The sequence below is a fragment of the Xenopus tropicalis genome, chromosome 6 (assembly GCF_000004195.4).
Source record: "Xenopus tropicalis strain Nigerian chromosome 6, UCB_Xtro_10.0, whole genome shotgun sequence".
Lineage (NCBI taxonomy): Eukaryota > Metazoa > Chordata > Amphibia > Anura > Pipidae > Xenopus > Xenopus tropicalis.
Window position 1 is genome coordinate 79,776,830 of NC_030682.2, and position 72,089 is coordinate 79,848,918.

A 72,089-nucleotide genomic window follows, 5' to 3' on the forward strand; every position below is an offset into this window, starting at 1 on the left:
ATGATCAGTTGATCAGTTCAGGTCAGCCCTAATGCTGTAGAGTGAAATATGAAATAGAGTGTATGTAATGTATTGTATAGTATACATAGCAACATTTGCTGTAAATGGTTCATAACAGAAGAAAAAGTCTAGGATGGCTACCATTTTCCCATAAGAGAGTTAAAAGCCACAGTACAATTTCTTTTTCATAGGTAGTAACATGCTTGTTTATGAACACTAGGCAAATTTACACCTGGGCGGTAAGCCATAGCAACCAGGCCCAGACTGGCTATCTGTGGATTCTTGCAAATGTAGTGCCCTGAAGGATTTTTCTGAGAGAAGGAAGTCTGGCACAGAAGATCATTTATGCAGAATAGAAGGAAAGAATGTTGGTGTTTCTTTTCACTGAGGGCTCAGAGCAACAGTTCTGTAAGTGTTTATGGCTGTATCTACATAGAACTATCTAATAAAGCTTTCTTAGTTTTTACCTTTCCTTCTCCGTTAACAACACATACAGGATACATGTATTTATCTATGGGGAACAATGCCTCCAGCACATTATAAACACTACTTTTTAAGCCTAATTTGAAAACATTTTTTTCTGTGTTTAATGAATGTTCCATGGGCAATGTCACTTTTTACTCCTTAATACTCTATTAGTTTTAGCTTTTAGGAGCTGAAACAAAGTGTAGTTATGTGGACTGACAGGATAGTACCCAGTAAATTACACTAATTAGAAGTGTTGAATTTTCACCAAGAATCTCATGGGAGGATACAAAGTGTGTAGCTACAGCTCTTACGTTCAGTCACAATGCAACCAAATCAAAATGTGGGCATGCCAGGGTTGACCTTTTTTTTAGCAAGCAAAAAATCTAGAAAAATGCAAGAAACGTGCACAATGTTTTGGGGTAACACATCTACAGGTGCACTTGAAGATGGTTTGTTACCCCCAAAATGTTGTACACGTTACTTTTTCTGAAATAAATGTGTCTATAAGCCTTGCACCTTTCTGATTTGTGTTGCTACATGTTCCTATTATCTTTGCTTGCTGAAAATTTTTTCCACAGTGATTCTGGATGCTGTTGGGACCGGGAGCGCCAGGAAAAATACTTAAGGAAGCTTAGTAAACTCTATGTAATTCTAGTGTTTTCATTCTGTAGAATCACCTTCTGTCCATAATATTTTCATGTATTTTCTAGCATTTGATGATTATATTTGATCCCAATGAATTTAAAATTAATGTCATGATAAAATATTTAAAAACCTGACATAATACTGATATAACTTTGGATATCTTTTTTTACCACATACACAATTTCCTACAATCTGCTGCCATCTTGTGGTGTCACAGTTAAATTGTTTACAGTGTCAAAACAGAGGCATGTTCTGACAAATATCCATTCACTGAAATACTGTATACTGTATTCACTGAAATACTGTATGTCTCTTGTCTCTTTTATAAATCTATAAACTTATATGACATAAAAGTATATCCTTGTGAAAACCTTTTACTAGTCAGGTAAAGTCTTACACAGGTTGTACTCTACATGCATGCTCTTCAGAAGTGATTACCTTCTTACTGCTTTATTTTACACCCTCAGTCGTAAGGAAGAACAATAATGGAGAATGAAAACTGAATGAAATGAATGCCTGGTATGGACACACACACACATACCAAGAAAAGACAAAAGATTTAAAATATGGGTAATGCAAACTAAGCAAGCACAAACATAAATAGCTATAGGTCTTGTCAAATGGAACTGACACGGGCATTTAGACAGTCAGCAGTGATTGAAACAATATATCTATTTTTCTATATTTGCTGAACTGAATTACTAGCTCAGGAAAGCTTCAGAAGAAAACTTAGGGAAGGGAGTTAAATAAATTACAAATAAATTACAATACTCACATTACAAATCCCTTTAGTAATAAAGGACACATACTATGACAACAAATTATTGTTGTTTTAATTCTAATGGAATTTTTTTAGGACAGTATATGAACATTTTACTCCCACATTAAATTCTGTTTCAAATGTGAACGCTTAGTTCAGCATATTAACCTCAGACGTGACACTAAAATCACTGTAGAAATAGCCAATGAGCACTCCATTGACTCCAGACATGCCAGTAAGATTAATGCAGAAATGGATAGATTAAAGCATTACCTCATGCTTGCACAAGCAGAATACCAATATCAAAGAATTCTTCTTTCCTGCAGCTCCCATGCTGTGTGTGTGTCTCTCTCTGCCTACCTGAAACTCCTGTAAAAAATCCAAGACTCAAGTCTTGGATCTTTTCTGAGGAGCAGAAAGAAGAGAACAACACAAGAGTGGGGCAATGTTAGGAATTTAGCCGTGAATCTGGGGCAGCTGCCTGTGCGCTGAAAATCATGATTGTTCCACTGTGGTATGCTTCAAGGGCAATAATTAATTTATTAATATAAATTAATTAGAAAGCAAAGGGCTAAACACAGACCTCTGCAGTACTCCAGTAACAACAATTAGGAAATGTTCCATTTACCATCACTATTTGTAATCCATCTTCTCTATCCAAGTAAAAATACTGTGTTCCAGACCAATATTCCTTAATTTGATAAGTAACTATTTGTGTGGTACTGTATCAAATGCATTAGCACCTTTCCTTAATCTTAGATTCCTGAACTCACTCTTTAAGGCCTCCAATCTGCAACAGATGTTTCATCATTGGGGAAATACGCAAAAAGTTCAGAAAAGTTCAAAAAAGCTCATCACAAGGCAGGGAAAAGAAAGCCCTGGAGCTATAAGCGCAGGGGCTGCTTGACAGGGGGTCCAAATGACCAGCAGCCAGATTACACTGGTTTTTGTTTAGAGATTGGCAGAACCAGGTTCAACCATGATTAGGTGAGAAGGAAAGAGTTAAGGCAGGAGAAAGGAGGGATGTGATGCCAGGAAAAGTAGCACTCACTTCCTTGTCTTCTGAACAGGTAGAAACATGAGGCAGAGCTCTCTCTTTAATACATAGCTCCTAACTGTCCTGATTTTCGCAGGGCAGTCCCCGTTTTAACAGTTCAGCCTGCAGTCCTGGATTTTTACTGAAAAGTCCCTCACACTGAATGCTAGAAAAGATACAAACTTAATTGAAAGATAGCTTTTGGCAGGGAGCCCAGAAAGTTAAAAAGCTATACCTGCACTGAGATACAATTGTGAGTAATAAGATAAACAGGTCTCTTGGGGGAACTGAGACTTGCATCTTAAAGGGCAATTTCACCTTCATAAGCAAAACACATAAAAAACCCCAGAAATGTGTTCAGACTGTAAATAACCTGCCAAATTTAGTAAAATGGGAGTGGCATTTAGGAGGTGTGGTCACAAATATGGGCGTGGTCAAAAAAGTTTGCTGCGCTACGCGCTGTATGTCTTTTTGTCCCTCCTTCCATTTTTCAAATGTTGTGAGGTATGGTAATATTATTTTCTTAGCTGCAGTATATATACATTAACTCCTCAATATACTGCTGGCTTTGGGGGAGAAGTATTTGGCCAGGCTGCTTGTTAGTCTCTTGCTGTATATTAACTGTTTTAGAGAAGTTACATTCACTATAGTCACTCTGGGCCCAAAAAGTATTATATCAAAATTCAGACTGTGACACTGAGCTGCTGCAAACCTCAACTCATTACAATATACAGAGTGCCGTAATTACAGTATACAGAGAGATCTGTGGGACTCGGTTAGGAATAGGTGCAAAGCCTGAATACAGGAAATGTCCTGGCCTTTGCTTTATTGTCTGCCTATTGCACAGTATTTCCATAGAAATAGTTACTTAATTCAGCCGCCTGATTCTAAAAATGTTACCGGGTTTATTAAGTCTCTAAATTCATCTTGGTATAGATTATTTTGTCCATGCAGAGCTTCTAGGCTAGCTACATGTGTATTTGGACAACATTCCAGCTGCCCCTGTTATACCTTATAGAAACTACAGACCCATTTTCATTTGTTCGGTGTGCCTAGGGAAGAAGAATTTTTACTGTGTTTATACAGTATATAGGTATATAGAGGAATACAGTACAGATGCCCCTTATGTGTATATAAATATATATATATATATATATATATATATATATATATATATATATATATATATATATATATATATATCCACAGTCCACAGAATTTCAGCACACCAAACCCATAGCGTAAATTACCTGGGTGCTACCTCCATGTATCCAGTTATCTAGAAATCCAAAAAATCGGGTGCACACCAGGGTATTCTTTTAAAAATAAAACATTACTTTTATTTATTCATACTGATAAAACAGGTCAACGTTTCGGTCTCCTTCTAAGACCTTTATCAAGATCCAAGGATACCCTGGTGCGCACCCTTCGCTATATGGAAGAGACCTGTGGAGCAAGGGTGTAGTGGAACTACAACTCACTGTAGCTGTGTGCAGTGCAGATTAGCAAAGATGGACTCCAGAAGGTTCTCGCAGTTGAACTATAAACAGGTTTATTGTCAGAGACAAGTAGCAATGCAGGGTAATACTCACTAAATGATAGTAGTACTCTGAGGACAGCAAAGAGAGGATGCACACTGGTTTATCTCACCTCTGTTTAGAGTCTGGGCATGGTAAATGTACCTTGTCAGCTCGGTACCCCTTTGGAAGCAGTCAGGATAGATACCTCAGGTTGATAACCTCTAGCTTGAGAGTCCTACAGCGGACTGTGGTTGAGATACTGCCTGTCTCCTATGTCTTAAACATGGCCCTATGCTGAGGCAACATTGCCTGTACTTCCAGCTACTTTCCTTGGTGGAGCCGCATTGCTCTTGCTTCCTTCCCTCTCTATCTCACTCTCCTAGACAGAGCTCTACAAGAGTAACTATCTAACTGATAGTCGTTCATGGGGTTCCTGTCCCCGACTTAACCAGAGTAGGTATTAATCTCTTGGGCAATAAGGCTTTACTGGGGCCTACTTCTGATCCCAGGCTCGGTGACCTGTTCCTGAGACACTGAGGCAGTCAAAGAGGAAGCCACACCTCCCTGCCAAACACTATATCACTATAGCTGTACAAACTGTGTGGAGCTGTACTTAGTCTGACAACCTAGTCTGAAATCACGGTCAATATATATAGAAAAAACAAAAAGGTCCAGACTCACATAATGAAAAAAATAAATCTTTACTGTATCATACAGGTCAAATACAATATTTCAAGGCTCCCGCCTCTTTGTCAAGTAACAAGATAATGAACAATTAGCACTCAAGGTATAAATAGGGGCAAGCCTATAAGCCACTCCCTCAATTAAAGTACTAGATGCTAAAGGAAACTTTGCACATTTTGTGTATATGAAATATCCATACAACAGGGTACTCCCTCGCATCAGAACATCAAAAAAGAAACATTTGTCAAAAAAGAAACATAACAATCACATTGTAAGAAACCATGGGTATGCCTATACCCTGGTTTTCATTAATCATAGTATAAAGCCATATATAACAACATCATGTACATTTGTAACAATCTTTGAGGAATCATATGTGCTTATCTCTCTTTATTCCAGCAATGATAATTGTGACAGAGTTTTTTTTACATGAAAGCAGATCCTACTCTCTATTAAGCCCCCTTGGATGTAGCGTTTGCAAATTATGAATCCAAAAGTTCTCTCATTTTTGGAGTTGTAAGAGTCTGTTGCCCCCCCAGACTCTATTACACGCAATCTCAATGCAGCTGCCATGTCGTGAGCTGTGCAGAAATGTGCTGGAACCGGCAACTTAACCACAATCCTTCCCGATGGTGGATTTGTGTTGTATGTATGTATAACTTTATTTACAAAGCACCACAAGGGTACGCAGTGCTGTACAATCTTACAAAGTACAAAATTACACACAGGGAGGACAAGTGATATAATAAATAAAAACAATAAATATATATATATATATATATATATATATATATATATATATATATATATATATATATATATATATATATATAAATGCACAGGGAATAAGTGCTATGTGGTATGAGACACAGTAGGAAGGAGGTCACTGCCACATAGAGCTTACAATCTGTGGTTGGGTAACATACAGGCACAAGATGGAAGGTAAGAGTGCACCAGGTATGTGCAGGACTAGGCAAAATAATGTTTTAGCAGAAGGATTTTGTATGCTATCCTTTGCTTAACAGGCAACCATGCAAGAGAGCTTAAGTGAGGCTGAACAGGTTCCCTCTTAGGAGAGAGCAGGAGGATCCTGGCAGCAGAGTTTAAAATTGATTGCAGGTGAGAGAGGTGGGAGTCTGGGAGGCCGGTTAGTAGGAGATTGCAGTAATCTAAGCGGGAAAAGATAAGGGCATGTATTAGTGTTTTAGCTGTTACTTGTGAAAGAAAGGGGCGTATCTTGGCAATATTGCGGAGGAAAAAACGGCAGGTTTTGGCAGTGTTAATAATATGCTTAGAGAAGGAGAGTGACTGGTCAAAGATAACCCCAAGGCAGCGTGTAGAATTTACAGGGTTGATGGTCATGCCATCAATAGTAATGGTGAAAGGAGGGCCAGGTTTTGGCGGAAAGACCATGAGCTGCAGATTATGGGTGCAGAGGAAGTTAGCGACACGAGAAAAGACAAGACGTTCCAGGACTTTAGAGGCTAGGGGCAGGAGAGAGACGGGACAGTAGTTAGAAAGGCAGGACGGGTCCAGTGTAGCCTTTTTAAGAATGGGTTTGACACATGCTTGTTTGAATAGAGAGGGAAAAGTACCAGAAGCTAGAGAGGAATTGAAAATGTGGGTAAGAGCTGGAGTAAGGGCAGGGGCACACTGTTTTAGTAGGGATGAGGGCATAGAATCCAGTGAGCAGGTAGCAGGCGGAGAGGATCGGAGAAGCTGAGAAACTTCAGACTCTGTTACGAGATTGAAGAAGCTGAATACGGAGAGAGGAGATTTAGGAAGGTTGAGATTACCGGTATCTGAAGGTTGGGAAAATTGTTTAGATAGAATCGACTTTGCTTTTAAAGAAGTCAGCAAAGTCCTGGGGCATGTTCAGATATGTGTTTCATTAGGTGAAGGATGAAGTAGCGAGTTAAATATGTAGAATAAGCGCCGTGGGTTTGATTTATTATTATTTACAAGTGTGTTTTAGTATACTTGCTTGGCCTGGGATAGGGCAGTATTGAGGCATACCATAAGAAATTTATAGTGGAGGAAGTCCACTTTCACGTGTGATTTCCTCCAAATGCGCTCAACAGATCGTGCACAGGAGCGCAGGGTTAAGTCTGAGGGTTAAGCCAGGGACGGGGATTGTGGGCACGACTGTGTTGCGGCTGTAGGGGGCATGGGTGTTAATTGCGGATGATAAAATAGAGTTGTAGGCATAGGCGGAGGATGACTTTTTTGTTTGGGGAGGCTAAAGATGGCCCATACACAGACTGACCTACAGCTAATGTGACACTTAGTGGATTCACTGCTAGTGTAAAAAATTAACCTCCCAACTACCTCTGGCAGTTCCCACTGACTCCCAGGGATACTGTGCAAAAGTGCGGGTGGGGGGGATTTTTTTAACCCTAAAATGCTTAGGATGTAAAAGCATTTATACGTGCACTTTTGTTAGGGGTTCTCTATACATTTGTGTTCAGTTAGGTTAAAGGGGTAGTTCACCTTTAAATTAACTTTTAATATGATGTAGACACTGATATTCTGAGACAATTTGCAATTGGTCCTCTTTTATTTTTAATGGTTTTTCGGTTATTTAGCTTTTTGTTCAGCAGCTCTCCATTTGGTATTTCAGCAGCTATCTGGTTGCTAGGGTCTTATATACCAGGTAGTGGTTTAAACAAGAGATGGGAATATGAATAGTTAAGGGGCCTGCATGGAAAAATAAAACTGTAGCTTCACAGAGCAATACTTTTTGGTCAGTGACCCTCATTTGAAAGCTGGAAAGAGGCAGAAGCAAAAGGCAAATTATTCAACAACTATATAAAATTAACTAGGAAGACCAATTGCAAAGTTGCTAGGAATAGGCCATTCTATAATATACTACAAGTTAACTTAAAAGTGAACCTCCCCATTAGATGTGCTTAAAGGGACAGTAACACCAAAAAATGAAAGTGTATAAAAGTAATTACTATATAATGTAATGCTGCCCTGTACTGGTACAACTGGTGTGTTTTCCTTAGAAAGGCTACTATAGTTTATATAAATAAAGATTCTGTGTAGCCCCGGGGGCAGCCATTTACAGGAGAAAAGGCACAGGTTACTTAGCAGATAACAGATAAAACCCCATTAAATTCTACAAAGCTTATCTGTTATCTGCTATGTAACCTGTGCCTTTTCTCCTTTTTCCCAGCTTCAATGGCTGCCCCCGTGTTGACATAGCAGCTCATTTATATAAACTATAGTAGTGTTTCTGTTGCAAACTTACCAGTTTTACCAGCGCAGGGCAACTGTACATTATATTTTAATTACTTTAAAAGACTTTCATTTTTTGGTGTTACTGTTCCTTTAAGTTAGTTTTATAGAAAGTGAGGCAGCAGGTACTGACATCCCAGGCACGTTATATACAGAGAGACACAGTCTTTATATACAAAACCAGCACATTATATGCCATGAGGAGCAGTGGGTGCAGATGGCAGATATTCAGGCCCTGGCACTATAACACTGGCACTGATACACAGCATTGGCCCCACTGTAACTTACTATAAATGAAAAAAACAATGACAAAATTAAAAAAAAAATAGAATGTGCAAAAAACCATAACAAATATATAAAAGCACAATGAGCTTTGTCAGGGGGAAAAATTAACTTACCCTCCATCTGTTAGGGTAGGGGATATTATAAATGTCAGATGACAAAAAACAATTTAATTCCAGCTAGTGGGTCAGTCTTTAGAACATATACAGTATAGTACCTGTGGGATGAAAACTGCAGCAAAGTTCAAAGCTGGTTCATGGGTAAACTTACAGTCTGCAGATTCTTCTTTTTTAAGTCTTCATTTCTGCAGTTTGCAAAATTTCCCGATCCCTGTCTGCATCTGTGTCTTGATTGGTCAATTTTACTGTCTGTCAAGAAAGCTGTGCTCTGATTGGAGAATATACAAGAAGAAAGATCCAATCAGAGCACAGTTGATTAGAGCAGAACCCTGAGCTTGCAGGGACAGGAGAAGATTTGCAGCACAGCGCGAAACAGAGCCAGGTTTTTTTATTTTATTTTTTTATTTTATTTTTAGGGTGCCAGAGCAGGTTTGGGGAGGCTTAGCCTCCCCTAGCCTTATTGAAAATCCGCCTATGGTTGTAGGTATTTACCAGTAACTCAGGATCAGTGGAAGCACAGAAGGAGGAGAGGCTAGAACTAAGAGAGTTAGAGAGAGTAGTTATATCAACCATTCGCGTGTTGCGAATCAGGGTTTTAGGCTGAGCGTTAGTCGAAGGAGATGGAGACACGTGCGAGATACAAAAAGAGATAAGATGATGATCTGAAAGAGGAAAAGGCTCACTGTTAAATGCAGATAGATCTTGCTTTTTGGAAAAGACCAGATCTAGGAAATGACCCTCCTTATGGCTAGCTGTATTAGTCCACTGCCGTCGATCAAAGGAGGAGGTTAGATGGAGAAATCGAGAGGGCCAGGGCTGAGAGGGGTCATCTATATGGCAATTGAAATCACGTAAAATAATTGCAGGGGTGTCAGAGCATAGAAAAAAAGAGAGCCAGGATTCAAAGTCAGAGAGAAACGTAGCCAAGGATTTTGAAGAAGGAGGTCTGTAAACAACTGCCACCCACACAGAAAGAGGGTGGAACAGCTGAACTGCATGCACCTCAAAAGAAGGAAATCTCAAAGTAGGAGGCATAGGGAGGTATAGGGAAAAACCGCCATAAGAGAGAGCTACCTCAATAGCATTATCATTCTGAGAGAGCCAGGTCTCTGTTAGGGCAAACAGGTGAAAAGACTTGGAGCAAAACAGATCATGAATTAAAGCGGCTTTGTTAGTTACAGAGCGGGTATTGAGAAGGGCACAAGAGAAGGGGAGATAAGAAGAGGAGAGAGTGGGAATTTGAATAAGGTTAGACAGGTTAGCAGTTTGTGAGGGCTTTACCAGAAGAGAAGCATTGTGTGGGCGATAGGAAATGGGTATATGGCAGGGACCAGGATTAGAAGAGATATCGCCTGCGGCAAGTAGTAGCAGTAAGGAGAGGGAGAGGAGGTGCGAGAATGATTTAAAATTGTTATGCTTTTGCGATGTATTGGTTGGAGGTGCTCGATTTTTCAAAAATGTATAAAGATTATAAGAGCAGCAGTGTGTAGAATGGAGCAGAGAGGAAGATATTGTTATGGAGTAGGGACAGTCAGCTGGAGGGCTAAAGGACTGTGTTGACTGATCCTATCTCGCACAGGTTGAATCGTCTCCCCCACATATGCCAGTCCGCAAGGACATTTACGTAAATACACCACATACTAAGAATCACATGTATAGTGGCCTTTAATGGCGAACCTTCAACCAGAGTAAGGATGAGTGAAGGAATCTCTCCGTATCACGCTTGAACATTGATTGCATCTACCACAAGGGTACATGCCATTTTTCAGGGGCAACAATTACCTCTGTGGATCCCTCTTTGTGGTACCCAAATCAGCTCTTACCCGCAGATTGCGGGGTTGTCTATAGGATAACAAGAGCGGTACTTTAAATTCATGAACATCAGGGTATGCCCTTTGTAAAAGGGGCCAATGTTTGTATAATCTGATGTATCTTACGCATACTGCGAAGGAGGCAGCATGGCAAAATGGTTGGTTGACCTTACCCTCTATGCTGTGCTATCTGAGCTAGGCACCTGTGGCTGGAGGGAGGTCTCTACAGAGTGGATGGCCTGCTAAGGAAGCAGCATGGCAAAGGTGGTTGAGTGACTTTACCCTCTGAGCTGGGTATGTTCAGCTGAGGCCCTCCAGAGCAGACGGGCAGGTTGACCTGCACTCCATTATTAGTAAAAGAAAGGTAGGTTTGATATCCAGAATATCCTAGCATCCTAGTTTACCACATGGGCAGAGTAAATGGTAATTTGTTGCAAGATAATGCTAGGTCAAGTAAATAGTACTTATTAGTAATAATACAAAAAAAATCCTCGCCAATAAAATATTCTAGTTGCTTTGGGTTTTTGGTATTCATCCAGTTCTCTAGCAGTGAACTTTTTGGTTTGGCATGGCAAGTAACCTAGTGGTAAGTCTGCCTCGCTGTGGCGGTAGGATCTTGCCAGAGTACTGCAAAATCTAATGTAGCAGAGGGAGAAAGGAGATTATCTCTGGAGGATTAATTGATACAGACCCTACTACTGCTTGTGCTAGGTGACAGCCTGCTTGGATTTATTCTGCAGGTTCAGGACTGCTGAACTTCAATCATAGTTTGTGATGCAGCTCCTGCTGGTAGCAGAGTTTTGGGTCATCCTCTCTGTAGGTAGAGGCAGTCTAATACTCAGTGGTGGATATAATGACATAGTGCTGATCTTAAATAGCAACTATGGTAAAATTAAAGTCTTCAGCGAGAAACAGCAGAGCATAGTAGCATTCTTTATTGGAATTCTGGCTTTGAATATTGCCTTGGGGTGAGGCTGGCAAGGTCATATTTATTTGATAAAATGTGAATAAATGCTGTGGCCATTTTACTCTATCTCTTTCTCCTGGTGTTTCATTAAGGTATTTAACAAGGGGGTTCAGTGAGGGCCTCAAGGCAAAGTATCAATTGAGGAGTCCCCATGTCATGCCAGTCAGTTAAGGGCTTAGACCCCAGGTCTATTTACAGCCTGATAGCTAACTGGTATAAAATATGCTTGTAGGTCCCAGATGGCAATGACAGTTGGCTTACTGTTTTTACTTTAGCGTTACTTACTAATGTAAGTATAAGTTCCTGAATCATGGTGTTATCAAAATTTTTATGAACGGGGGGGTCACACTAGTGTTAACACACAGTGAGATATATGCTATATAAAAATTTTATCTTGAGAGGTGTTTCTAAAATAAAAAATTTAAAAAAGAAATACTGCCCAATTTAATACTGTGTTTTCAGTAACACTGCATGTATGTCATTCATGTAATATTACATGGAACCACTGAGAGGTAATTTTGACTGGATAGATGCATTATTCTGTATAAAAGAACTAATTTACTTATCCAAGGTGCAGTGCAAAGTTGTGTCTGATAAAATGCTGATTACCAAGGGACTTGCATCTATACAGTCATCTCTATACTTGCACCTATCAGTAAAATGCCAGCTTCATCTGCATCACATTTTGAAAAGGTAAAAAGTAATTTTCCACAAAATTCCCTAATATGTACTTGATGGAACTGACCATGATGGACTTAAAATTTTCTGCTGGTATTCTGGTGCTCACCATGCAATCAAGCCTCTCTTTTCCTATTTAAAAAATGTAAAACAATTTCACAAGAAAGTGTTTGACAGGCTAAGTGGTGCAGATATACTATATATAAGTATTACTGAAAAAAATATTTTCTTTGCATTTGCTGAAAAGACCTGACAAATACTAGTTAAGCAAATGACATGGAATAAATCAAAATAAAATAGCTAATCACTGTTGAGTGCGTTATCAAATACTGCCATCTTGTGGTTTTATAACAAAGTAGTATTTTTCACTATAGTTCATTAAATACAACAGTAGATCTCAATATTTACTTACCATTTAGTAAAAATAACAAGATAAACCACAAATAATAAAAGCAAAATGTGTGTTTTATAATGCAACTTAATATTTTTAAGAATACTTTTTAAAATGAGGCTGTTGCAGAATGCTTGTGACAACAGAGATTTTCAGGCTAGCGCACATACAGTAACAATGTGGTGTGCACAAAATGTAGTGTGAAAACACTATTATGACCTGCACACACCATTTTTTAAGTAGCTTACAAAAAGTACACAGAACAGACATTTTTTTGCACACACAGCAAAGAAGAAATTAGATGTAACATTGCCTGTGACTTTGTAGAATGATTTTACTTGACAAATGTGAAGTAGTGATGAGCGAATCTGTCTGGTTTCGCTTCGCTGAAAAATTTGCGAATCTTTCAAAAGATTAACGAAACAGTGAAAAATTCACAAAACGGCAAAAATGTCGCCCTCAACTATTCTTTTGACACGTGACTATTCTTTTGAAGCACGACTATTCTTTTGATGCCCACACCTATTTTTTTTGACGCACTACTATTCTTTTGTCGCCCGTGACTATTCTTTTGATGCCTGCGACTATTCTTTTGACGCACGACTATTCTTTTGACACGCGACTATTCTTTTGACACACGACTATTCTTTTGACGCCCGCAACTATTTGTTTTGACGTACGACTATTCTTTTGATGCCTGCGTGATTATTATTTTTCCGTGCAATTATTATTTTAACATCCGCAACTATTATTTTAATGTCTGTAACAATTTATTTTGACGCATGACTATTCTTTTGACGCCTGCGACTATTTTTTTTGACGCGGGACTATTATTTTGACGCACGACTATTATTTTAATTTTATTTTATTATAATTTTTACATTCAATCTATAAAGGCTGGAGTGAGCAGATGTCTAACATAATAGCCAGAACACTATTTCTGGAACAGTTCAGTGTAAAAATTAAAAATGAAATGGGGTAAAATTACAGTAATAGACTGCACAAAATAATACTTCCTGCTTTCAGCTCTCTATGCTATTAGGAGTCAGTAACCAATCAGTGACTTGAGGTGGGGGCCTTACGGGACATAACTGTTCAGTTAGTTTGCTTTTGAACCTGACCTGCACGCTCACAAACTAACTGAACAGTCCCATATGCCCCCCCCCCCCCCACTAAAGTCACTGACTAACTAAAAGTTAGAGATCTGAAAGCAGGAAGTAGTGTTTTTTGGCTATTATGTTAGACATCTGCTCACTCCAGAAAGTTACCTCTAAAAATGTGTAGGAAAAGTTTAGATTTGTGTAATTCATACAGTATATACTTGCATCTAGCCCTGGAAAATGAACGTAACATTAGTTTTTTGTTTCTGGGTAATGAATTTTGTGAAATTTTCTCATATTTATTTATCAAATCAAAAAAATTGGTATGTTCATGTCAGTATGTAGCCAAATCTATTTTCCAGTATCAGGTATCAGCTGAATGCATAAATTATGGATTTAGTGCTTATCCAATTTCCTTGCTTATTTTGCTTACGTAATTTAATTTCAATCAGTTTGTGAAACACATAGCAGTTCATATATTTCATTTTGTAGACAGAGGAAAAGTAGCATTTAAGCCTTTAAGTGCCAGCAGAATTTCAAATTTTGGTTCCCCTCAGTGCCAGACGTTTTTTTTTTTTTTATCATTTTGTGCTCTCTCATTTTAGGGGCATTTACTGGGGGGGGGGGGGGTTAAGTTTAGGTAGGCAAACTATATATTGTTAAAAAAATTATATTTTTCATGCTATAGGGATTTATACCAGAAACATATTTTATTTTATGGACAAAAATTTGATTTGGAAAGTCTTAAGTCTCCTGAACGTGCCAATACCTGATATGTATAGTTTTATGGAGATTTCTGACTTCTATAGATCAAAAACTCCCAGCAGTAAATTACCAAATTTTCAACACATTACAGCAGAATACGGCATACTTTAGATTCCAAAGCCAAAAATCCTGGAACATTAGGTTTACCCCAGGAAACCATATATATATATATATTTTTATATATCTCTTTATTTTTACATATTGATTAATAACAATGTCAGCGACATCTACTAAGGATGTTTCTTGCATAAGTTGTTTTAAAAATTTTGGGGGGTTTAGTGTTGGATTTGTTGTATGTTGTGAGCGGTCAAGATGTGGGTCGAGTACCAGGTTGAAGTCCCCCATGACAACAATGGTCCCTTGAGAATGCAATGATAACAAATCCAATACTTTGGTGAAAAATTGTTTAGCTCCTGTAGGCGGTGCATACCGGTTAAGAAACGTTACAGGGTTGCCCAGTATTGTACCATTTAGTAATATATATCGGCTTTCAGTATCCAAGATGAAATGGGTGAGTATAAATTGGATGTGGGGGCGAAAAGCTATGGCTACCCCCCTTGCTTTAGTATGGTAAGTAGTGGCATATATTTGTTGATAATATCTATGTATATAGGGGGGAGGCCCTTTATCGGACCAGTGCGTTTCCTGTAATGCCACTATGTCCGTCTGTATTGTGTGGAAATATTGGCCTGCCATTCTTCGTTTTACTGGGGAGTTCAGCCCCTTGACATTATGGGATATAAACTTTAGTTCCATGGAATTGGCTTAAAGATAGATGCTCTGTGGGAGAGTAAACTAAACAAGAATACCAGTTAAGTAGTTGGGGGGAGTTACCTTATGGGTATTTATGCAAGGGCCAGGTTATGCCTGGGTTATATAGCGTAGTATTGCCCATGTCTCCCGAAAAAACAACTAATTTACATATAACAACATAAGTGTGACCTCTAGAGTTGTTGGAGGCCTTAACCATAAAAAACAAAATAATAACTATAATAAACCAATAAAATGTATACAGTAAGCTATGCATTATACGTATAGGAAGACTCCTATTCTGAGGTTGTCTTAATCAGGAGGATCTGCAGCTTTTCAATGCGGGTGATCCTTGTGGGGGTAGGGTGAAACGTCTTACAAGGAAAACGGTCCCTCGGTCCCTCCCGCATCTGACCTCACAGTCGATCCGGTATCATAAACAGGTAGTTGTGGAGCAATATAGGGCGGTGGTGGTGACAGGCTGTAAATTAGAAGTTTGATGGTATCATCATCCTGGAGCTTGAGCGTGGTGTTTGGGGGATCCATTCTGTTGTGTAGTCTTGCTGGAGGTGTTGCGTTTCGTTGTCACCTTTTCCCATATGGGTTGTAGCGGAGTCGCTTTAGTTTTGGCTAGTTTGGGGGGTGAAGGGAAATCAGATAGTCCCAGTTTAGTTAGGAAGGCTTCACCATCTGAGGGATCTGTAAGGGTATATAGGACCCCATTTTTAACCACTGTAAGACGGAACAGGAATCCCCAACGGTATTTAAAGCCCGCTCTGGTTAGACAGCTCGTAATAGGACGGAGGTCTCTCTGTTTCTGTAGGGTAATAGGGGATAAATGTTGGTACATTTGAATGGATTCACAGTCAATCTCTACTGCCTCATGTGTTCTAGCAGATCGCAGTAGGTCCTCTTTAGTTTCGAAGTAGTGTAGCCGCACCACTACGTCCCTTGGAGGTTCCCCATGTTGTGGTTTTGGCCTTAGTGATCTATGAACTCTATCAATAAGCAGCAATTCTGCGGCATATTCAGGCAGGAGTTTGGCAAATAGTAGATCTAATAGCTTGTGTAAATCAGTGTAGGATTCTGGTACATTTCTAATCCGAATGTTATTTCGGCGGGACCGGTTCTCTAGGTCCTCAGTATGTTCAGACAAAGCATGTACTGACCTTTCCAGTGATACCACTTGTTGCCGTAGAGCGTTGCTTGTCGCTATGAAGTCGTCATGTTTAGATTCCAGAAGGTCAGTGCGTGTTCCTAGAGAGGTGATTTCTTTTGTTATATCAGAGATTGCTGACTTCAATTCAGCTTGAAAGGTGTTGGTGATCTTTTGTAGAAGCCTGTCGAAGGTAGTATCTAGGTCAGACTTTGTCAGGCAGTTGCTGTGGTCTTCTCGCATAGTTTGAGAAGGGGAGTCGCCACCATCTTGGACTTTCTGCGTGTCCTGTTGTTGCCGTTTAAAAAAGTTTCCTGCCTCAAGTTGAGGTCAATATTTGGAAGTTGCCATCTCTTTATAGTGTGAAGAGATTATAGTCCGTCGGCTCTTATAAAAATATATTGCTTAAAGTAGCAAAATGATCACTTGAGTGAGGTACAGAGCGGGAGCTCAGCGAACCTGCGACTTCACATGCGTGCAGTCAGCTCTGCCCCCCTGAAACCATATATTTTTGAAAAGTACACATTCTGATGAATCCGAAATGGGTAACTATGTCTTCCAACTCCTAAGTACCAAACGGCAATGCTTTCCTGAATTAAGCAGTTTCTATAAAAAATTATGAAAATTCTAAAAAATCGCCTCAAATCTTCCACTTTCAAGCATCATATCTCCCACATAACATTAGGTACCAAGAAAATACATCCTAAATATGAAAGCCAAAGGCCAACTGAACAGTTTCATGCCCATTGTGAATAGGATCACCGATGTATCTGGCATTTAGAGACCCCAAAAGGAAGTTAGTGCATACAAATTGCCCCAGAGATCTCTTTTGCTACTGAAAATTCAACAAATTAACTGCATTTTTGTGGGGTAAAAACACAAAAAAAATACATTGACCCCCCAAAACCATATATTTTCGGAAAGTACACTTTCGGTGAATTCAAAATTGGTACCGATGTCTTTCTACTACAGAGTTGCAATGCGTTGCCAAATTTGCCCGTTTTGATGAAATACCTGAAAATCGCATCAAACTTTTCTCTTTCAAGCACCTTGATAGCACCACATAGCATTAGGTACCAAGAAAACACATCCTAAATATGAAAGCCAAGAGTCCACTGAACAGTTTGATGCCCATTGTGCATAGGATCACCAATGTATCTGGCATTTAGAGACCCCAAAAATAAGTTAGTGCATACAAAGTGTATACGCTGCAATATAAGCTACCGGCATGTGCATTATGTGCCATAAGACCCCCTAACAACAGACACCCTAGAAAACCATACATTTTCCGAAAGTACACATTCTGACAAAACAAAAATGGGTAAATACTAGTGATGGGCGAAAAAGTTTCGCCAGGCATGGATTCGCGGCGAATTTCCACGTTTCGCCATTGGCGGATTGTTTCGCGAAACGGATGAAAAATTTTGCCGCGGAAAAATTCGCCGCACGTCCAAAAATTGTCGACGAAACAATAGCGCGCGACAAAATAATAGCCGCGGGCGACGAAACAAGAGCCGCGGGCGACGAAACAAGAGCCGCGGGCGACGAAACAAGAGCCGCGCGACGAAACAAGAGCCGCGCGACGAAACAAGAGCCGCGCGACGAAACAAGAGCCGCGGGCGATGAAACAAGAGCCGCGCGCGACGAAACAATAGCTGCGCGCGACGAAACAATAGCCGTGCGACAAAATAATAGCTGCGGGCGACGAAATAATAGCCGCGCGACAAAACAATAGCCGCGAGCGACGAAACAAGAGCCGCGGGCGCCGAAACAAGAGCCACGCGCGACGAAATAATAGCCGCGCGACAAAACAATAGCCGCGGGAGACGAAACAATAGCCGCGCGACAAAATAATAGCCGCGGGCGACAATTTTTTTTGTCGCACGACATTTTCGCCGTTTCTTTTCAAAGATTCGCGAATTTTTCGGCGAAGCGAAACGGAACAGATTCGCTCATCACTAGTAAATACATCTTTCTACTGCAAACTACCAAACTACAAAGCTATGCTAAACAGAATGGTTTTTATGACATTTCTGAAAATCGTCACAAAGCTTGCATTTTACCACATTATGTACCCCCACATTTTGTAATGTATTAACATAAAACTTTCTAAATATGAACGCCAGGGGTCTACTAAACAATTTGATGCCCTATATGCATAGATTTACCAAACTACATGGCGTACAGGGGCACCCAAATAAAAATAGTGCAAATAAAATTAGTGCAAATGCAAATGAAATGTGACATTTCTGAAAATCGTCACAAAGCTTGCATTTTGCCCCATTATGTACCCCACATTTCGTAATGTACCAACATAAAACACTCTAAATATGAACGCCAGGGCTCTACTGAACAGTTTAATGCCAAATGTGAATAGATTTACAAAACTATGTGGCGTACAGAGGAAGCCAAATTGAAATACAGCAGACAAAATGTCCATGTGCAAGACAAGTAACAAAGAACAATGTGAAATGCAATACAATTGCTAAAATAAAAAAAAAAACGTAAAATCAATGTTTTGCCTAGTAATGTCTGTGGTTAAAATAACAGTTTGAGTATTCTGGCTTGGGCAAATAAGTTTTACAGACAAAGTCAAGCGAACAACAACTATGCATAACTGAAAATGCAATAAAATTGGCTAAAAATGCAATAAAATACCTAAAAATGCACCAAAATCACAAAAAATGTAGTAAGAACACCAAAATAATACACAAAAGGTATTGCGCAGTGCAGTTAGTGAATACGCTATCCGCAATGGCAATAAAACATTTTTTTCAGGCAAGAATAAAAGTGATGCGATAAAAAAAATACAGAAAATTGCCTGTGTGCAAGTGTGCATGTACACTAGGCAAAATGTGTGTTGTGTGTGTGCAAGTAAGTGTGAGTGCTGTAAGTGCTGTGAATGTGTGAACCCCCCACCCCAAAATGTATGTATAAGTGTGAGTAAGCGATCGCGGCCCAGGGGCCACTCGTACCCCGCCTCTGCTTGTCTAGGGGCTGGGGAACGAGCGGGGAGTGAAGGAGCTGCTTTAAAAGCCGATCCTCCTCTCCCAAATCCGGAATTGCAGCAGGACGTAGAATCTATAATAATAATTACTTACAAAAGCAGCCCTATCAGCAAAAAACGATCAACGTGACCTATAGGGAACTTTTTATGTAGAGTCATATTTTGAAAAGTAGTTTTTTAGTGTCAGTATCTCTTTAAGCCTTTGAGCTTTCCGTTTTTTGCCCCACTGACATTTTTGAAAAAAATTGTAGGTGCAGGTAGGTGCAACAGGTCTTTTTTTATTTATGCCTGGGTGTAGGGAGAAGAAGCAGGACAACTTATGTATCATCACCTCAAAATAATGTAGCACAAGCTTATTTCTTGTGTAACAACAACATTGGTAGAGTGCCAAACAGGCTGTTATTAGCTCCTTGAATTTTAGCCAAGGCAGGGGAAGCCTAATTTCAGTGCCCTGGGCTGGGCAAATTCATAATCAATTTTATTTGTAACCTACTGGCCCTGGCTGGCTTGGTGCTTTACATCCATGTCATGCCACATTTAATTTAATTTGTTCTGGCAGTAGGGAACAGGATTAGACAAAGTGACTGCCTGGCTTGGGGCTGATGCTGTGCTGGTGCTTTACATCCATCTACTTAGCCAGGTTAAATTAAACAAGTGGCATGTATGTCTGTGCACACCCTGGCCACTCACATCGCATCACTGGCACACGCCAGACACGAACGTGATGCACAGGCCCGGATTTGTGGTGAGGCTACAAAGGCCCGGGCCGCAACAAAATGTGTAAGTTTAATGTTTGCGCATGTGTGCTCACGGGCGTGGGGGTGTGTGGTTCTGTGTTCACGCATGCGCACACGGAGTGGGGGGTGGTTCCACGTTCGCGCATGCGCACACTGGGAGGACTTAGGGGTGGCCTAGGGTCACCAGAAGGACAAATCCAGCACTGGTGATGCAACGTCACTAGTCTGCACCTTGAATGACGTTGCATCACGTTTGTGTCTGGCACGTGCCTGTGACGTGGCCAGATGCAATGTAACTTGGAGTGTTCACAACCTACATAGATGGACATAAAGCGCAGCGCTAAGCCAGGCAGCCACTTTGTCTAATCCAGTTGTTCCCTATGGCCAGCACAAATTAAAAAAAAATTTTGATGTAAAATTGGCCTATGTTCGCACTAGGCCCAAAGGCTATAGTCTAGGGGTGCATAATTGTTAATCCACCCCTGCCTACAAGGCTCTTTCCTAGGCCCCTGTATATTTACCACTTTTGCCAAGTATTCAGTTTAGATGATTTCCAAATTTCCTCTATACTGACAATACTCAACTTTATCTCTCCTCTTGTAATCTCAAACAATGTGTCTTGGGCCATTTGTTAGCCATTGCTATGTCCCAACAATGCCTTAAATTAAACCTGTCTAAGGTTCATTGCGCACAAGGAAATTAGTTGCCTTTTAATAGCAATTATATATTCAAATAACTAAAAAAAAAACATTACAATTTTGTAATGAATGTATATTGCAAAGTTACATAGTTACATAGTTACATAGGGTTGAAAAAAGACCAGTGTCCATCAAGTTCAACCCATCCAAGTAAACCCAGCACACTTAACCCACACCTACCAATCTATACACTCACATACATACACTATATATACAACCACTAGTACTAACTGTAGATATTAGTATCACAATAGCCTTGGATATTCTGATTGATCAAGAACTCATCCAGGCCCCTCTTAAAGGCATTAACAGAATCTGCCATTACCACATCACTAGGAAGGGCATTCCATAACCTCACTGCCCTCACCGTGAAAAACCACCTACGCTGCTTCAAATGGAAGCTCCTTTCCTCTAATCTAAAGGGGTGACCTCTGGTGCGCTGATTGTTTTTATGGGAAAAAAGAACATCCCCCAACTGCCTATAATCCCCTCTAATGTACTTGTACAGAGTAATCATGTCCCCTCGGAAGCGCCTCTTTTCCAGAGAAAACAACCCCAACCTCGACAGTCTCACCTCATAGTTTAAATCTTCCATCCCCTTAACCAGTTTAGTTGCACGTCTCTGCACTTTCTCCAGCTCATTAATATCCTTCTTAAAGGAGACATATTGCATCATACTCATTTTTTGGTAATATATACCCCTTTCTCTAAAATGTATAGTGCTTCTGTAAAGGAAGGTTTTAAAAACGTTTTACCTGTTAAAAATGTAATTATACTAAATCAGCAGAGAGATCCTTTCTCCTCTGTGTCTAAGCTGAAATGAGAACTGGGCGTGTCCTCTCATTCTGCCTCAGGAAGTGATCATAACTTGAGTGACATTTAGAACTCTAAACTATTAACGTTTTTTTTCACATAAATAAAAGGAGTTTGTCCCCCTGCCTGCATCCCCCTCAGCTAATTGTGTCCTTCTCCCCCAGAGCCTTTCTGTTCTGCTTCCAAGAGACTCCTTCTCCCCTGTGAGAGCTGCCCTGTCCTGCTTCCCTGAGAGCCGTTCGTAACTTCTGGCAGCTGCCCCTGCGCTACTTATAAGGAATGTTTGGCTCTGTGCTTCTTTCTGATAAAGAAGCACAGAGCCGAACATTCCTTATAAGTAGCGCAGGGGCAGCTGTCAGAAGTTACGAACGGCTTCCTTATAAGTAGCGCAGGGGCAGCTGTCAGAAGTTACGAACGGCTCTCAGGGAAGCAGGACAGAGCAGCTCTCGCAGTGGAGAAGGATGGAACGGCTCTCTGGGTGGGGGAAAAGATGGAATGTTTCTCAGGGGCAGCAGGGTACAGCACAGCGGTGGCAGGTAAGAGGCAATCAGGGTTGGCTAGCCGGCAGGAGGGTGATTGAGGGTGGGGATCTATGTGCGAGTAAATGCTGATTGCTCTCAGCCAAACTGACGTCACTACAAACACCTCCCTCCCCTCACAGCCCAAGCCCTCAGTAACTGGACCCGCTGTAGCTAATGAAGCTGTGAGAGCCGGCGGCTCTGTAGAAAACTGTACAGAGTCTTAAACCAGAAGTCAGGGATAGGGACGTAACAAGAGCAGTTTTTGGCCAGTTTCATGAAAGTTTGACCTGAAATGCACCAAAAAAAGCCAATTCCTTCAATTTTACACTACAAAACATCCATTAATGCACTCTGAAAAATTATGGTATATGTCCCCTTTAAGGACTGGAGCCCAAAACTGCACTGCATACTCAAGGTGAGGCCTTACCAGGGACCTATAAAGGGGCAAAATTATGTTCTCATCCCTTGAGTCAATGCCCTTTTTTATACAAGACAGCACTTTATTTGCTTTAGTAGCCACAGAATGACACTGCCTGGCATTAGACAACTTGTTATCAACAAAAACCCCTAGATCCTTCTCCATTAAGGAAACCCCCAACACACTCCCATTCAGTAGATAGTTTGCGTTTATATTATTTCTACCAAAGTGCATAACTTTGCACTTATCAACATTGAACCTCATTTTCCAGTTTGCTGCCCAGTTATCTAATTTTGTCAAATCGCTCTGCAAAGCGGCAGCATCCTGCATGGAACTTATAGTTTTGCACAATTTAGTGTCATCAGCAAAAATAGAAACAGTACTGTCTATGCCCACCTCCAGGTCATTAATAAACAAGTTAAAAAGCAAAGGACCAAGGACAGACCCCTGCGGTACTCCACTAACCACACTGGTCCAATTAGAAAATGTTCCATTTACAACCACTCTTTGTACTCTATCCTTCAGCCAGTTCTCTATCCAATTACAAATATTATGTTCTAGGCCAATATTCCTTAATTTGATCATTAACCTTCTGTGAGGTACTGTATCAAACGCTTTAGCAAAGTCCAAGTAGATGACATCAACTGCCATTCCAGCATCAAGGTTCCTGCTCACCTCCTCATAAAAGGCGACTAAATTAGTCTGGCAAGATCTGTTACGCATAAAACCATGCTGGCACAAACTAATAGTATTGTGAACTGCAATGTATTCAAGTACCCTATCCCTTATTACCCCTTCCAAAAGTTTTCCTACTACTGATGTCAGACTAACAGGCCTATAGTTTTCAGGCTGAGAACGGGATCCCTTTTTAAATAACGGCACCACATTAGCAATCCGCCAGTCTCTTGGCACCATGCCAGACCTCAATGAATCCTGAAAAATTAAGTGAAGAGGTTTGGCAAACACAGGATTTCTTGTCTCCTTTTTTGTACACATGTTCTTTGGTATCAGACTTTCTCTCTCAGAAAAATCCCTCATTAGTCCTTTCTAAGCACAATTACTGGCAGCTTGAAAATTTCCAGGCTGAATAGAGTTACATGTAGAAAAAAATACCCGTGTGCTAGCTTATTTTAGTGCCAGATTGATGTAGCCCTAGCTGGACAATTAAGTGAATAATCTGCCTCTAGTGATGGGTGAAATTTTTTGCCAGGCATGGATTCGTGGCAAACTTCCGCATGTCGCCATTGGCGGATTGTTTCGCGAAACGGATGAAAAAATTTGCCGCGTCAAAAAAGAATAGTCGTTGGCGTCAAAAGAATAGTCGCACGACAAAAGAATAGCCACGGGCTACAAAAGAATAGCCGTGGGTGACAATTTTTTTTGATGAGCAACATTTTTGCTGTTTCGCGAATTTTTCGGCCAAGCGAAACAGGTAAAGATCATTCAATGTAACAGGCTTCTGGATAAGGATGAGAAAAGTTTGCATCAAAGTTTTTAATTTTTTTACCTGTATATTTTTTTTTAACTGTCAGGCAAGTTTGGGAGGCATAGGGGCACATTTACTAAGACACGAATCTGAACCGAATTGGAAAAATTCCGATTTGAAAACGAACATTTTGCGACTTTTTCGTATTTTTTGCGATTTTTTCGGCGTCTTTACGACTTTTTCATTACCAATACGATTTGCGTGAAAAAACGAGAGTTTTTCGTAGCCATTCCGAAAGTTGCGCAAAATCTGCCGATTTTTTCGTAGCGTTAAAACTTGCGCGAAAAGTTGCGCCTTTTTCGTAGCGTTAAAACTTAAAAGGTGCGACGTTTCGCGCAAGTTTTAACGCTACGAAAAAAGCGCAACTTTTTGCGCAAGTTTTAACGCTACGAAAAATCGCCAGATTTTGCGCAACTTTCGGAATGGCTACGAAAAACTCGCGTTTTTTCGCACAAATCGTATTAGTAACAATTTAGTAACTATTTTTTAATAATGGATCCTTATGTTTAACCCCTTATAAAATGTAAACTCTTTATATATTAGCTTATTTATTTGGTTGCACTAGTATAATTCTTGTATTATTTTGCTATGCCCAAAGGGAACATAGGGGATAGATGACCCTTTAATTCGACTGTAAGTATTACTTATATAGTTAAATACAACAATACCAAAACTTGTTCTAAGCCACTCAGCACATCAAGCTTAATTTAAAATTTGAAACAGTCAGTCTCAATTTGCATTCGCTCAACCCTTCCCAGAGCTAGTCCAGGTGCCTTGCCCATATATCATACCTATGACTACATGTTGAAAGACACGAAACACGTCAGGACAATTGTGAATAAAGCTATTTCTTAAACCACCTTCATTCGTGTCTGGAGTGCGTACCTATCGAGAAATTGTTCTTATGATTACTTATATAGTGTCACGATTTGTATTGGTCTGCACCAGGGCCAAATTTAGCCACTTGCCACTCAAGGCACTAGGCTAGGGCCTGTGTAATGTTAGGGGCCTGGCCCCAGAAGCTCAAATAAGGCCCCCTGCAGACCACTTGAATAAAACATACTGTAGATGGATGTACATTCTACTGTGGAATACATGCCCATCTTTGATTTTTTTACATTTCACTGAGGAGGCAGAAAAATGAACAGCATTGGGAAAAAGGAAGTTTGTGGTAATCTGATTGTGAAAATAATGCTTTTGTAGCTCACCCTTAGGTGTTAGCTTAAGCAGAGTGAGAGTGTGTGTATGGGCTATGTGCAGCTATCCCAACATGCCTCTGACACTGGCCACTGGGAATCCACTCCCAGCAATTGTGCCACCATGTTACCTTTGACTTTTCTCTCCTGGTGGAAAATCTTCTAGGCTGGTGGAGTGACCAGGACCACTGGGCAGTTGATGCAAATCAAATAAACTTGTTTATTCACTTCCAAGCAGCTGTTATCCTACAATCTCTATAATCCCGGTGGGCCCCGGCGGCCCAGACCCAACCTCTGCCGGTGCTCCCCCTGCCCGACCACTCCTCCCCTGACGCATTAAATTTACGAGCTCGAGGGAGGAAGTTGGGTGGGGTGGCCCTGAGAGGGGGTTAGGGGGGCCCATGCAGGGGGGGCACAGGCACCTGCTTTTAGTATGTTATACAATGGCCTATTGTTAGAAACTTTTCAATTGGTCTTAAAGGAACAGTAACGCCAAAAAATGAAAGTGTATGAAAGTAATTAGAATATAATGTACTGCTGCCCTGCACTGGTACAACTGGGGTGTTTTCCCCAGAAACTTATATAAATAAAGTAGCTCTGTAGCAATGGAGGCAGCCATTCAAAGGAGAAAAGCACAGGCACATAGCAGATAACAGATAAAACACTATTGTATTCTAGAGAGATTAACTGTTATCTGCTATGTAACCTGTGCCTTTTCTCCATTTTTCCAGCTTGAATGGCTGCCCCCATGGCCACACACCAGCTTATTTATATAAACTATATAATCGTTACTGAAGCAAAAACACAACTTTTACCAGTGCAGGGCAACAGTACATTATATTTTAATTGATTTAAAAAACTTTCATTTTTGGTGTTACTGTTCCTTTAATTTTTTATAGTTTTTCAATTATTTGCCTTCTCTTTCTGAATCTTTCTTGCTTTCAAATGGGGTTCACTGTACAATTTTATTGGCATTGTTACTTTTTTATAGCATACAGTATATTTCTATTTAGGCCCTCCTCTATTTTCATGTCTCTTTTTTAAACCAATGCCTGGTTGCTAGGTTAAATTGGTCCCTAGCAACTAGATAGTTACTGAAATTCCAAACTGGAGAACTACTGAACAAATTGCAAATTGTCTCAGTATAGAACACTTTACATTGTATTAAATGTTAATTTAAAGGTGTAGGGCATACATTTCACTGGCAATCATCTTTTTTTATATACCGGTATTTTTTCCCTATTATTCATAGTCATCAAGCAATTTTTTACCTCCAGGCTGGTAAAATACTTGTCAACTCTAATTACAGCATAAAATGCCATTTAATTGTTTTCATGGAATGCCATAAAAATTGAGGCTCATTCACTGGTAGCTAGGGTTTTTTGATCAGCATGTGTCTCATGGGAAGTGGTTCATGCTAATTCTGTATTTATCACTTGAACACACTGACAACAAGCATAATCCTATTTATTATTCTAAATGCTAATCTGCTTCAATTATCCATGTAGCATAGCAGCATATTTCACTGTCTCGCCATAGAATGTCACTCTATTCAGCCCATTTAACAGGCAAACAAAGCTCCTGTGACCTGACTTTCAGACCTTTCTGGGTTTTCAGATCTTTTAAAAGCTACATTATAAAAAGCAAAATTTACAGGCATTGACATGTCAGATTACCTCTATGGAAATGTCAAGGTAATTACCAGAAAGGTAAAGTAGAAAGGACTGTGTTATCTAGAATTGTAAAGGAATACAGCCTCTCTGAAAGAACCCATTAATGTGCAATTACTGAACTGTATTTTGAAAAAAAATGCTTTGCAGAAGGAAAAAGACAGAGAGGCAGCAATTACTATTGTATATTGATTGTTTCCCTAAAAAAATATTGGAAAACAATATTTGGAGACATCAATACTTTGTCATAGCAGGGGCTGTTTAGCTACAAAATTAGAAAGAGCACAGCTATCAATTCTCTCTGTGGCACCAAATCTGAATTTTGTCAGAGGGAATTCAAATGCTTATTATTTGCCACTTTACTGACTGTACAGCTATCTCTATGTAGATAGTGAGTACAGGTATGGGATCTGTTATCAGGAAACCCGTTATGCAGTAGTTCCGAATAACGGAAAGGCTTTCTCCCATAGACTCTGTTATAAGCAAAAAATTTTGATTTTTAAAAATGATTTCCTTTTTCTGTGTAATAATAAAACAGAACCTTGTACTTGATCCCAACTAAGATATAATTAATCCCTATCGGGGACAGAACAGTCCTATTGGGTTTAATGTTTAAATGTTTTTTTAGTGGACTTAAGGTATGGCGATCCAAATTACGGAAGGACCCCTTAGCCAGAAATCCCCAGGTCATGAGCATTCTGGATAACGGGTCCCATACCTGTACCACCAGCTTCTAGACCTAACTATAATAGCTGTTTATTTCAGCCTTAGCTGTTAAATTTGTAAACTCTGTGCTACTAAAGCACCCTCATGGTACAACTCTCTTAATAGGAAACCTTTACTTTGCCCTCAACCTAATCTTATCCTTCGGTGGGGATTCCATCCTCTGGTTCTGGACTTCCTTCTGCTTGAGAAGGATACAAGAGACTGACTATAGGCTTATACATCTATTTACTTCAATACTCTTTGGGGTGATATTTGTTACATCTGATCCTATCTGTCACCTGCATATTCCCTGAGCTTATATCTGTCATAGGAAAGGACTGCTAAAAGGACTTAGTTCCTGTCTAAGTCCAAGTATTATGATTGTATTGCATGGAATACAATGGCATGTTTGTCAATAATTACTGTATAATGTTCTTTGTTTTTAAATAATGGCTTTCATTTCACACATCTAATGCCAACCACAAGTCCTGCTCCCTTTACTTTAACACTTTCATACCTTTTGATCTGTACTTTTGCTGGTGCAAACTCAGTTAAATCCTGAAGTAGGCATAATGCTTAACCCATTCTCCTTTTCTTATTCTAATGAAACTTTGTAGCTGCCAAATTTTGGGTAACAGGGGAATCGAAATTCCTCAGTGAACAATTCTCAGACTATATCTGATTAGACTAATCAAGGTATTTGTAGTTAATTAGCAATTAGCTTTTACTGGTGTACAGTAGTTATAATAAAGATATATGGGGCTTAGCCTTAGCAATAAGCTGGGATATTTGTACAACACAACCATATGTTCAATGATGGCAGTTGTCCTGATGCATAATCCATCCTACGCAGACAAAACCTTCCTCCACCTGTAGCAACAGAGAACAAGGTATATAAGAATTACTGAATTACAGTGTTAACAGTTAAAAATGACAGCAAGTATGGATCGCACAACAGTGCAAGATATATATGTGACAACCGAATAATAAATAAGCACTTTTTGTTTATTAGAAAGTATCTTGGTTGCAATAAGATAAGATTCCTTTTAAAAAATGTATTTGCATATTTGCAGTATGATGTCGCAGTGGGCACATAAACTTTCTCAGGCAACTCAGAATGCTCCATAGAGAGCTATTGCACATGCATGCTCATGCACAAGCACTGTGAGAATTAAGATATATAGATATACAATTTACCAATCTGTAATTATTTTACTTTATGAGATATACATTTTTAATTTATTCTTTTTTATTCTCCAAACTACAGTCTTTTAGCCATACCAAAACTTCATACTGTCATCAAATGTATTCTAAGATGCAATTCTAGCATAGAAGCATAAAAGTGAATTGGGTAATTATACTTACTGCGCTAAAAAGTAATGCACAGCAGTTGATAGTTTACATAGAGGGCAGATTCATCAAAGTACAAGTTCGAATCCCGAAAAGTAAAAGTAGATACGATAATTTCTGAAAACGTTTACGAGAGAATCGTAATAGTCACGATAATATTGTATTGGCGATCCCAGGGGCGATTCTGGACATATCGCCGCCTGAGGCGGCTCCTGGATGCCGCCCCCCCCCCCCCCGCTCCCCAGCGCTTACCTTCTGAGCACAGGAGCGGGTCCGGGGGCAGTGAGATCGCTAGTGCAGAGAGCGCAATTGCGCTCTCTGCACTAGAAGAGCCGAATTTCTGGTTTAAAAACCAGAAATTCGGCTCTTAAAGTTACCAGGAGCGGCTTTTTGCCGCCCCTGGTAACTGGGGCGCTTCTGCCGCCTGAGGCGAGTTTCTCAACTCGCCTAATGGCAGAAGCACCCCTGGGCGATCCGAAAGTCACAACATTTTTGTATCTGAAGGATGGTAAACAGCGGGAAAACCTTTCTGACTTTGATCCTTCTGTGCATGTTTTTGGAAGCCTCCCATAGGACTCAATGGCACTCTGCAGCTCCAACCTGGCCCAAGGAAAGTCACGATAACAAAGCTTTAATGACTCTGAAACATTCGTACTCGTTGCGACAAATACGATTTTGACGTGTAAAATTTGACTCAAAGTGCGAAAAAGCCACGCAAATTAACGAAAAAACTGCAGAAAATACGCACAGTACAAAAATTTTGAAAAAATACAATTTTTTTGTATTCGGAAACAATCGTACTTTGATAAATGTGCCCCGAAAAGTACACATTTACTAAAACTAGAATTTTTCTGGCTTTGAAATTCATATAAACTCGACTTGATATTTGTTAGAATAAAACACGATAATCCTTTCATTTATTAAATGTCACAATAATGTTGGTAGATTTAATGCGATTATCAAGTTTATTGTCCTAAAATCATGATTTTTTCTAGCCGAAAAATTTGAGAAATTTGTAAGATTGAAATGGCCATTCATTTCCATGAATCCACTTTATTTTTCCCAAAGAGGAATTGCTCCAGCATTGGCACTCATTCTTGGAAAACAATAATGTTTTTAAGTTTCACTTAAAACTGGGTGAAATAGAAAACAATGATGGGATTAACTTCCTTTAGGGCTGTGGCACACGGGGAGATTAGTCGCCGCACTACAAATCTCTCCGAAATGCCATTCCACCGGCGAATGTAAATCGTTGGTGGGATGGCATACGCAGAAGCAACTTCGGCGATTTCTCCAAATCCCACCGGCGATTTACATTCTCGCCGGTGGGATGGCATATCGGGAAGATTAGTTGCCCGTGACAAGGGAAATTTGTTGCGGGCGACTAGTCTCCCCATCTGTTGCGGTCCCAATGATGGGATTAAATTCCCATTGAAACTGGGTGAAACATTAATAAAGCACACAATTTTTCAGTAAAAATGTCTGAAAAACATGAATTTTTTGTGAAAAAAATATCGAAAAAAAAATCACATAATGGCAAAACATACATATAAAAAAAGCGAAATTTTGGACCCCATTCTAGCACATAAACAAGATTTTGGCATGATGCAAAGCTTGTCTTTCTAACAGTGTCCACAAAGTTACACTGCTTTCTGTGAAAATTCTGATTGAAGGAAACAAGATTTATATCATATATCTATAGTGTAAGTAAAGTTAATTTTGCTTAGTTTACATGAAATGAATTTGGAATTATTCCTTATGGTGACAGGTTCCCTTTAAGCAGCTGACTATGACCTTGGTTTGGCTGAAAAGTAGCAGAGGTGACTAGAGAAGGAATAGATTATATCTGGTGCTAAAACACTTTATTTGGCCCAGTGAACGGCATGTATGTGTGTGTGTGGGATGCTTTGCTGAATGCTTAAAAATCCACATTTTGTAGTCATAAATAGATTGTAAATGTACTGTGTCCTGCAAAGAAAAAAATAGTGCTACATTTTGTAACTATATGTAATTCATCTGTCCCCCAGCTTACTGTCATCTGATAAAATACAAAGTGCATGTAATGTTCAACTCAGTCACCAGATGGGGCTGTATAACCTGTATGGAACCAAATGTGTCATAATAAGCTGAAAGGTAAATATCTATAAAAATCTGATTAGATGGTAAAAGAAAAACAACTTGAGTTGAATATAGTTAAGGAGTTTGTTGTGATTCAGGGGTAGGGATGTAGCGAACCTCAAAAAAAAAGTTCACGAACGCGTTCGCGAACTTACGCCAAAAAGTGTGAATATTCGCGAACTTTGCGAACCCCATAGAATTTAATGGGAAGGCGAACTTTAAAACCTAGAAAAGTCATTTCTGGCCAGAAAACTGATTTTAAAGTTGTTTAAAGGGTGCCACGACCTGGACAGTGGCATGCAGGAGGGGGATCAAGGGCAACAATTTCTCTGAAAAATACTTTGTTGACACAGCGTTGCGTAAAATTGCAAAGGCAGCTGGCAGACCTAGCGGAAATACGCTGCGTTTTTTGCTATTTCGAGCTATTACCACGATTGAAACTGGATTTGCTGAAAAACGCCATGTGTGGCTTGTGTGGCGTTTTTAGGCCGAGAAAAAACGCAGCGGAAAAAACACCATGCGAACCCAAATTGCGAACCTAGGCGAAAAGTTTGCGAACTTCCGAACTTGCGAACACCCGATGTTTGCGCGAATTAGTTCGCCGGCGAACAGTTCGCTACATCTCTATTCAGGGGATATTAAGCTCACAATTGGATTCAGTGTAATGTTTTAAATATTGTTTTTTAACCACTTTCTTGTCTGTTATTTTATATAGTGTCGGCATATGTACACATCTCTTTAAAGAGATTATACATCATTCTCATAAGCCCTTTGCCCCAGCAGAGTTTACAATCTAAAGTCCCTATCGCATTTACACTAAAGTCAATTTTATCGGTACATTTACCTGAATGTACTTTGGAGTATGGGAGAAACTGGTGGAAACCCACACAGATATGGAAAGAACATATGAATTTATTGGCGCCCAAAAGAATCAAGGCAAGTGCCACCATGCTGCCCATATAACAGTAACATAGGTGCACTATATTTTTCAAAAAGTGAAATTAGAGCTTGCCACAGTCCATCAGAGCAGAGAAGGGTGAACTCTTACTTTTACCTATTGAGGTCTATAAAAATCCCATAGACACCATTGATAGGAATTATGTGATGCAGCCTCAAAACTATCCCAATTTTCACGGGACAGTACCGATTTTAACATCTCAGCCTGCAGTCCCAGATTCTTACTGATTCTTACAGGTCTCTTCGGGGAACTGAGACTTGCAGCTTAAAGGGCAATTTCACCTTTTTTTTAGAAAAACTGTAATTACACATAAAACATGACCACCAAAAGCCCCAGAAATGTGTTCCAGTGTATTTGTATATTCTATTTAGCCTTGGAGTGCTCCCACAACCCTCTCTTTGTGTACTTATGTATTTTAGCAGAGTTACTCTGCAGGAAGAATGGCCAAACCTTCATGTGGTTGCAGCACCCCCACGCCCATCACTGGTGGTCCAATGTTTTTTGGGTGCATACAGTATATGCCATTGTATTGGTCAAACATGACAAATCCCATCATTCTGTCTTTGGATTGATTGCCGATTACAGGAAAATGAATAGATGCCTTTATTAAAAGCCAGTAGATGCCATCCTTATTCAGTGATGTGTGCCTGCATCTCCACGTTCTTATGTCTGGATGTTATATTTGACACATTTGGCCTTAGAGAGTTTACCAGGGTGCTGGAAAGCAAGGTGTAGCATTTTGCATAGTGCTCTAAGGGCTGCAATTTCGCAGGCTGGGTGGAAGTTGATTAAAGGAGCAGAAATATCAAAAAGTGAAGATACTGTTTTACAATTAAAGTTTGTGTCATGAAGAAATAAACTATTAATTGCCAAGAAATGTCCTTTTTATGTGAGAAAGGCATTTAGTTCTTTAAAGCACCATCTTATCTTATCTCTTATCACCATCTTATCTTTCTGTGTAAGAAAAAAACATTGTGTTCTACAAATCCTTTCTGTTACCTGCTATGTAAATGTGTGCCTTTTTGCCCTATTCAACTTAAATGACTGCCCCCATTGCTACAGCAGTGTATTTATATAAACTAGAGTAGATTCCGAATCAAATGCACACTTTTTACTACAAACCGGATTCCAAAAAAGTTGGGACACTAAACAAATTGTGAATAAAAACTGAATGCAATGATGTGGAGGTGCCAACTTCTAATATTTTATTCACAATAGAACATAAATCACTGAACAAAAGTTTAAACTGAGAAAATGTACCATTTTAAGGGAAAAATATGTTGATTCAGAATTTCATGGTGTCAACAAATCCCAAAAAAGTTGGGACAAGTAGCAATAAGAGGCTGGAAAAAGTAAATTTGAGCATAACGAAGAGCTGGAAGACCAAATAACACTAATTAGGTCAATTGGCAACATGATTGGGTATAAAAAGAGCTTCTCAGAGTGGCAGTGTCTCTCAGAAGCCAAGATGGGTAGAGGATCACCAATTCCCACAATGTTGCGCAGAAAGATAGTGGAGCAATATCAGAAAGGTGTTACCCAGCGAAAAATTGCAAAGATTTTGCATCTATCATCATCAACTGTGCATAACATCATCCGAAGATTCAGAGAATCTGGAACAATCATAAGGGTCAAGGCCGTAAAACCATACTGGATGCCCGTGATCTCCGGGCCCTTAAACGACACTGCACCACAAACAGGAATGCTACTGTAAAGGAAATCACAGAATGGGCTCAGGAATACTTCCAGAAACCATTGTCAGTGAACACAATCCACCGTGCCATCCGCCGTTGCCAGCTGAAACTCTACAGTGCAAAGAAGAAGCCATTTCTAAGCAAGATCCACAAGCTCAGGCGTTTTCACTGGGCCAGGGATCATTTAAAATGGAGTGTGGCAAAATGGAAGACTGTTCTGTGGTCAGACGAGTCACGATTCGAAGTTCTTTTTGGAAATCTGGGACGCCATGTCATCCGGACCAAAGAGGACAAGGACAACCCAAGTTGTTATCAACGCTCAGTTCAGAAGCCTGCATCTCTGATGGTATGGGGTTGCATGAGTGCGTGTGGCATGGGCAGCTTGCATGTCTGGAAAGGCAGCATCAATGCAGAAAAATATATTCAGGTTCTAGAACAACATATGCTCTCATCCAGATGTCATCTCTTTTAGGGAAGACCCTGCATTTTTCAACAAGATAATGCCAGACCACATTCTGCATCAATCACAACATCATGGCTGCGTAGGAGAAGGATCCGGGTACTGAAATGGCCAGTCTGCAGTCCAGATCTTTCACCTATAGAGAACATTTGGCGCATCATAAAGAGGAAGGTGCGACAAAGAAGGCCCAAGATGATTGAACAGTTAGAGGCCTGTATTAGACAAGAATGGGAGAGCATTCCTATTCCTAAACTTGAGAAACTGGTCTCCTTGGTCCCCAGACATCTGTTGAGTGTTGTAAGAAGAAGGGGAGATGCCACACAGTGGTGAAAATGGCCTTGTCCCAACTTTTTTGGGATTTGTTGACACCATGAAATTCTGAATCAACATATTTTTCCCTTAAAATGGTACATTTTCTCAGTTTAAACTTTTGTTCCGTGATTTATGTTCTATTCTGAATAAAATATTAGAAGTTGGCACCTCCACATCATTGCGTTCAGTTTTTATTCACAATTAGTGAATCCCAACTTTTTTGGAATCCGGTTTGTAATACAGGATAACAATACATTATATTTGAAGCACTTTTTTTTGTCTTATTCTTGTTACTATAGCTTCTCCTGCTAAAGTTCCTATCCACTGTTTGCTATCATCAAGGAAAAGGGCCTTTTACTGATCCTCTGTCATCTGTAAATTAAGCATGATTGCATGTTTTCAGATTATTCTGGTTATATTTTCAGATTAGTCAGGAGATCATGCCTTTTAGTAGTCCAAAATGATTTTATTTTGTTATCAGTACTTTGGGGCATTTTGGGTACTAGTTAATGGTTAAACACATTCATATGTACAATAAATGTTATATTTCACTGAGCTCACTTTCCAAACTACTTTGTTTTTTTTAATACCTAAACCAGAGCTGTCCAACTGAAGGCATGTGAGCAAGACATGGCCCTCCAAAGGATTTTTATGGCCCCCAATCTGCTTAAAGGCTCCATAGACTTCACTGTATGACATCATAATTTTAATTTAATCTGGCCCTCGAACATTCTATATTCAAAATAATTGGCCGACTACTTGTAATAAGTTGGAAAGCACTGACCTAAATGATACATTTTTATGCTATTTGTGCAGTCTATAGCAGCTGTTAGGATAAGCAGAATAAATGCATGTATTTATTTTTCTGTAATCTATCAATCGATTGAAGAGAGATTGAATTTGTCAGATTGGGGCTTTATCTTTTGTAGCACACGTCTAGTAAACACAGCTAATCTGACTATGTGTTGCCAACTTTACAGCTCTGCATTTCTACATAAATATAAAAGTATGCCCCATATGTAATAAAAGGCACTAAGTTTGCCCAGGACCTGTAACCCATAGCAACCAATAGGATGTTTGCTTTTAAACAGGTGACCAGTAAATTCTACCTGCTGATTGGTTGCTATGAGTTGCCGCTCCTGGGAAACTTAGTACCCTTTGTTACATAACCCCCCCCTGTTTGGAACTAATGACTTAAAACTACTACTAGGGCAGAGACCATATGAATGAAAGTAATTTCTGCAGAAAATTGTCCGTGCTATAAATAATGGATCATAATAATAATTGCTCATTATTTGTCCCTTAGTAGTGATGGGCGAAAAGTTTCGCCAGGCATGGATTCGCGACGAATTTCCGCGTTTCGCCATTGTTTCGCGAAACGGATGAAAAATTTCGCCGCGGAAAAATTCGCCGCACGTCCAAAAATTGTCACCGGCGTCAAAAAAGAATAGTCGCGGGCGACAAAATAATAGCCGCGGGCGACGAAACAATAGCCGCGGGTGACGAAACAAGAGCCGCGCGACTAAACAATAGCCGCGGGCGACGAAACAAGAGCCGCGCGCGACGAAATAATAGCCGCGCGACAAAACAATAGCCACGGGAGACGAAACAATAGCCGCGCGACAAAATAATAGCTGCGGGCGACAATTTTTTTTGTCGCACGACATTTTCGCCGTTTTGAGAATTTTTCGCCGTTTCGCGGATCTTTTCAAAGATTCGCGAATTTTTCGGCGAAGCGAAACGGAACAGATTCGCTCATCACTATCCCTTAGTATTAAAGCATTATAGAATTCATTATTTTGGGTGTTTATTTAAGCTAAAAATATATTTTTATTTGTACAAGATCCTATGAAGTGATTTTATTTTTTACATTTTATAGTCTTAGCCTGTTGTGATTTGCACAGCTTGTCATTTGCAAATATACAAGAGGAATACAGAAACCCTTTTATATACAGAAGTAGAGAGACCAAAAGTTTTGGCATTGCCACTGTTTTTAAATGAATTCTACTCTTCAGAACCATCAAAAAACACAAAGAGCTGGAGACTGTGTGCAGTAGGGACCTAAGTTTAATTCCATCTACCGGTAGCACTACTTATCTGAATGTACTAAAGAAGAAAGCATTCCTATGGAACACTGCCTGAAGATTTGACAAGTTCTCTGTAAAGAGAATAAAGGATATGTGGATAAATGGTGGAAGACACTAAGGATATTCCATCTAGGCTAGAGTAAACTTACAATCGAAAAGAAGCTGCACCAAAATACCAAAGGGGAAATTTTAACTATAAATATATAAAGTGTCGTAGAACACTATGAAAGAATTGTTACATGTACCATCAAATACTATAATAATTCCTTTGCTGAATTAAATAAATATATGGACAGTCAAATATCACTGGTTTTACTGAAGAGTGGACATTTTTACAAGCTTCAACACAATAGAATAATTTAATATAGGGATGGCTTATAAAACTTGTAATCAATTGACCTATATTTTAGCCACAGAAAAAAAAACATTTGTTTCAAGTATTTCACCATAATTGCACCATTGTACTTTCTGCAGTTTGCGTTTGATGTGTAGATCATAACAAAAAAGCAAGCCAGTTTGATAAATTAGGCAGAATTTGCACTAGTCTTGATTTAGGTGTCTGGAACATGAGGCATTACTAGTAAATATGTTGAAAAAGGAGCCCTGTAGTTACCACCTGGTATAAAGTACAGGACTCTGTTGCAAAGAGTGTGATACACCTTGTGCCTTGAATATTTAAATGGTATAGAAGGTAGTACACTTCTATACTGATAAACCAGCTATTTATGTATTTGTTTGGTAAACCTTTGGTTGCTAGGTCACAATATCACTATTATCAAAGAAAGGATCTTTTTAATATAGGGGTAGTACAAAAGCTGTATAACATGGATTTACTGCTATGACTGCCCTTTAAATTCAGAAAAACATAGAAAAAGGACAAACATAGATGTATCAATGAGAAGTTAGAGTTCACCATTTGACAAATACACCTCTAAAAATCCCATAGGAATGAAGAGAGTGGGGAATAGCAAGCTTTATTTTCACATTTTTATAAAGCTGCCCCTAAGTTTCTGCAATTGCCATGTTTGTTCCACAAAGCAGCATTTTTAACGAATTCCAAAGCTTATTAGGCACAACTGTATCTAAGTGCAGGTGTAGCTTGTTAGGATTTCTGGGCTCTCTGCCAAAAGCTACTTTTAAATTAGGCTGATGTCAGAAAAGCACTTGCTGAAAATACCGCCCCACGTGTGCCTGCACCCGAATGAATGTAATACGCTTGGGTGCAGGCACATGTAGCCGAAATATGCATAAAAATGCGGGACTTTCAAACTCTCGTGTTTTTATGCATATTTCCGCTACATGTGCCTGCATATTCATTCATTCGGGTGCAGGCACATGTAGGAGGTGTAGGGTTGTATTTTCAGCAAGTGCTTTTTTGCTTTCCGAAAATATCCGCCCTACGCTCGTCTGGCATTAGCCTTAAATTTGTATCTTTTTTAGTGTTCAGTGCAGGAGATCAAAGGAAAATGAGGGACTTTTCAGTAAGAATCCGAGTCTGCTGGCTGAGCTGTTAAAACAGGGACTGACCCACGAAAATAGGGATAGTTGGGAGGTATGCAATCACACTGTGCCCAGACAAAGTTGTGTCCAATTTACCCGAATGCGAATTGTGAGCACATGCAAATCAAATACAATTGTGTGAAAGTCTGCTGGAAGTCATTTCCTGTGTTCAATGTGCAAGTGACATCTGCGTGATTATTAAAGGGGAAAGTGTGTTGTACCTATTGGCCCCTGGGCATAAGGGGAACACTGGAGCTACCGCCTGGTCAAGGCCCTTTTCTGTGTCATTATATGAGCTGCAATGTTGCCCTGTTGCCTCTTTTTAGTTATTGTGTTGGGTTGAAAAACCCAACAAATTGTTCTTCGACTTCAGCTTATTCTTCCGCTTCTTCTTCTTCTTAGTGCCCCCCATTTTCTAAACGCTACTCCTCCTACAGTTTTAGGGGTACAACACCCAACTCTCCACACTTCTTCGCCCTATAGCGGAGCAGGTTGCTTGTGCATTTTAAGCAATCCCATCCCCCGTCTTTTTGTGGTGGCGCTCCGAACCCCCCAATTTTCCCATTGACTTTGACATGGAAGATTTTCAAACTGCTGCCACACTTACAGCTTTGAAGCTACACCCCCCAAACTTGAATAACATAATCATGGGGTCACCCCAAATCAAACAGTGACATTTGTGGATAACCCCAAAGTGGGAGGGGCCAACAACAGCCAATCAAATTTCATTCATTGACTTTTATGGGGAAATTGAAACTGTTGCCAATCTTGCAGCTTTGAGGCCGCACTCCTCAAACTTGAATAACATAGTCATGGGGTCAGCCTGAATGAAAATATGATGATTATTAGATGCCCAAAAGTGGGCAGAGCTGTGAACAACCAATCAGATTTTACCTATTGACTTGGCAGAAATTCAACCTGCTGCCGTTACAGTAATAACACCGGGGTCCCCAAACTTTGCAGGGTTAGCCACCAAGTAACTGCAGTTCAAGGTTAGAAAAAGTGGGTGGAGCCACCAACAGCTAATCAGATTTTACCTATTGACTTTCAGTGGGGAAATCCAACCTGCTGCCATTCTCACAGTATAAACACCTGGGTCCCCAAACTTTTCACAGTTGGTCACTAAGGGACTACAGATTTAGTTTTTAAAAGTGGACCGAGCCACCAACAGCCAATCAAATTTCACCTATTGATTTTTTATTGGTTTGATGCCAGGGTTCCCAAACTTTACACAGTCACTCACTGGGTGACTACGCATTCAAGTTTTTTTTTTTTTTTTTAAAAGATGAGTCACCAACAGCCAATCAGATTTTAACTATTGGCTTTCAATGGGGAAATCCAACCTGGTGCCATTTTCACAGTATTAACACCAGGGTTCCCAAACTTTTCTCAGGTAGTCACTAGGGGACTGCAGTTTTAGTTTTGAAAAAGTGGGCAGAGCCACCAACAGCCAATCAGATTTCACCTATTGAATTTTATTGGTTTGATGCCAGGGTTCCCAAACGTTGCAGTCAGTCACTGGGTGACTTCGTACTCAAGGTTAAAAAAAGTGGGCGGGCCACCAAAAGCCGATCACATTTCTTTCATTGTTTTCAGTGAGGAAATTTTAACTGCTGCCATTCTCACATGTTTAATGTCAGGGTCCCCAAACTTTGCACAGTTTGTCACTGAGTGACTATGTATTCAAGTTTTTTTTTAAGTGGGTGAAGCCACCAACAGCCAATCAGATTTTACCTATTGACTTTTAATGGGGAAATTTAACCTGCTGCCATTCTCACAGTATTAATACCAGGGTCCCCAAACTTTTCACAGTTGGTCAGTAGGGGTCTGCAGATTTAGTTTTGAAAAAGTGGGCAGAGCCACCAACAGCCAATGAGATTTCACTTATTGAATTTTATTGGTTTGATGCCAGGGTTCCCAAACTTTTCACAGTCAGTCACTAGGTGACTTCGTACTAAAGGATAGAAAAAGTGGGCGGGGCCGTCAAAAGCCAATCACATTTCTTTCATTGTTAAATTGCTGCCATTCTTTAAATATTAATACTAAGGTCCCCAAACTTTGCAGAGCTAGTCACTAGGTAACTGCGGTTCAGAGTTAGAAAAAGTGGGTGGAGACACCAGCAGCCAATCAGATTTTAACTATTGGTTTTCAATGGGGAAATTCAACCTGCTGCCATTCTCACTGTATTAACACCAGGTTTACTAGGGGACTGCATTCATTCAGTGACTTCATGTTTTTCAGCCCAACATGAAGTTTGTTCTCAAGCTTCCCTTTCTAGTTAACAATGTTCCTCTTAGTGCTGCTGTCTTTAGTACCTGTCAGTGCTTTCCTTTTATATTAACCTGAATTTGTCACTCTCCAGCATGATAAGGGTTAGTGACAAAATTGTCCCTATGTGTTCCTAAATGTCACATAATTGTGTTTGTCCTGTCTGAGGATTTATAAAATGAACCAAGGTTTTTATCCCAGTGTGATTATGGATAATTAGTCCAAAGAAATGGAAAATGTCCACATAATAAAAAAAAAGTCCACTGTTTTTAGAGCTGAAACCAATAAAATATTAAATGGCAGCTGACCAGAAGGAATACTAGATACCATGTTACTGAGGGACAGATTTATTATGCTGTGTAAAAAGCAGCAACAAATTTTCCACACATCGCCAGGCTTTGCTGTGTAAAAACCGGCAAAGAGATATCTTCAATGCAGACTTGACTTACTTGTCATAGCATCAAGTACAGGCCAATAGTGTCAGCTATGTTGGTGTTTGACAGAACTATCTGTATCTTCCCTGGTCAGTATTAACCAACAGTCCTCCAGCCCCTAATTAAATACAGCATGAGACAGTCCGCCTTCTTCTAGTTCTGCTACAGCTCTGCACAGGGTCATCACACCAATTAATGAGTTTAAGAAAACTTTTAGTTACAAAGGGAGACATTTCCTGATGCCCTATGCATTGGACCAACATTATCTCTTCCTAATCAACTGATGGGGCTTGTTGATAAGTGTGGAATATTTAATACTCTTACTGCTGGAAATTGTAAGCAACCGCATTTATTATAAAAGGTTGCCTTTTTTTTATATAAATCAGCCTTAATAGACTTTTTATGCACAGAGACCTATGACAAAGAAAGAATATGCAATGGGACCTCAGCCTTAGGATGGCTGTTGTAAAGCATTTTTAGGTATGTGCTTAAAAAGTCGTATAAATAATATATTTGTCACGGTTGGCACCCAATACCAGAACAAGTGCCAAGCACCCTGGTCTCGGCTCGTGCTTCGCCAGTAGCGTGACCGCCTTTGGCTTCGGGAGGAGCCCTCAGCTACTCGGATGCCACCTGGACTTATACGAGAGGTGCAGAGCAGGAGTTCTGGCTAGCAATGGGGCACGACAGTATATAAGTCTTAAGGCCGATGGTCATGGTACAGAAAAGGGTAGGCAAAAGACGTGGTCAAACTTGCAGGGTCGAGGCGGGCGGATAACTAGTATCGTCAGGCAGGCAAAGGGTCAAACCGGGTAAACAATCAGACGGATGAGGCAGAAACAGTAGTCGGAAACAGGCACGGATCAGGATACGGAATAATCGGAATCGTCAAAGCCAGGCAGGGTCAAAACAGGAACAAACAAATCAAGCTGGCACTGTTTTGAGGAAGTTTTGGCCCTTTCTAAATCTTGTGTATGCACCAGAAAGGAGTACCTGATACATGTGCCAAAACACAGGCTATGTGAGATTATAGACAGGGTAGTGAGAGGAGCAATGTGAGGAGTGGAAAATAAGTGTTGTATGGAAAGTGATTTCTATGCCAGTGGCATAGCGGTAGAAAGGGCAATATATGTTTGACAACTGGTATTTAATTAAAATTACAGAAACAGATGTTTTATAAACAAAATTTGGGTTTTGTGCTTAATACAGCTTTTAATTTCTGGCAGATACCACCCCATTAGGAAAACTGTTCTGAAGATCAGGTATATTAGCAAAAAGATATGGGTCTTGTACAGTATGTTCCATCCCAAATGAATAACAGCAGTGGGACTTGAGGCAATTAAACTCATTCTGGTTTTCTTCAGAATCTTAACAGTTCTGAAGATTAGATGTCTTTGCAAATGTTGTACCTTTATGACAGACAATAATGTAGAGCAAATAATTTCTTTATTCTTGAGTTGTATTTGAACCAAATTTTATTGGTGTTTCCCAAGGCTATATTGAAAGCTAATTAAACTAATTAAATAATTTACTGAAATACACTTATCACTGTTTATCACAGTTTACCACTGGTCCAAGTGAGGGAACTTGAATGGGTTCTGCCTGTTAATGAGAAGAGTTGTGGTAAAAACATGTAAAACATGTTTTATCATGTATTATGTATTCTGTGGAAAAATAAAGAATCAGGAAGGCTTAATAAGTATTCTTGAGGCAGAGGCAACAGGCAACATGGCACACATTCTAATTATGGCCACAATCGTTCCTATTCTATTCCTATCTTGTTCTATTTACAAAACATATCCAAAATATTTTTTTTTTTTAGTTTTTGTAGTGATTAGGACTATTGATACAATTTACTTTTATTTTACATTCATACACCCTTTTCAAGTCAGTTTTGGATAAAGTGCAGGACACTGCTTGCCAAACAGGGGACACTGCTTGCCAAACAGGGGCTCGGCTGGGTCATATTTATATAGTACAGAAGAAATAAACTTTATGTGAGCATCCTTGTAGTTGTATAGGTATATGTGTATTTATCATTGTATGCATAGGTAAGGAAAGGAGGGGGACTGAATATCTCAGTGGCAGGCAAAGTGTTGATTTACATTAAACAAAGTAACAACCATGACCAGTGCCAGATTTCTAAAAGGGGTGCCCCCTTACCCCCCCGCGCATGCGTGAACCCGCCCCACACTGAGCACGCATGCGCGAATGTTAAAACTCCCATACGGAGCAGTGGGGGGAGGTCTCCATTGCTTCATATGGGAGCAAAAATGAGATGTGTTGGGGCGTGCATGCCGCCCCTAAGTTTGTGCCGCCCTAGGCCCAGGCCTTTATGGCCTCGCCACAAATCCGGGCCTGCCCATGGCAGTTCATATGCATTACATTCATTTTGGGGGTCACTACATGTCAATTCAGACATTCATATTTAGGATTTTTTTTTTTAGAAAGTCTCTCTACCTGCTAAATATAATTAACAGTCTCCTTGGAATATTCTGCTTGTTTGTGGATATAAAATTGGCATTTCTCTGACTCCTAAACCTACTTTTCTTACTGCTAGGAATAAATGAAACAGAAACAAAACCTGAGAAAAGTAAAAAAGAAATAAATCTCTGAGCTCCAGAAAAGCCAAAGGGCCCCAATCAGGCCAGTCCAACACTGCCTGCCTGTGTAAGAAACTCCCAGAGGGGCTGGGGTGTGCCTGCCGCTTCAAGGAACAGAGGGGGCATTTAAACAAGTCACACTGAGACTGAGAGGGGTGTGCCTGCCACTGCAAGGAGCAGAGGGAGCTATAATATTCCTGAAATTTCCTTTGTGTTCCTGTATTCTAAGTTTCACCTCTCTTAAGGTTTGGTCCACATATGCCAAACCACATGGGCTTTTTAGTAAGTAAGTTTTGCCTGCAGTGACAAGCAAACCCCCAGCCCCTCTGGGCTTTCCTTACACAGGCAGGTAACCTTCCTTCCCTGTGCCCCATTCTGAGAGTGATCCTTTCTCATTGACTCCCTGCACTTGGTTACAGCTCCCTCTGTTCCTTGCAGTGGCAGGCAGCACCCCCAGCTCCTTTGGGAGTTCCTAAAAATACAATGAACAATGATCGAGATAGAATTTTACTGTGGTGAGCTCTAATTTCACACTGTGATAAATCTGCCCCTTAGTGTCAGAGGCTTTGAGAGGAAAGACAGAGCAATCCCCCAAAGAAGTATTGTAAGTACTGGGGAGACCCTAACCTGTAATTTTGTTACTGGTAGTCCACAAGGGGCCCAGCTTAGTGAGGAAACTTGCCAAATGTGTAAAGGTAGCACTCAGAGGGCAGAATTTATTTTTTAATGAGTTGTCTTTTGTATACTAAATTGGGCACCCCTGTGTATTTATAAACTTCCTGAAAGGGAAGAAAGTATCTGTTGACCTGTTCTTGATCCCGCAAGCTTACAGTACCTAATGACATACGGGAGATAAGATGCTGAAAATTTAAAGATTTTAGTAGATAATTCTAACTTTAGCAAAGCTTTGCAATTTGATACTTTGAAACACATATTTAAGCATTATAAATGTGTCAAAAGGTACAAAATATATTGTTTTGACCTTGCAATCTAAACTATGCTATGAAAACCTAGTTGTGTATTGATGGCAATTTTTGACCCATACAAGTCAGGAACCTAAACTATACATATTTGGTACTAGCATGTTTGTCCAAAACATGGACTTTGGAATTTACAAATCAGCTGCATTTTTCATTCATAAAATACAATACATTTCTTATATGCTGCTTTATACTTTAAAAAATAGTTATTCTTAATTTTGTTGTGGTATTTAAATTTCTAGGTAGTATTACAAAAGTGCAATTACACAAAGGCAGATTTAAAAAGCTTAGATTATGCTGAAAAAAATCAAATCAATAAATAGTTCCCTTGGTTACCTTAAATCTCACAAAAAAATGCCCCCAAAGTGAAAGACACCAAAATGGCAGTAAATGCAATCATAGTACAAATTCTTCTGGATTGAACATTAATATACATTTAATAATATAACAGTTTGTTCAGTTTTTTTGTGTTAAGTTCATATATAGAAAGGAAGCATAACTTCAGAAATGTTGCATGCCATATGAGAGTCAGCAAAACATTCACAAGATCTTACAATCTGAATGCTTAAAGCGTATGTATGAAATAGGACTTTGCTTTTCATCTCCAAAAATGTATTCTGTCTTTCTTATATATAAATACACATCCAGGTTCTCTTAAGGTAATATTTCTGACATTTGTCAGAATGCATTTGATCCAAATTTAAGAGATGCTCAGACCTAGTAACTTCCATAACTCTGTTTGATGGTGAAGCTCCTCTGTGCACATTAGTTGAACTGAAGGATTTTTAATCATGTTCTTGGTTGCCTGGGTTCATGCTATTATATGTCTTTATGTGAGTTCTTCGGCTCTTAAGTCTTGCTGTTTTTATGCTCTGATCACTGCTAAATTTTATTTCCGTCTCAAAACTCTAGAATGTACCTAGTTTGTAGCTTTAAACCATATATGCGTGTGTAGGGAATATCACAAATAATAAGAAGGTAAAATATATTCTAATACTCTTTTTGATATATATTTTCTATGTCTATTTTATACCAAAAACAGTTTATTAACTGAGACCTCAGGGAAAATTAAGGTAAATTTTAAGCAAAATATGTAATTTTTTAACAAAAGTCCTTTCCATTGGGATATATGTGTACCCATACCGTAGATCTCCCATGGCTCATTTCCTTTTCCTTCAATAAATGCTTTTTTAAATCATCACCAGCAACCACCATGGGTTGATTTAGTCATAGCAAAATAATATTTCTAGGGTCTCATTAATTATACATAATTATAGCTTTTCTATGTTGATAGATGGTGAATATATTTATCCCTGGAGACTGCTGGTTGGATAGTCATGACAGTCACACTTTAATAAATCTGCCCCTTAGTTTCCCCAAATCTTCATTATTTTCTGCCTATGAAAATGTGCTGTAGGGGGTCATATATGTACATATATATTTATCCATGTTCATATATTCAGCTCCTATGCCTCCCTCTCTCAACAGAAACAGGTGCATACTGTATATATTCAATGGCCACAATCCATTCCAATTAACATGTGAAAAAACAGCATACAGCACCTTGATATCTCCATTAAAAAGCCTTTATTAGATACACATGGCTTTAACATTGGATATAGCAATGTTTAAGACCTGACATGGCCTTTTCTTAAGCTTGAGAAAAGGCCATGTCAGGCCTGAAACATCGCTATATCCGAGGGTAAAGCCATCCAAGGTTAAAGCCATATACTGTATATATATATATTGGAAAGTGCAAGGGCCGAATCAGCATCGTTGAGTACTTCTCACCAGAACCCCTGTATTATTGGGCATTCCCAGAACACATGGAAGAAACCACCCACAGCATTGAGACACTTAGGACACTGGCCAGAATCCCCAGGGTATATCCTAGCCAATCTTTGTGGAGTGAGATATTTGATCTGTATATATCTGTCTCTGCTCAAGATTGTTAATTGAGGTATAGGGCTAGAGCATCTTTCCACATTACTTCCTTTAGCTCTGGAATATCTGATTTTGCTCAACTGGGTTGTATTATATTGCATTAACATAATGTACATGTACGTTAAAACCTTTGATAGCTCTGGTTGACAAAGGTATAACTCCAAAGTGGTTTCGGTTACTCCTATTGGTCCATGAGGAAATTGTGACTGTAAAGCCCACCTTAACTAGAGGTATCGGAACAGCATATTTGCTGAGAGCTGAAACTCAGCTTGGAGTGTGTTAAGTTGTTTACATTCTCCACCAGTTGTAATATCTCCTCGTGTTTTTATCCCGGCTGCTGCCCATCTGGCAATCTCAGGCACCAAATTAAAATGCGGGAAGTATTTATTGCCCCATAATGGAGCCCATTTAGACCAGACAGATTGTTTATTTTGGGATATTTGGAGCGCTGTCTGAAAGGACTCTCCTACCGTTCTCATGGAGGGTGTTGTTATGTAGTGTGGGAAAATACCCCTATAAGGTAGTCTAGATAGTGCCTCTAGAGAACCTGCAATGGCGGCTTCTAGAAAAAGGACTTTGTTATCTAGCCTTGGGACTAGCCACCAGTACACATACACCAGTTGGCTGGCGAGGAAACATCTCTGGAAGTTTGGTAAGGCCAATCCACCACCTGATAGAGGGCCCTGCAGTGTTTGCAGGGACATTCTGGGTCGCTCACCTGACCATATAAAACTCCTTATAACTGTATCAAGAGCCATAAAAAAAGGTTCTACGGGGTGCCACGGGTACATTATGAAATACGTACAGAAATGTTAGCAAAAAGACCATTTTAAGAAGATTAACTGTCCCAGGGACTGATAGGGTGACATTCTGCCAGACTGAGGTTCTTTTCTGTAGCCGAGTGAAATGTTTAGCTGTTCATACATTTTTTTATCTTTGTGGATCTTTATTCCTAAGTATCTGAATTCAGAAACAACCCTTAATTGTGCAATAGTGCAGGGGCTGTTTAGTGGGAGGTCATCTATTGGAAAAATTAGTGACTTGTCATAGTTGACTTTAAGTCCAGAATATTTTCCAAATTCTGTTAATAGTTGGATTAGAGCTTGGAGAGAGTTTTTAGAGTCTGCTAGGTATAAAAGCATGTTATCAGCGTACAATGACACTTTCTCTATCAAATCTCCTAGCTGAAGCCCCACAATTTCTCTGTTCTCGCAAATCTGGGTCGCTAAAGGTTCAATGGCTAGGGCAAAGAGCATTGGTGATAGTGGGCAGCCCTGTCTGGTCCATCGCTTAAGATGTATGACTTGCGAAAGCATGCCAGCCACTAAGACCTTGGCTTGGGTTTTGTGTAGAGGGCCTTAACCCATCCCATTAATCTGGGTCCAAACCCATAAAGGGTAAGGACTTCCCACAAGTAGGGCCAGTGTACAGTGTCAAAAGCTTTCTCTGTATCTAGAGCAGTGATCCCCAACTAGTAGTTTGTGATCAACATGTTGCTGACCAATGCCTAGGATGTTGCTCCCCGTGGCCTCAAAGCAGGTGCTTATTTTTGAATTTCTGGTAAGGAGGCAAGTTTTGGTTGCATAAAAACCAAGTATAATGCCAAACAGAGCCTTCTGTAGGCTGCCAGTTCACATAGGGGCTATGAAGTAGCCAATTACAGCTCTTATTGGCACCCCCGGGAACCTTTTTAAAGCTTGTGTTGCTCCCCAACACTCTTTCTCTTTCAATGTGGCTACGGTTATAAAAACTGTGTCCTGCACTCTTAGTGATTCTGTATTCCTGGGGGGAGTGGAGTGTCCAGTCACCAGATGCCCCTGAAATCTTTAATCATTAGTCAGCTATTCTGGCTAAGATTGAATTTACTTTGGAGGACCAGTTTTGTTTGGGAGTTCATCCTCTTTTATTTTCTCCTTGCCTTCAGGACTAAAAGGAAAAAAATCTTCAGTTTTGGGTAAGAGTATAGATTTTCTTTGTTTTCCCTTTTATTTTATAAACTGTTAATGATTATTTTAATGTATGTCCTTTTGTAACACCCTTTTGTATTCCCTCATTATTATACAGGTATGGGACCAGTTATCCAGAATGCTCGGGACCTGGGGATTTCTGGATAACGGGTCTTTTCATAATTTGAATCGCCATACCTTAAGTCTACTTAAAAATTATTTAAATATTAATTAAAACAATAGGATTGTTTTATATCCAATAAGGATGAATTATTACTAGCAGTTGGCAGGTTATATATAGGCATTAAGGTTGAACTTGATGGACGTATGTCTTTTTTCAACCTAACTTACTATGTTTGTATTATACCCTAGTTGGGATCAAGTACAGAGAAAAAGGAAACAATTTTTAAACAGAATTATTTGCTTATAATGAAGTCAATTGTAGATGGCAACCCCATAAGTCATACCTTTCTGGATAATGAGTGTTTGGCATGTCTCATTGCCAGAGTGTGAGAAATGTGGGAGTGGTGGCAGTGAGTTTTTTTGGGTGTTGGTTGGTCCTTGGGGTACTGTTGTGCTAGTCTAACCTATGTGCAAGGTGGGTGAGAGACTAAAGTGTGTGACGCCTTATAGCCACACTAGCCACACTAGCTACACCTAAAGTCATATGCATTTGAGGTGGTAAAATCATGACACTCCCTTTTTTAAACTGGTAAATAATAATTCACATGCAGGACCTGCATAGCCAGTACCAGAAGACGCAACTGAGGTCATTTACAATTCCCCACACAGTGTGCAAAGGGCAAATAAGGTGCAATTGGGCTATTGAATGTACATGCTTAGTACTTGCTAACCCTATGACTTACTTGTGTCCATTGTGTCCTTAGATATAGGCTCCTGGTATGCCCGCCCCCCCGCAGGTTACATCCCTCTAGCCAAAGAGCAAGTGGCACTCATAGAGTTCCCTTATATAATCTCTTGGACTGAACGATTTTTGTGAAAAAATCTCACTCTGGCTCTCCATTATCAACACTGGTCAAATCTGCACCCAGGCAGTAACCCATGGCAAAAAATATCACTTCCATTGTTATCTGCAGCTGGCTGAAATGTGTCCATTAATGATAAATGAGCCTGAGTTTAATTTTACTTTTTCATCCTTTTTACATGTTGAGGGTTATTTCATGACTAGTGCATTTTCAAGCTATTTTGTCTTACTTACCCCCCTGCCCCTTAATCACCACTTTCTCTTAATACCTAAGGTGCCCTAGAATTGCTCCAACCTGGTATGAAAACAGCAACTGTTTTTATAAACAAGAGCATAAACCATTAGTAGTAACTAGTTGAATCAAAATACATTAAACACTAATGGTTGCCAAATGTAAATCCCCATATAATGTGCTGGCAACTATGCCAACTGCTCCCCAAAATATGCTGGCAGTCTGGCAGGCAACCAGAACCAGTATCGTACGGGATCATGAGAATTGCACCGGTCCATTGAAATGTTGCTCAAATGTGCCCAAACTAAGAACTTAATTTGAGCCTGGATATCCAGCTACAACATGTTTAATTCCACATTGTTCAAGTGAGAAGAAGATAATGGCTAAGTTATGCATGTATAATAAAATTTAGGCCCCTGTTCAGTACTACAATAGTCACAATCTTCCTGACTAACTTGATAACCTCCCTGTCTTTCTATTGTGTTTTGTTTCATATCTATCATAGCTGCATACCTCCACGATCTGTAAGAACTTTTAAGGTTCTGGCACACGGGGAGATTAGTCGCCCGCAACAAAACTCCCTGTTCACGGGCGACTAATCTCCCCGAGTTGCCTTCCCCTGCCATCCCACCGGCGACAATGTAAGTCGCCGGTGGGATGGCACACATGGCGGCGCGATTTCAGGAAATCGGCGTAAAAGACTTGCAAGGCTTTTTTGGCGATTTGCGCAAAATCGCGCCGCCGCGTGTGCCATCCCACTGGCGACTTACATTGTCGCCGGTGGGATGGCAGGGGAAGGCAACTCGGAGAGATTAGTCGCCCGCGAACAGGGAGTTTTGTCGCGGGCGACTAATCTCCCCGTGTGCCAGAGCCCTTAGTAGTAGCCTAGTAAGGAACAATGTCAACAATCTATCATTGTTCCTTTACATGATGCAAATTAGCTATTTCTGTCCAGAAGTAATGGCTGCGGAAGCACATCCACCACATGTAAACACTGTAACCAGACCTCCTGTCATTCATGGCCAGAACATTTGCCTTTTGAACCACCTTAATTTGGCATGGCTTCCAGTTTCCAGGCTCTAAGTAAAGAAATCTAAAAATGCTTTGAAATGCAACACCTCAAACCTGGATGAAGACACCTCAGGGAGCTCCTAAAGTAACTTTACAACAGGTGCCTCACATCTCTTGCTCATCTTGAATATGTTGCACCTCTGGATGCCAAGCAAAACTGCTTTTTAACTTCCCTATAACCTGGATGAAATGGATTACTTGTTGTCTATCAGCTGGCACAGCAGCCAGAGCAACTCTTATCTACCCTCATCAGATGTTGGTATGATACCATAAGCACACTTTCCCTTCATACTCATCACTTGGCTGGAGCAAGGGCACTTTGCACTGCCTGTCCTATGATGGATGCACTAGTGGGCAGTGCTGATCCAACCTCTCTGTATCTTGCACTATGGCTGAGAAAGCAAGAAAGGTTATCTGCAATCGCACTGAGATCATGTGAAATTAATTGATGTAAACTAACACAGTTAAGTTTTAGGCAACATAGGATGAGACCTCGTCATGGCTAGGGACTAAGCAGACAGACAGTTGACTACCTGAACCGTATTGTCTTTAACTTAATTCATGTTTCTGCACTCATAACTATACTGCACTATATCACAATGACAAAAAGTTTTAAAAACAGGATGTTTGTGCATTCAGTTATTTGGCTAATGCTGTGCATGCCACTTCAATGTGCAATAAACTCCATAGCCCAGACCTTCAGCAGCATTTGTGTAGAGCTGCAGCTTGCTTGACTTGTTCATCCTAAACCAGCGACCTTTCACTGATTACCACCATCAAATTCTGTCCACTCACTATATAACAGGCTGTATATGATAAGAGCTATTGTGAACCATCTAATTGGGGCATATTTGATATTTCAATATCTGAAAGAAGCCTTTTTACTGTGGGGCATCTTTATAGATCCCTATATTAGTTAACAGGGAAGCTTTCATTACTTACCCCAACACTATGTCTACATTGTCAAATATCACCTCAAAATAAAGATTTATTGGGGTTGTTGGATGTATGTGTGTTTGTCTGGAGCCATTATCGATTTTTACCAAATAACCCCGCTGTATGGATAGCTCACTTCTCTGTTTCACAGAATTGTGTTATTTCCATAGCCTGTTTTGCTGTGACTGTATATGTGATCAATATTTCTGAAAAGTACTAACAGTATTTGTGCTGTACAAGCAAACATTTACATTCATAAATCATAACATGGCATTACAGCTCCTATGATTTATTTACCTAAATGAAAGTTGATAGATAGGAGAGATTTGTAGAATATTAACTGCATGAAAAAGTTCACTGTTGGTTATTAAAGGTACAGTATATGTTTGTTTACTGTAACGCACCTCAGTCGTTGCTTTAATCCATTTAAAAACAGCAACCAGTCACATACTGCTATTCTGATGCAAATTTCAGAATATACATACAATACTAAGAAGCAATTCAAAAAAAATATTAAACAAATCTGAAACAAATATGCTGGTAACTATTGCACCCCCTGTCCATTATTCTGGTTAAATAAAACCTATGGATTAGACCCTGTGATGCTTTTTTTTTTTTTACTTTGTAACCGTTGTTTGTAAAATTATTGCAAAAACACTGTACAATAAAATGAAATGATGATAATGAATATGTTGGTTGAGGGAAACATAGTGCCTTGAAAAAGTACTCAGAACCCTTAGCAACTCTCTAAATTTACTGTATAACATATAACGTTTTAAAATGTTGTTCTCTGAGATAATTACACTTTGCATAGTGTTTGGGAGTGACATTTGCCTGTTTTTGTGATCATTGTCATGCTAAAAGATGAACTTTGGCCCAAGCTACAGTTTTGTACAGTCTAAACAGTTTTGTTAATGAAGAAGTTATCTTGCCATATTTCTCTACATTTTACACCAATCATGATCACCATGATCATCTCTATTTAAACAAGAACAAGCCAATCCCTATTGAAGAAAAAAATTGCACATTCTGAACAGTGGCCAAAAATTCTTGCTCTAATCTGACCACAAAGTAATTTCCCCTTTGTTACTTAGTCAAATTAAAAAGAACGTGTCAAGTATATCAAAACTTTTACAGGGTGCTTTTTCTAAACATTATAGATTGGATGAGCCATTCTTCATTTTGGATGAATTGTGTTTGATGCTGTATCATTGTTCTTGGTGCAAAACCAAAAAAAGGTATTTGTTTTCTTTATACCCAATGGCAATCATATTATCTAGGCAAATCCATCTTCAGGTTAGACTCTTGTCTTTTGTGCCACAAGCAGTGATAAAGTCTGTAATAGTGGCAGTGTTGGCATTTTGATACCCTTTCTTTTTGAAAAAAAAATGATGAGGCAACAAAAATCTATATGCACGATTTCCCTTAAGAAAAACAAAGCAGGAATATTAAACAAATCTGTTTTCCCACTGTACATTAACAGATATGTATTGAAGGAAGAAAGTTCTACTTTCAGAACTTACAAAAATACAGCTTTAGTGCTATCATTATCTTCTAAATTACTTGTACAATTAATCACGGATAAACCATATAAAAATTATTTTCCCACCAATCAAGAGAAGCAGAACCATTAAAATAAATGTTACTTTTGATTGGGGCCTTCAGGCAACAGCTCATAAAATGATCATAAGTGAGACTCAATGGTAAGATCATTTGCCTGTATTTTTGACAGATTTGTAATGACCTTTTGCTCACTCCTTTCCATTTACAAAGTCTTTGCAATTGATAGTCACTTCAGAGGGCTAATGTACAGCATGTCATAAAATGTTTAAGTTCATGGACAGAGAATGTTCTTTTTCCTTTTCTTTCAGCCAGCTCAATCATTTTCAAACATTTAATTGATGTGCATCCTTCAGTAACCTTGCATATATTTTGTACATGTTCCAGTTTTTCATAGAAATAAAAATGACAGTAACACCAAAAGTTCCTCTTAAATAAATGATCACTTTGTAACATAACCCGATACCACAGACATTACATAAAAGAGATCTTTCCTGCTATCTTTGAGCTGACTCTGAGAAACCATTTAACTTTTCACTTGTGAGTTGCGCGGTTGATCAAATTGTTGTGTGAGCACAAGCCTGCTGAGTGTCTAAATGCAGTATTTTAACATCTGCTAGAATACTTATTTTAGAACCACTCAATTATAGATGCAGTATCTTTAAACATGTAAGCCAAGACCAGAGGTGAATCAGTACAGCATAAGAGCCCAGACAAAGAATATAGTTAGGCTATAGTGAGGGCTAATTACAGAAAAGTAATTGCATTGTGATTCAAATTTTTTTTTTTTTTCAAATAAAATTTTTGTTGCATATGTGAAAACATTTTAATGATATCCTTTAGTAGCCAGTAAATAGTTACACATCTATAACCCTTTTTCCTAAGCCTTTGGGAATTGTCAGTATGTGGGAAAACAATCAGATCACATTTTAGACTTGGCAGGAATCCCTCTTCACCTGTGTAACACAATTTAGAGGACTTGGAGTATCACTTCCGGTGGAAAATCCAGGGAATTTCTCTAATTGGATTCCCTTTGCACTATGATCTCTGTGCTAACAGGCAGTATCACCTGGGAGACATACCTCCAACTTATCACTCCTGTGTTGGAGCTCAGCACTTCTCTTTCTAAGTCACCCTATCTGACATAAACTTCTATATGTATACTATGGGGCACATTTACTAATCCACCAATGTCCGAAAAGCGTCCGAATGCGTTTTTTTCGTAATGATCGGTATTTTGCGATTTTTTCGTAAATTGTCCCGACTTTTTCGTAGCCATTACGATTTTTTTGCAAATTGTCGTGACTTTTTCGTAGCGTTACGACTTGGACAAATTGTCGCAACATTTTCGTAGCCGTTGCGCCGAGTACGAAAGTTTCGGATTCATTCAAGCTTCAGTATCGTGACTTTCCTTGGGCCAGGTTGGAGCTGCAGAGTGCCATTGAGTCCTATGGGAGACTTCCAAAATCATGCAAAGTCTGAAAGGTTTGCCGCCGTTTAAGAGTGCTCAATACGAAAAAGTCGCGACAATATACGAGCAAATCGTAACGGCTACGAAAAAAATCGCAAAAAATACGAAAAAGTTGCAAAATGTTTGTTTCCAATCCGAATTTTTTCCATTCGGATTCATGGATTAGTAAATGTGCCCCTATGTGTACTATGACACCTACCACTATCTAATACCTTATTCCATGTTCCCTGACTTCTACAAGGCTTATCTTCCTTGGGGGCTTTTCTTTACTGGGGCCTAAGTCTCAGGCTCTGTAACAGACATCCATCTTCCTCAGAGGATATGTGGAATTCTTTTTTAGCCAGTTATTACACTACACATTACACTTGTGCAAGTTCATACCTATGTTAGTAAATAAGACCTTATGATCTCTGTCATACCAATTAAATACATGCAAAACAGAGATTTAATTCACATGTTCATGTTGCTGGAAATTTGTCATGTTAATTGTTTCTTGTTTTCCTTTTTTTCAAACAGAATAAGAAATTCACTGTCTATAATCTGTCATAAAATAGCTTGCAGCTGGAGGATATATGAGTTCAGCTTTTTCCTTCACAAATCCATGATTATGCATGCAGTGCATAGGTAAGCCAGAGGGATCTCATCACAGAACTTGTGTTTTATAGTAGTCACAAAGAACAACAAATATAGGTATGAATTAAAAACAAAGTGCTCCTAGCCTTCTTTGCTTGGGCTTGAATATATTCTTACTAGCAAAAAAAAGAGACAGATACAGTTATTAACAACCAACCACCCACCATGAATAAAGGGCCATTAAGCACAGCATAAAAAAAATCAACATAGCTGTTCCATTGTAATTTCGCCAGACAGCAGGGATCAATTAAACACACAACGACTATTCCTTTCATATCTATAAAATATGTTGGCATTTCTCTACAGGAAAGTTTCTCTAGACAGATAAATACCCTAAGCTTTGAAGTAAGCAAATGAACTTATTGCTGTCCTTATCTTCTATTACTGGAAACAAAATGCCATTTGTATTCACAGTGCATTCAACTACAACTAATACCCTCAGCACTTACAACTGCCGATTTAACAATAACACACGCAAGCCTTTTGCAAGGTAAATAATATGGACGTTATGTATTTAATCTGTGCCCATGGCTTTATCGGCAAAAATAATGAATGCTTGATTCATATGAATGCATTCAGAGCTGGTTATAAACCCATAAACGTATATCCTCCAACTGTGAGGATGCAAACGACTACAGATGAGTGACATTTTATGGCAGGCATGGATTTGCGGAAAAATCCCACATTTTGTGATAAAATTTCCATTGACCTCAATTTATTTTGTGCAAAAAAAAAATTCCATGAAAATGAAAAATGCTCATTGACTTCAGTGTCCATTTTGCACTGAAAACGTTGCCATGACCAGACGCCCTTTGAGTCAAATGAATTTTGAGCAGAAAAAGTTGTTGGGAAAAAACGCTCATTGACTCATATGCGTTTTGGGAATTTTCACAAATATTGCCTCTGTTTTGCAAATTGTTTGGCGAAGCAAAATGGGACAAATTCACACATCACAATAAATGACCTTAATGGGGTCTTAATGGGTCTAGTTTTAATTAAAAAGCCTATTTTTAAAAATACTGTATCAATGTACAGATAAAAAGCACTGATATGCCATAAGTATTAATATTGTTTTACATGTGAAATTTAGTTCCGTAATTCCACGGCCTACTGTATATGATTTGTGTAAAATATATTGGCAGTAGGTCACAACTACAGACTGCACAATATATTATGATAATAAACCTCTAAAAATCATATATTTACTTTTATTTAATGTAGAAAGCAAGCATAGATTTAAGAATTGACTAGCACTAACTGTGATTAGGCACATTTATTATAAAACAAAATGTATGGTTGTTAATTACTCTGGCTCACATGGAACTTGCAATCAGAAATCATGACTATTCTTCATCGATGCAACCTTTCAACATTCATCAATTTATACCTGTGCTGCAGGCATATGACATGATGAATCACACCAGTGATAAATACCGTGCACAGGATGAAACAGGGGATAAATAATTTGCTAATGCTTCATGATGTTCTTCTCATTAAATACCAAGAGATTTAGCAGATAGAAGAATACAGATTTTAGGGTTATTTCTTCAATAAAATGTTTTCTTAAACAAGAAAATGTGCAGGCATTGCAGTTAGATAAGCAGCATTTCATAAAAAGACAAAATATACAGAATTGTAATATGCAGCTCTGAAATATGGGCAACTGTATACAGCCGCCAATGACCCTTTACAAGTTTTTTTTTCCTGAAGTATAATTAAAGGGATACTAATTACTCTTTATTAACAAACCCATTCTTAATAAGGCTTAATAGTGTTGATATTGTCTGCTGCATTGGAGTGTAGCATTTTAGCATTGTATGTATTTTCAAAAGTCCAATAGCTTTGGTTAATCAGTTACATACCTCTGTAGAAAGCACTACATTAACAGTGAGTAGTAGTGATGAGTGAAATCTGTCTCGTTTTGCTTCTCTGAAAAATTTGCAAACCTTTTTAAAGATTCACGAAACAGCAAAAATGTTATGCTTTCAAAAAAATATTGCTGTGCACGCCATTTCTTTTTTTTTGACAACAGCAACATTTTTTGATGCACTGCAAATTTTTCCCTGCCGAATTTGGTTGCATGTTTCGTGAAAAAATCCGCCAAAAGTGAACCACAGAAATATGCCACAAATCCATGCCTGACGAATTATTTCGCCCATCACTAGTAAGTAGACCTTTCCCAAAAAGGGTAATTAATCCTGCCATATGTCTTTAGAGACACTTACTTTGATCTTAAATGCATATCTAAAATCCCTGTGGTAAAGCACACAGCCTCTTTTGCCAGAATGGAAGAAAACTAATTGTGCCATGCTAAAAAAGTGCAGGTGCTGGTACCAGTTACCAATAGCAATCTATAAGCAATTTGTTATGATTATGTAAGAAAATTAAAAGCATAGATCTGGAATATGGACTGCAATAGTACAATTTTGCATCTTGTTTGCCATATGGTGTTCCTAAAGCTGGGTACATGCTCCAAGTGCCCCCCAAATGATACAATAAACTTCTATATCTACTGTTAAGCTTACATTAATGCCTATTGGATACCCAGGGCATAGGGTGGGTTTACCACAAATTTGTGGAATTTAAGATTTATGTCAAGTGCTGACAGAGGGATACAGTACCACACAAATACTGCATATAAAAGTATCCGGACACCTGCCTATCCACCATCTCATTTCCAAACCAATGGAATTAATATTAAATAAGTACTCCATTTTCTACAATGCCTACTCTTTTAGGAGTCCACACATCCCAGTGGTTGAGCTCATCACAGCCACACAATCTGCCATCAACAACAACCATAGAAAGGTGTAAGAAGCAGAACAACGCTGACTAAAAGTGTCAGCTGCCTTGTCAAGTGCCAGAACACCCCTCTCTAACCTCACTACACAAGAGAGGAGAGCTCCCACATCTCTTAGTAAGGACCCGAACATCACCATCCTGCCAACAGATAAAGGGCGATGCACAGTTGTGCTCAACACAACGGACTATCACTGCAAAGAAGAAACTATGGTATCATATGATGTCGCTTCACTGTTCACATGTACACCTACCACAGAGGCTATTGAGACTGGAAGAAATCGACTGCAGCAAGATAACACCCTCAGCAGCAGAACAAAGCTCAGTCCCAACCAAGTATGTTTAGATTTGTGCCTTAACACCCCATACTTCAAATACAAGGACCAACTTCACATGGCTGTGCAATGGGTTCACCAGTTTCTCCCATTGTTGCAAACTTGTATATGGAGGAAGTAGAAAGGAAGGCCTTACTTACATTCAATGGAACTACACCAAGTCACTGGTTCAGGTATGTAGATGACACTTGGGTTACAATCAGATCCAATGAAGTGGTGGCCTTTTCAGAACACATTAACTCAGTGGACAATAAAATCAAGTTCACAAGGTCCATGAGAACAAACTTGCTTTTTTTGACTGTTTGATATCCATCCAAGAGGGGGATAACTTGAAAACAGAAGTATATAGGAAACCCATTCATACGAATCAATATCTGTTGTTTGATTCCCACCATCCGCTGGAACACAAACTGGGTGTCATTAGAACTCTACACCACAGGGCGGAAAGTGTGACAACCGATACAGAGTCCAAGGACAAGGAACACAGACATCTCAGAGGAGCACTGAAAGCTTGTGGCTACCCAGATTGGGCCTTTGTCAAAACAACAGCAACTAAGCCCAACAGGAACACCAAAAGGAATAACCGTCCTGAGACACAGAGCAGGTGCAATATAGTTATCCCATATGTAGCAGGAGTGTCAGAGAAACTCAGGAGAATTTTCAACAAACACCACATCCCTGTGTTTTTCAAACATGACTGAGACAAAAACTTGTACACCCAAAGGGACACTCATTTGAAAATAGCAAAGTCCAAATTTTAGACAAAGAAGACCGCTGGTTTGAAAGAGATATAAAAGAGGCTATTCATGTTAAAGTGGAGAAACCATCCCTAAACAGAGGGGGGCCTTCAACACTATCTGCCTGCTACATACAATGCTGTCCTAACATCTGTACCCCGGCAGTTTCAGAACTCATTACACATCCATTCATGAACTCTAACAAACAACACCTGTTTCAATGAGCTGCATGATACTTTGATAATCCTTTCAGAGTAACTACACAGCATTCACACCTCTGTAAATTTCAGATGTCACGTCTCTGAAGAGTTACAAAGTGCCATTGTGATTGGATTAGTGGAAGAGAACAAATGCTGAGGACTTCCCATACCACTCAGTTAAACTGAAGAAGCTGCTTGGATGAGTAGTGAAACATCTTCAATGATTACTTAACAAGTCCAGTTGCTTTAGATTTATTTATACTAGATATCTTCTAGGAACATTTTTCATTATTGTTTGGAAACTAATGGGTGGAATTTGCTTTCATTCAACTACAAGAGTATCAGTGAGGTTGGGTACTGATATTGGGGATCATGCTTGGCTCACAGCCAGCATTCCATTTGATCCCCCATGTGTTTAGTTTGGGTCAGGTTTCTGTGCAAGCCAGGCAAGTTCTTCAGATTCCTCCTCACCAAGTATCAAGTATAATGTATTGTCATATTATTTTGTTGGTTTTAAAATCCAACAAACTGTTCATCAACTGTGTTTTTTTTTCTTTCGCTTCTTATTAGTCGCAGCACCCCCATTTTCTAAATGCTTCCCTCCTACAGTTTTAGAAATACAAATATTGGGTGGGACCATCAACAGCCAATCAGATTTCACCCACTGAATTTCACTGGTTTTAATGCTGCCATTCTCACACTATTTATACCAGGGCGCCCAAACTTTTCACAGTTTGTCAGTGGGTCACTTCAACTGAAGATAAGAAAATGTGGGTACACCTACCAACTGCCAATCACAAGTCACCTATTGACCTTTATTGGTTTAACTGCTGGTATTCTTTAAATATTAATTCCAGGGTCCCTAATTCCAGTCAGCAATCAGTAATCAAATGATTGACTAAATTCTACCTTTGCATTCAAGCTGATATTCTGTAATACATTTTATTTTTTAAAGGAGAACTCCACCTAAATGTATTTATGGGGAACTTGACACAACTTAAGCCTTTTGAAAAGTAAATATAATTTCTGGTTTGGACAGAGTCCCCCTTTAAATGTACTTTTACAGCAGGTATTCATTAATGCATTCTTTGTTTCTTTGTCAGCACTAAAGAAGTTAGTTGTATAAAGAGATACTTAATAAAATGTGCTTCTGGTGTATTATTACATGTAAAAAAATACCTATAAATATTAATATTTCAGATACTAGCACTCAAAGTGTCTTCAGAGAATTTGGATTCTAGATTGAATGCAGGTGCACGTAAATTTTGAATAAAACTTGCCTCTTTCTGCTGAATAGTCCATGAATAATAATAAAAACATTAAATCCAGCAAGATTCTCACTCACTCACCCATTTCTTTTAGTGAAGCATGATAAGTTTGAACTTAAATACCTGTAGAGAACATATATATATTTTGTCTGTGCAACTGTAATCCTTCTCTCAGTGTTATATTATTATATGTATTTAACAACAAATGCATATATATTTACATTAACTTCATGGAAACTAGTGATAATAGCAGAAATTCACTGCAGAAAATATTGCACTGAAAGACCGAAAAACCACAAGAAAAATGCAGCAGAAAAACTACCATTCACTGCAGTGCACTTGCAGTGAGAGAAAAACACACAGTGGGGGGTCATTTATAAAAATCGTGCAGCACAAAATGATTCCCACAGTTGACATACAGTATTTGCACTGCCCATGTTTACATTCATAAAACACAACAAGACTGGTGCATTTAATGTGCAAACATAATTGCAAAATGTTTATTCCCAGTGTTTTTGGGAATTAAAGATGATATATTTGCAAATTGCTTTTAATGCATTTCGGATGAGAAAAACACCAACTGACTTCAGTGTATTAGGAGTGAGAAAAAATGCCCATTGATTTTCATTTGGAGGGAGAAAAAAAGTTGTTCGGTAGCCACACAAAAAAACGCCTATTGTGCAGTAATTTCACAATTAATTATTTTTCTTGAATTCAATTAATATCAAACATTTTTATTAAAAAAATGCACTGAAACTTTCACTGAAATAAAAATTGCTTAATAATGATTCACTGTGCTCCCATAAATATATAAGAAAAATGGGAGGTACAAAGCCTGCTTTTTAATTTTTTTTATTATACCCGTTCAACAGCACTGCTGTTTTATGCATAGGGGCACATTTACTAACCCACGAACAGGCCGAATGCGTCCGATTGCGTTTTTTTCGTAATGATCGGTATTTTGCGATTTTTCGGAAAATTGTCGCAACTTTTTCGTAGCCATTCCGAAAGTTGCGCAAAATCTGGCGATTTTTTCGTAGCGTTAAAACTTGCGCGAAAAGTCATGCCTTTTTCGTAGCCATTCCGAAAGTTGCGCAAAATGCGAATTTTTCGTAACGTTAAAAAAGTTGCGACTTTTTTGCAGCTTTCGCGCCGAGTACGAAACATTCGGATTCATTCAAGCTTCATTATGGTGACTTTTCTTGGGCCAGGTTGGAGCTGCAGGGTGCCATTGAGTCCTATGGGAGGCTTCTAAAATCATGCTAAGTCTGAAAGTTTCGCCCGCCGCTTACGAACGCTCAATACGAAAAAGTCGCGACAAGATACGAGCGAATCGTAATGGCTACAAAAAACACGCGTTTTTTCGCGCAAGTCGTAATGGCTACGAAAAAGTCGCAACAATTTCCGAAAAGTCGTAAAGGCTCCGAAAAAATCGCAAAAAATACAAAAAAGTCGCAAAATGTTCGTTTTCCAACCGGAAATTTTCCAATTCGGATTTGTGGGTTAGTAAATGTGCCCCATGGTATCATATGGTGCTAAATTCCCTCAGATATCTGGTAGGGTATCCCAAATCAAGCTTTGTTTTAACCTCACTTTATATATAAAGTGTTAAACACAAAACAGAGGTATTGTCAGCAATTCTTTTGATAGTGAATACTTTCTTTAGGCTTTTGTACTATCGCAACAACTCAAGCACCCCTTTTTAATTTATTGAATTCATGTTTTGTATTTTTTTCTTTTTAGCATGTCTTTATTTCTAGAAAAGAACCAGATATCCAGAGCAACATGATAGAGATTATATTCTTCCCTCTCTTATTTTGTGTCTGTTCTATTATTATCTTTTACCAGTGTTTCACTGAATAGGCAAGTTTACTTTTCTTCATACACAAAAGCAGCCAGGAACAGATTTCATATTAGAATTTATAGAGTGTCTTTTGAATTATTAAACATGCCTGGATATGAAGGACTTTGCATAACGTTATTTGTGTTTGATTCTTTATAACTGACAACTGAGTTATGATTAGACATTGGATATGCACATTCATTGTTCAGCAACATTCTGTCATTTAGGTGCTGTGCACATTAATGAATTCAATGAATACATTCAGTACCTGACCAGCATGAAAGTAAGATACTGAAAAAAGCTATCAAAATGAACAAGTAGGTAAATGCAGAGATGTGAGAATGTATTGTTTGTCTTAAACTGATGTGAGTATGTTATCTAAATCTGATTGCTTTAAATAGCTGAATTATATTATGGAATATATTTCTGTTATGTTTTGTAACGCCTTTGTTCTTCAGTACTATTGTGTGACCAGGCCTTTTTTTGCTGACTGGAGAAAGTGGCACATTTCTTTCAATTCTTTCTTAGGACTTACATTTTTACTTACAAAAAATTCCTAGAAAGGGTCAGACCAAAAGCTTTTGGAGGGGGATATTAGGAATAAGGTACTGAAATACATTTCAAATCACAATACAATGGGGCAGATTTATCAAAATGTGAGTTTAGAGCTTAATACATAAAAACTCACCCATGTTTTATTTATTTCTATGGGATTTTTAGAAGCATATTTATTAAATGATGAATTCTAACTTTCACTCATTGGTAAATACGCTTCTAAACATCCCATAGAAATACATAGAATGGGGTGATAAATCTGCCCATATGAGTTTGTGCCAGCATGGTTCTATGCACCATAGATGTTATTGCTAAAGCATTAAATACTGTATCACATAGACAGTTTCTGATTTATTTAAGGGATATTGGCCTTAAGCACTATATTTAGTTGCCTTGCAAGTATTTTGCTGTATAGGTATAGGACCCGTTATCAGAATGCTCAGGACCAAGGCTATTACAGATAAGGGGTCTTTCTGCAATTTGGATCTCCATATTGTAAGTCGACAAAAAATGAATAAAATCCAATAGGATTGCTTTGCATCCAATAAGATTTATTACTACAGAGAAAAAGAAAATCAGTTTTAAAATTCTGAATTATTTGATTAAAATGAAGTCTATGGCAGACGGGCATTCCGTAATTCGGAGCTTTATGGATAACAGGTTTCCGGATAAGGGATCCCATACCTGTATATCATTGTGTCACTCATCTTCAAGTTTCAAAACTGAAATTCTTTAGAATTCGAAACTTAGATGATGTTTTTTGTCATCTTACATTCTACTTTTGGGTGTTTACTCAGTAACAGAACACGGATACATTTGATTGCAAGTATTTTAATGGCTACGCTACTTTTGTTAAAGTGGTAAGCTAAACAACTGGTTAAGAAATTGTTTTTTTGAGTGTTGATCTAGCAAGAACTGATAAAGACTCAATTATAAAGAAATTGTTTTACCTTCAGTGATTTTTATAAAGTACAAGTATTGTCAAACAGAAATTATTACATATTTCCTTCAATCAAACCAGTTGCATGCTATCTTATAAGTGTCAGTAGTAGAGATGTAGCGAACTGTTCGCCGGCGAACAAATTCGCGCGAACATCGGGTGTTCGCGAACGCGTATGTTCGCGAACTTTCAGCGTATATTCTCAGTTTGGGTTCACGCCGCGTTTTCCGCCGCATTTTTTATCGTCGAAAAAGTATTGTGCAATACGCCGCACAAGTCACACATGGCGTTTTTCCGCAAATCCCGTTTTCATGGTGTTTAGCGCGACATAGCAAAAAAGCCGCGTATTTTCGCTAGAATAGCTTGCGTTTTTTGCGCAACTCTGTGCCAACAAAGTATTTTTCAGAGAAGTTTTTGCCCTTGATCCCCCTCCTGCATGCCACTGTCCAGGTCGTGGCACCCTTTAAACAACTTTAAAATCCGTTTTCTGGCCAGAAATGGCTTTTCTAGTTTTTAATGTTCGCCTTCCCATTGAAGTCTATGGGGTTCGCGAATATTCTCGGTTTTTTTTTTTAGGTTCGCTACATCCCTAGTCAGTAGCTAAATAACATTTTCAAGCACAATTATTTTTCTTGTGTTCTTCCCCTGCAACAAACTTTTTGAACCTATAAACAATGCAAGTTGTTCCTTGTGACTGCAGTTTATCAGTAAGAGGTTAAAAAGCTCAGACTTCAGGACATAAAGACTGCCATACAGTTGATATTGCAGTGCCTGTGTTATCTTTTTGTCCTCTGGTTTATGATCCTTGGCCTGACCTCTGACTATGATTGTTTACTGACTGTACCAACCTCAGCCTGTTTCCTGACCATATTTGACTGTCACCAATCCAGACTTTTGCCAGTATCCAACAGTGTTTTTTGGGAGTTACTTTCCAGAACCGTTCAGAATCTGGTTCTCTTGCGGGATTTATATGGGAGGCTTTAAGTATCCTTCCAGACTCAGCAGTCAGGCTAGTTACACAAATAATAAAAAATGAAGACCAGTTGCAAATTGTCTCAGTATATTCTTCTCTTCATCTTACCAAAAGTTAAAGGAGAAGGAAAGGTAAAAACTAAGTAAGCTTTATCAGAAAGGTCTATGTAAATACAGCCATAAGCACTCACAGAAACGCTGCACTGACTTCTCTGAAAAAAGATACAGGATTTTTTGTCTGTTTGTTTTCCTCTGCCAGAGACATGCAAGGACACTTTTGAGAGTACTGAAGGTATGCCTGCAGCTTGAGATTAACTCTTCATTAGCCTTTCCTTCTCCTTTAACTTAAAGGTGAACAACCCCTTTAAGAAGGATATTAATGACCTGGAAAGAGTGAAGATATTTGCAATTTAACTGGTAAAAGGAATAGAAAAAATAAACAAGGAAAGGCTGTCACAGTTGGGTTGGTTTGTTTTTTTGGAGAAAATGTGCCGGTGAGGGAACATGATAATGCTATACAAGTTCATTAGAGGGCATTATAGACATATAAGGGCCGATTCACTAAAGTGCGTTAAAACGTGCGCTATTTATAGCATGCAGTAAAATTGTTAGCGCGTCTAATTTTTCGCGACTTAACGCACGATTCACGAAAAGCATACTTGCGTTAATTTACGCGCGATACTGCATGCATTATTTTAGTCGTGAAGACTATTTTCGTGCGGTATTTGATGGTACATGCACTAATCAACGCCCCGCGTATAAATAGTCGCCGCATATAAATAGTAGCATATAAATAGTAGCCGCAAATACAGTAAATAGTAGCATATAAATAGTAGCATACAAATAGTAGCCGCATATAAATAGTCGTGCAAATAAACGCACACCATGTTAGCCATACATCCCGGAAAATTACTGTACTGAAAATGCCCATTTCCCTGCAAACTGGAGGATGCATCACTCTAGGGCCAACACATACTTGCCAAAAGCTCATTAACTGTACTTTTCTATAATTACCGCGTGGCCCAAGTAGGTGTTAATTTTCGCATAGACTAATATTATATTTAGTGCGTCTAAGTGTTTGTGAATCATTTCATCTTTTGTGAGAAGATTTTAAATTTGTGTGTGTATTTTTAAAAACTGTGTGCTCAGGTCAGAATAAATGCAAAACTCTTTGCAAAATACAATTCTTTGGTGTCCTGGCACACAAGCGCACAGCTTCAAGGGAATTTTGGGAAAGATCCAGGACCAGGAGGTCCAAAAAGTGTGGTGTGACATTGTCATTGTGTGTCCATTTGAACAGAGCCAGAAAGTGAACTATCCATAGGAAGTACAACCCCCCTGGATTTATCACAGTTTTCATATACCTGTGGCAATGTAGCAGTAAATATGTAGAAAAAATTATGATGATGATGAAGATGATGATAATGATGAAAATTAAAAGCCTTTAAAAAATATAGTATACTTTCCCTGAATTGTCTATTTAATTATGAAGAAATGTGCAATAATATTTTTTAAATTACTTTTAATATATATATATATATATATATATATATATATATATATATATAATATGATATTTTAACCTTAATGTAGCTATCTAATGCACAGGCTACAACCATGTTCCATTTTTTCTTTTATAATCTATAATTTATCATAGAGTGAGTTTGTGCTGAACATGCCATAGTGCAAAGGGTTTATGTCTTGAAGGCATGATTGATAGGGATTTTAATTAGTATAGATCACTGGTTCAAAAGGTGTTCTTTAGGGCTTTTGAGCAAGACCCAGTTTTTGAGACAACATTCTATTTATATGGAAATACAATTATTCAGCTGTGTGAAAGTGCATTGGTTATTCTTAAATTGTAGAGTAGCTAGTTATCCCCAAGGAGAGATACAAGATCTGGTCTTGTAAGAAAATATTAATGTACCTTGCGTTTCTTTGCTCCTCTATTTGTGTTTGCTAAATATATTATTCACAACTTGTTAGAAATTCTAACAACGTGCAATGGTAATGGTGTTTTGAATTCCAGAAAAAAATGTTTTTTGACTTTTTTTCAATGTAGTGTCTACCTACTTTTGTTGTTGTGTTATAATAGAAATTAAATGACTAACTACTGATAAATCATTTGACATGAATTATGGGAGATGCTGCATCTCCAAGGACGTCTGCCATAGTCATGCCCCATTTCAGTAATAGAATTTTACATTCAATTAATAATAGACTGTATAGATATTCTGTGGTGCCCTGTGGATATCCCTTGTTGCTCAAGAAGGGATCTGCATTGCACGGAAATGCAGGTTTGAGAGACTATATAGTAACAAATTGAATCTACAGGCATCCCTATATCAATGTGTACGTGTTTGTGATTGTGCCAGAGATAACATGTTGGCTTTCTATTGCTTTTCTATCTGCTCCTGCTGTGGATACGGGGGTGGTCCTGACTCAAGGTCAGAACAGGGAAGCAAATTCAATTTCAGAGGGCAACAAATAGATGCCAGAAAGAGCACATGATGTGATTTTATCTAATACATTCACGCACAATAAAAACGAGTATAATGCATCTAAATCCCATTACCTTTCCCATGTACAGTGTTCCCAGGAATTATATTTAGAACTAACATCACAGTTTTCAATAAAAAATATTATATTCAGTGTTAATGATATGGCACATATATCAGAGCTGATAAATGTGCCAGCCTGCCAAAATGTTTTTGACTACTTTGGGCTGTCAAATTCCATTCTGGATTCGCGGTGAATTTCCGAATTTTACCATTGGCGGATTATTTTGCGAAAGGAGCACAACATTTTTTTTTTAAGCGCATCATTTTTTGCGTTTCACAAATTTTTCACTGGTTTCGCAAATCTGTTCAACGTTTTGGGAATTTTTCAGCAAAGCAAAAAGGGACATCATCACTAATTCTGCAGGGGTTCCTCTGTGGAATGCTAGAAAACATGAATAAATCTGGATTTCTCTGTATGTTTTTTATGTTGCAATTTTGTTTTTATCTTATTGTTTACTATTGCTTGCACAGGCATTTTTTTTCAGATAATCTTTGCACAAGTTTTTGTCTGCCTGAAATTGGTATTACATTGTAAATGTTATATCCTATAGTTATATCCCAGTTTCAGTTGTTCCATATTGCATTTTTGATACAGTTGTATCATGAGAATTATGTCAAGCTTAAATACATTTGCATGCAAAAAAGAGGGGATTAATCAATGTACATTCCCTGGTACCCTGCTTTATTAGGGTTTAATTATTAATGCTTAATAATTAAGAATATATTAATATCTTTACAAGTGCATACAATTTTAACAAGGGGTTTTAGTCACAAAGTTAACTCATATTTTTTAATAGGCTGACACCTCCCTTCATGATCCCTGTAAGCTGCCATACCACATCAAAGTAAACCCTATATGGTGGTCCTAACTATTCACCTCTGGTCATATTTTACATAGTCTGACACCATGGCTGCATTTCTTTGGATAAGTGTCTCCTGACCAGGGCATTGGTTCCAGGGCACAAGCTTGATCCTCATCTGCCTTTAGCTTTTATAGGAAAGAGATTGCCATTCTTAATCCTCTCCCCCTTGCTACTTTTAAAAGACCAGAGGGTTTACCTTGACATGGTATGGTGGCTTGAAAATTTTATGATCATAACTTTGTAACTTACATAGGGTAACTAACATAGAGACTGAGAAAGGCAGTCATGGAGACACAAACCAAAAGATCAAAGGAATGTCAGCTTCAAAGTAAAAGCCTGGCCAGGTCTTTACAAGACACAATAGTAAATAAAGAGAAAAAAAAGTTCACCATCATACACTAACAACAGACATTGGTCAACACAAAAAGCCATAGAAGCCACAAAACAAGGATACAATTCCAATTTGCGTTGCTCTGCAGAGGTACTAGTAACACACTAGAGAAATTCATTTTGCAGCTTTCAGACCTGACTGTCAGCAAACCCTGTCTAGGTCAATATTATTATATTACTAACAGACAGTCATAGGAAATCTGACTCTTCCTTGGGAGAGCTGGAGGGCAAATTCAAAAATGTAATTTTTACAATCACCAGAGATTTACTCCACACCGCAGCAATAGGCTATAATAATTTAAAACACGGCAGACTGCAGGCCTTGCCATTGCCTCAGGTATAACTAGTAATTGCATGGGCCCAAAGGGGACACTTGAGTCTGGGGTAAATTAACCTTTTTTCTGTATTCTGATGCAGACATAATACATTGACTCCAGAGTAACTTTTTTTATACTGCAAACTGCTCAGCCACTCTGTTTTCTGAACCATGACGGAATCAATAATTTAGTCCAGCATGAGTGTTCTTTACAGCCATAAAATAAAGTTAGGTTGATACCCCACAAATAAACAACTAAATATATTACAAAATGGTATGAAAAACAGTAAATACTTCAGTTTTGTGGATTTTGTACAAGTGTGATGGTAGGTAGAATATGTTTTATAATATACAGTATATACCCCTATTTAAGAACACATCAACATAAGCCATCATTTTACTTGAGTATATTTGAAAAGGAGCCAAACCTATTAAAGCAGTATTGTAATTCCTAATGGTAACATCATGTTAAATTTTAAGAGCCCTTAAAAACAATCAGGAAAATATGCTTATAAACAATTCAAAATATTTCTAATGCATGTATATGTGTTCAAGAATGTACTGCATACATCAAAGCCTCTGAGAAATGAACAGAATGGTTTACTCACAAAGCAGCAGCAGATGGTGCTCTAAGCATCTAGAAACATATAAAAAACAGCGTTAAACTCAGGAAACCTCATTACTGAAGTTTATGACAATTAAAATGTCCTACCAAGAAAAAAATAGTAATATTTGCTAGAAAGATACAATATATACCAATAATAAAAGGCAGAAGCTAATGAAAAACTAAAAAAAAGTTCTATATTGCAGGTACCAGGAGGGCTTGTCATTTCCACCTCTGTGGGTAATGCAGCAGTGAGGAAAAAAACAGTTGCACTCATAGTAACTTACATACATCACAGCCAGGCAGTTCCAAAAAGACTAACATATTGACAAGATCAAGCCTAATGGCCATTATCACAGACTAATTACAATTAGACAGAAAACATACTGTAGAAAGAGCGGTTTCCAATTTGCGATTCATGGTGATGATTTGAAAGTGTTCTTTCTACAGCTGATTAACAAACCCTTACAGACATTGTCATTTAATTAAATGTGAGTAAAGTGAAGTAAAATATAGCCAAAGTGCAAGAAGTAGTGCAAGAAACCATTTTAAAATACATGCATGGTTTAGGACCTTTTTCAATGTGAAACATGAAGGTACTTTTTATTGGACCAGCACTGTCTTGTATTAAAAAAAAATAAAACAAATAAGATTTTGATCTTTCTATGCAAGAAAGTGCTGGTCCAATTAAACTCTCTCTACATATATATAAAATAGTCCAAAGGGTGCACACCATTTGCAGCAACAAAACCTGGGTGGGAGTACCAAAAAAATGCAGTACACATTATCTGGTATGCCTTTTGCTTGCACAATGTATCACACTATAGGGCAGATTTATTAAAATGTAAGATGAGAGCTCACCACAGAATAATCCATCCACTTTATATTTATTTCAAAGTACAGGTATGGGACCTGTTATCCAGAATGCTCGGGACCTGGGGTTTTCTGGATAAGGGATCTTTCTGTAACTTGGATCTCCATAACAAGTCTGCTAAAAATTAATTTAAATATTGAATAAACCCAATAGGCTTGTTTTGCCCCCAATAAGGATTAATTATATCTTAGGATCAAGTACAAGGTACTGTTTTATTATTACAGAGAAAAAGGAAATCATTTTATAAAATTAAAATTATTTGCTTATAATGGAGTCTATGGGAAATGGCCATTCCATAATTCGGACATTCTGGATAAGGGGTTTTCAGATAAGGGATCCCATACCTGTATTTATCAATGGGTGGTGGGCTATAATCTCACATTTTAATAAATCGAATTTGAAATTAATTCCATTGGTTTATATTTAAACTGCTGCCTTTCTCACACTATTTATGCCAGGGTTCCCAAACTTTGCACAGTCAATCACTGGATGACTATGCAGTCAAGGTTATAAAAGTGGGTGGGGCCACCAATAACCAATCACATTTATTTAATTAATTTCAGTAGGGAAATTTTAACTGTTGCCATACTCACACCTTTAACGTCAGGGTCCCCAAACTTTTCACAGTTTGTCACTGGGCAACTACTTTTCAAGTTTAGAAAAGTGGGGAGCCAATCAGATTTCACCTATAGACTTTCTTTGGCTTAAATTTAAACTGCTGCCATTCTTTAAAAATAATACCAGGGTCCCCAAACTTTGCAGTTTGTCACCGGTTAACTGTGGTTCAACAGGGACCTTCGTCGGGAGGATAAAAGGGTTAAATACTAATTTAGTTTGGTATTCAGCTGAATCCTTTACAAAGGAAAATAGTGGATTCGGTGCATCCCTAATTAATACTGGAATAGCATTGACTTTGATATTGTATTTTAGTTAGAAACATATGTATCTGCTGTTTCCAGAAACATTGTATACACACTAACATATGAATGATGACCTTGATAAAATGCCCAATGAGCGCCAAAATTGTATAATAGATAAATTATTCACTAGAACTAGAGTGTGGGTCTAATATATCCTGTTTTAAATAAATTACAGTCCAATAGGTGCACACCAATTAGAGTATCACAACCCAGGTGCTTGAGCAAGACAAAGGGGCACATTAATGAAAACACGAGTTCAAATCCCGAATGGGATCAGTCGGATTGGATACGATAATTTCGTAAGATCACAAATTTCGCAAATATACTTACAAAAATATCATATTAGTCACGATAATATCGTATTGGTGATCCGAAAGTCACAACATTTACTTACTGAACGATCATGAAATGTAGGAAAACCTTTCCAACTTTGATCCTTCTGCGCATGATTTTGGAAGCCTCCCATAGGAATCAATGGCACTGTGCAGCTCCAACCTGGCCCAAGGAAAGTCACGATACCGAAGCTTGAATGAATCCGAAACTTTCGTACTTGGCGAGACAATACAATTTTGTCGCAAAGTACGAAAATGTTGCGAAAACAATAAAAAAGTGGCGCAAGGTATGAAAAAGTAGTGGAAAATATGTTCGGAGCGGTCATGGATTAGTAAATCTCCCCCAAAATGTATAACAAAAGAGAAGGATTTCAGTACCTTTAGGATTTAACATCTCTTACTCCTGACAAAGGTC